At 49.3% G+C, this 70,185-nt stretch overlaps 1 protein-coding gene across 1 annotated transcript; it reads left to right on the top strand.

Moving 5' to 3' along the window:
- Positions 1–41,260: 41,260 nt before the first annotated feature.
- On the top strand, positions 41,261–68,793 carry ABCA5 (ATP binding cassette subfamily A member 5; the record flags this gene model as incomplete). Its single annotated transcript, XM_082008040.1, has 38 exons — positions 41,261–41,365; positions 42,096–42,300; positions 43,453–43,611; positions 43,829–43,926; positions 44,574–44,803; positions 46,267–46,408; positions 47,158–47,346; positions 47,725–47,872; positions 48,650–48,818; positions 50,386–50,444; positions 50,998–51,108; positions 51,563–51,738; positions 52,162–52,281; positions 53,083–53,221; positions 53,366–53,456; positions 53,674–53,813; positions 55,474–55,593; positions 56,614–56,815; positions 57,055–57,224; positions 58,056–58,189; positions 59,128–59,265; positions 59,928–60,041; positions 60,403–60,573; positions 61,535–61,648; positions 62,137–62,274; positions 62,781–62,855; positions 63,396–63,487; positions 64,052–64,178; positions 64,274–64,391; positions 64,497–64,588; positions 64,748–64,923; positions 65,441–65,516; positions 65,601–65,695; positions 66,092–66,211; positions 66,433–66,582; positions 67,569–67,648; positions 67,903–67,958; positions 68,686–68,793. 38 exons carry the CDS (start codon positions 41,261–41,263, stop codon positions 68,791–68,793), a joined length of 4,947 nt encoding a protein of 1,648 aa, XP_081864166.1.
- Between the last annotated feature and the right edge of the window lie 1,392 nt (positions 68,794–70,185).

The following is a 70,185-nucleotide window of genomic DNA, read 5'->3' as shown; positions in this document are numbered from 1 at the left end:
AATCTTTTTCTTTTTCTTTTTTTTTTTTTTTTTGTTAATCTTTTTTTTTCCTTGTCTGCTCCAAAAGACAGGCTCGCACTTGCTCCTTTTGGCAAAAAGTCATTCCAGGATGGGACAGGCTGCAACAACCCAGCTGACACCTCGTGGGAAAAGCATTTATTGGAAACCACTTTGCACACCTGCTGTCATTATTAGAAATCTACAGAGCTGCAAATTTACAAAAGGGGGAAGAAAAATAAAAGCCAATTCTCTGCTCCAAGGAGCTTCCAGTCTGGCACAGAAAAGGCAAAATAAAAGAAGCAAGGTCACTCAGAAGCATGAAGAATAGCTCTCAGTTTTCCCAAGAGGTAATAGCTGGTCTGTAAGGAAGTAAAAATCATTGTAAAAACAAGTAGAGGAACTTCTACTGTTAGCAGAGCTGTTCCTTGACCCTTTTCCTTCTAGTTTCCTTAGTTGTACTACAGAGGGCTCTAGAAGGCACGACTGAGAAGCAAGCCCTGCTGTGCAAGACGCTCAATAGAAATACCATTTCTTGCCCAAGCTGCACCAAGTGCACATCAGATCCAACCGGATGCTAAATGGGTAACGGTGTTCTTGATGTCACATTTTAGCTAAAAAAGGACTCTAAAAAGTACAGAGCTTGCAGTGCAGGCAAACAAAAACCCTGTTTCTCTGGCAGTTTTGAAGTCTGTCATCCCAGTGACCTCTCCGCCTCCAAAACCCTGCCTGCATCCTCTCGCAGTTCAAGCAAACAAGACAACAGTGTCTTCATCCTTATTTTGCACGTGGGAATCAAGACACAGAAATTTGCCCACTCGCCCACGGAGGCAGGAACTGCCTCTTTAGCTCTAGAGCTGAACTCTTCCTATTCACACTCACCAGCCGTCTCTTGGCATACTTCTCTAGACGTCGACCATCCATCCACACTGCTGCAATCACATTCGCACAACAACCAAAATCAAAAGAGAAACAAGCACAATTTTGCTCTATTCTTTCCTTTTTTCTTTTTTTCCCTTCATGGATGAGCTTGCACAATCCCATGTGCTGTACCTGAACCTCAGGGACCTGCTCTCAGGTTGCTCTGGGAGCGTGAAAACGAACCTACTAGAAATTAACCTAATTTGAACGTGAACCAGAGCAGGTTGTACAGCATTTAATCTTATCGTGGTTCACAACTGGTGTCAGCAGAAGAACTAGGTAGCAAAACGCCAAACCCAAATAAATATTAAAAGCCTTCCGCCTTTTGGTGAAATAAAATCTGCACTTTGGGGAGTTTATTTTCCTTGTCTCTTCTTCACAGAATACAATATTTTGAAACTTTGCCATTTTTTTGAAGCACAATCTGTTCGCGGATTCGAGTTGCCAAGACACAGACACAGTTTAACGTTCTTTGGGGTTTTCTTTTCAAGAAAGAAGAAAGCAACAACAGTAGCACGAATAAAACACGGATTTCACAATGGCACCAGGAGAAGGGATCGCAAACGGGAACCGCCACGGCCAGGACTCGCACCTGCAGCACCAACGGCTCCGGCGGGATCAGCTCACGGCGCGGAGGGGAAAGCGGTTACCTCCGCACCGCGGCTCACCACATGGTTATTTAACGAAACCTCGGACTGCGATCAGGCAATTTCATGCCTCTCAACTGGATCAGGCAAAGTTTCTGAGCTCCTTTTGTTACGACATGCAAAATGCTTGTCTCGCCAAGCCTTCTGGGGCCAGCGTCTGCAAGAGTCTCGCAGGAAGCATTAGCAACCCTGAACATGACACTGCCTTAAAACCAGAAGCACGGCGCTGCGGTCGGCACCGCTCTGCGGAGCTGCGGCTGCCGCCCCGGGGCGCAGGAACCGGGGTCCCCCCCGCCCCACGCCCCGGCGCCCCGCTGCACGCCGGGGAGCTCAGCTGAGGCTCTGCAGCTGCTCCGAAAAACAAGGGTCCAGGTCACACATGCTTGAAGGAATTTCTCCCCAAAGGCAAACACTGACACTTTGAGGGTTTTTTTTTAAGCAAAAAATACTTGGAAGTCCCAAGATCAGTTCTCTTCAATAGTAACTGCCAAGCAAGTATCTCGCTGTCAAAATAAAATCCCCCAGTTTACCATAGCAGCCATCGGCTTTGAAAAACGACGTATTAAACTGCCATTCGCAGAGAAAGTCATCTGTACAGGAGCTCAAAATGCGGAGGCAGCTTAATAACATACAAAATTGGCTGTTACCTGTTCCATCCACCAGAAAACCAGTACTTTCCATAGTGGTTTTATGAATCATTATTATTTTTAGCTTTGTTTCCCGAAGAAAATCACCGCATGTGTGTATTTGACGGTCTGTGTCCCTTGTGGCACGTTTAAACCCACTGGCCAATTTCAGCCCTATCTGACAGAAAAATTGAGCTTTTGGAGATTGCAAATCTGGTAAAAGCAGGTGACTAAACACAGAAATCCCCAACTCAGAGGCGGGCTGAAGCACACCAGCAACCCATGGCAGACACCAGACATCCACGTTCAAGCTGTGCAGAAGCCCCGGGTGTCTCGGGCACAAAAATAACAGCACGAGGCTCAGTCCTGAGGCACAGACCGGCCGGGGCCTGAGCGTCCGTGCGGGGGGTTCACTGCAGCCCCTGGGGATTTGCGTGAGGAGAGCCCCAGTTAGCCATCACACAAAGCATGAAGTCTAAACGTGGCTCCTGCCGCAGAAGGGTTCGCAGCCCTTGTTGATCAACAGATGGGATCGTACATCTGCTCCCCAGCATCCAAAAAGTCATGAGTTTTCTGTGTAAACAACCACCGGCGGCTTTCTGGTCTCTGAGCCTTCAAGTTAAAGCTCATTTGAGAGATCTCCCTGCAATTTTCCACACGTAGACTTCCACAAGCACTTAACTCAAAAGCCAAGTTTTAAGCATAATTGAGGCAAAAAACCAGACCGTTTTGGAGCGATGCTGAGAGACATCTCCAGAACCGAGTTTTGATTCAGCAAAACATCCAGGGTATCTATAACGTCAAGCACCAGCTTAAATCCACCTTCTTTTAGCAAAGCTATTACCCACGGTAAATATTGAACTGACTGGTGCTAGAGAAGTTGCCATCTTTAAAAAACCTCTCTGCTCTCTCGGCAAGCGCGGATCAGGGCAGCAGTAACGCAAGCAGTTAGCTGCAACTTCGCTTCTGCGCCCAGCTACCCGCCCTAGCCTATCCTGTCCTAACCTAACCCAACCTCACCCAACCTCACCCAACCTAACCTAACCTAGCCTAACCTAACCCAACCTAACCTAGCCTAACCTAACCCAACCTAACCTAACCTAACCCAACCTAACCTAACCTAGCCTAACCTAACCTTGCCTAACCTAACCCAACCTAACCTAACCCAACCCAACCTAACCTAACCCAACCTAACCTAACCCAACCTAACCTAACCTAGCCTAACCTAACCCAACCTAACCTAACTTAGCCTAACCTAACCTAGCCTAACCTAACCTAGCTCAACCTGTGTACCTTCTGCACAGGCGCTGGCCAGACCAGCCCAAGAAAGTCAACGTTGAGAATGAAGTGAGGTCTGAAAGCAAAACTGTAATAGGAAAAAGAAAACCTGACTTAATGAAAACACACTAAATACTTCCCTGTGAAGGTCTTAAACCCAATTCCTGCGGGAGGGGAGAAAAATACAACTTCCAATGGGCTTGTTAACCTCTTCCCACCAGCACTGACAGAGCGTACAGAGAGATTCATATCGCTCGCCCCTTTCAATTAGGGCAGCGTTAAACATCAATATTGAAAAAGGAAACTTCAAAGTTTCACAGCAAAAGGGTAGGAAGCATAACAGAGAATAATAAAGAAAGGGAAGACAGAGGAATTCACTACCCACATACGCTGTAACAGAAAATAAACTTTTACTTCTGAAGGAAAATCCCATTCCCCAGTCTCCAGACTTTTCATTGCCGTCAAAAACTTTTTATGATATAATCCAAACTAAATGGTTCCTTGCCACAAAACGCTCCTATTTCCTTCGAAGGATATTAACCAGTTCTGTCTTCACCATGATTTATTATTAAAGCTGTGTTCAATAGCCATGTAGCAACACTATCTTTCAAATAAAGCTCTTTAGCATATAATTTGCTGGTAAAATTTCACAGGCGGGAAATGCCTCTTTCGCCCACTTTTTTAAGAGATAAAAGTGGCTCATTTACTATTCCTGTCTTTCCTAAGGATCTTTTGTCTGATTTTTTGAAAAAATTTGAAAGCCAAATGATTTGCTTTTCCCCCATCAGCTGCACTCAACTGCATAAGCAAAATCCCCACCCTTAAAATGAGGGCAAAATGGAAATGCTCGGTGTGTTCGCATGGAACAGGAGTGAGGTGGCACCTCGTGGGCCCTGCAAGACTGAGCCCTGTACCACGCAGCTGCACAACCAACGTCTTGCCTGCCACCGAACTGCCTCTGCGCCCACTTTGCAGGGGGAAAGGACCCGTGGCCACGGCTTAGGAGCAAAACCCCAAACTGAGATGGTTCTTGCAAAACCAAGAAATTAAGATTAACTTTTTTTTTTTGTCCCAGATGCCCTAGAAATGCCCAGCAGGAGACAGCTCTTCACGCAAAGGCTTGGTCTTCAGCTGCAAAGGGCATCTCTTACCCATAGCCTGGTTCCAGCCCACATTTCAGCAAGCAATGGTAGATTTGATGCTGTCAAAGGGAAATTCAAGCCTTGCAGGCCAGGTGGAAACACCCAAACCTCTGAGAACTTCGCCCATTAACAGCCTGGACTCAGACATGTAAACGCTGAAGATACCTTAAAGCTGCTCATGGCACCCAGGGCAGAGCAGGGCCACCTGGAGCAGCTAACTGCTGCTGTAGATGTTTAATATCAGTCTCACACCGGATGACCAGAGAGAGGGGTAAATTATCGAGTATTAAAGATCATCTCAGAGGTTTATTATTTATGCTTGCAAATTATTACAGGTTAAGGCACATGCAGCGGTTAGAGCTGGTACAGACCCATCTTGACACCCATGAGAGCTCAAGGGCTGGTGATGGACTTGCCCATCTCCTTTGGTCCTCAGTCCTCTGCCCCAGCACCAGCTCGTCACCACTCATCAGTTCTCAAGGTGAAAAGCCTTTAATTCTGCCCAGGTCTCTCCACCAAGGCATCCCACAAGTGGGGACGCCCCAGCCAAGCGTAAGAGGAGCAGGAAGGCTGGGTGCATTCCTGGTGTCCCCGCAGTCAAACACTCACTCTAGACTAAACAACAGTCACAGAGCAAAGATGCCTGAGATTCCCTGCCAAATCGTTGCACTTAAAAATTAAAATACATGTAGATAACAAAGTATATTTTAAATGAGTGGGTCTGAGGGAGAAGCCATACTGCCAGGGCTGTACCTGGACTCGCTTTCACCACTTCTTAGCAACCCTTTGGTAAAGCTGCATAAAACCACGTTGTGAGGTGCTCGAAGCAGGGTGCCAGGGTCAGCGCAGGCGAGTGCCTGAGCTGTGCCCACCACCCAGTTTGTAAATGCAGAGCTTTAGCCAAGCCCCGGTTTCTGGAGAAAACCAAAAGCTAGATGTTCATGTAAGCACCAGTGATGTGGAAGTGGGCCTGAAAATCTGTTTTCCAATCCCTCATTAAGCCACAGAAAAAGCATTTAATGGGCAAGAGATTCTTAAAGCCTGTTGAAATTCCAACCAAAGGCCAAGGGAAGAGATGAAGTGGATATTGCGCTTTATTTGCCTCCTTGAAATATAATTCAGCTGCTCCCTCCTTAGCCCTGTCGCTAAGTAAGAGCGGCCAAGCACCACTGGCTGCTCCTCCATCGCTGCCATGAGCAGCTGGGTCAGCTGGAGGCAAATGGAGACGCTCCAAGGAGGAACACGCTATGTCCTCTGCGCAGGACGGGGACATTCCCTGCACGTCCTTTATCTGTGTCTTCCCTCGCGGTTGTTTGCGATAACTCCTTGGAAACGGCAAACTTGAAATCTGTTTCCTTAACAACTCATTTCAGGGCTGCTCGGGAGCAGGGAGCCGAGCCTGCCGCGGTCGCGGGGCTGAGACGTCTCCCAGCTCTGGGCTTTTTTCCTCTCGTTTTGGTGCCGCAGAGCTGCTGGGTCATTTGGTGGCCATTGGCACATCCAGGTCTGAGCACACCGTCACCGCTGCCAGCCGCGTCGCTGCGCTCCACGTCCCCGCCACAACTCACACCTTTATGTCTCAAGAATTGAAGCATTATTTATTTTTCTTTTTTTTTTCCCCCAGGAACCACATTTTGGGACAGGAAGTGGGGAAGGGCAAGAGTACTTTTATGACCGTGATGGATTTTGCCAACGCGTACCGGAATCAGGATACGCCTGAAACACTGCACCAGGCGCAGAGATACCATGAGACAGCCCTAATTGCCTCTGAAGTCCTAGTCCTCCACTCCTCCTCTTGGGTGCTTTTTCCCCAAGTTAAATAAATAAGTAAATCTCTTTTCATACCAAACCTGGAAATGCCAGCAGGCTAAACGGAGTGCTTGAGTCACTTCTCCTTGCTCTTTCCCTCTGCCTCTCCTTCCTGGCTCTGACTGACAGCTGAGACACATCGCCCTGAGCAGGAGGAACCTGCTCCTAAAGGCACCTCCCAGAGACTTAAATGCAGCCAACACGTTGCCCCAAGGGCAACCAAATTTGCTTTGGCAAAGAGAAGATGACCTGAGAGGCAGATACTTTCTTTTCTCAAAGTCAGTCTGAGCGATGAAAAAACAGACACACAAAAAACCCCGCGTCTCCATCTGGAAAACCAACACCTGGAAACTGGTACAGTAGGAAACCTTGAACCGCTGGCACAACGCATGAGCAGATGATGCTGCGTTCACCTTCCACCTTAACTCCCAAGGCTCCTGAAGATAAGAGCACGGCATACCACAGCCTGGGCACCGTTCACCCGGTGACCAGGTACCAGCTGATCCCAAACTACCTGCCGGCACCGTTAGAAACCACATTACAATACTGGAAATGTTGCTTGCCGTCCTGCCCCACTGGCAGCCATGCCCCAGCACCCCGCCGTGCCGGCGGCTGCCGCGGGGTTTCTTGGTCGCGGGGTTCAGCTCTGACTCAGTCCTGCAACCTGTAATAAACCCAGCGCAGGAAAGGCCCCAAACCAAAATAGCGGGGCTTTTGGAAGGCGCGATGGAGGTGTGCCAAACGACCTGCGTGGCAGAGGTTGTGCATTGTCCGCTCGGATCACGCCAGGGTTATTTGCCTTTCAGGGTCTGCCTCGGCTGCGCGAGCGAGCCGCGTTTTCAACTCGCGGCGGCTGACGTAGCTCAGCTCTGCTGAGGCACAAACACAACGGAGACAAAGATCTGCGGCTTTTACTGCAAGGTAAATTCACAAGGTCAGTCCTGCACGCCTGCCTCAAGATTGACCTCCAGCAGGAGACAGTTTGGTGGCAAAGCCCTGAATCGCAAAAGAACACAATGCTGGAGGAAGGCAAAGCAGAAAGCTTTGGAATAAGGACTCCAGCAGACTAATCTCTTGATCCCGCCGTGCAGAAACATAGAGAAATGTCACCAACCTGTGCAAATATTAGAACCTATTTGCCTGCCTTTCAACAAGCTCTGTGTTTCAGTAATTCAATTTTGAAGGTAATTTCCTGATTCAGGCTAATCTCTGTTACTCTGCCCATTTTCCTCTTAACACATCCTGCAAAAGGGCTGCAGGCTGCTGTGCTTATTCATGTCAATACAGAAACCAGAGGGATGCAATTTCTTCTTATCTATCTGCACATTTTGGTTATCAAGAGTCTGTTTGTCACTCTGATAAAAGTGCATCTCTAAATTTTAGAAGAGTTAAGACCTTCTGCGTGTGAAGCGGAAGAGACACTTTGATAGAGATTAGACGTGAGACCCTGCGCTAAGACATGCACTGAACACAAGGCTGCAGGGACTCTGCGAAGGGGGCAAGGAGCTGGTACAGCTTTTGGCCAATTCCGTACCCACCTGTAATCGCCCATGGAACAAAACTGAGCCCCCTGCAGCTCTAGTCCATAGGAGTTTGCATAGGGAGCACTGGGGTAATCACGTGCTGGAGCAACCTTCCAGCAGGTTTTGTGGGACACCAACACCTGTTTTGAGATGAAGACTGGCCATCTGATGGAGGGTTTGATACAACATGGCTGCAGGGGAGAAGGTATGAGGGTTTAGGATGATCTTTTGTGTCCCACAAAAGTTACTGCCACCTCGCTGAGCTGTTTCATGGGTTCCAACACTGGCTTGGACCTTCCATTGCCAGGACTTAGACTTCACTTCCCAACTGGACTCTGCCCTGATGTGTTCCCTACACCCTGTTCCAGTGTTTGCTTGCAGATACCAACATGAGAGAAGAAACAGGGCCTTCAGCCCCCATTTTCACACTCACAGACCAACAAAGAGCAGCCACATGCTCCCTTCTGATGCTAACAGTTCAGAGGAAACGAGGAGGTGACAACAAACAGCTTTTCCAGATAATGTCCCTTCCCAGCCTAGGCACAGCATCACTCCCAGTCTCAGTGAGGGAACTCCAGGCACAGCACTGGGCCACCCATCATGTTCCTGTTGAGTTGGTGCCAGGACCACGCTGATGTCTGCAGACATGACAACGCAAGACAAGAGTCCTCCACTGACATCCTGCACTGCCGAGGCAGCCTTTACATTAGCCAGCTTTTCTGTGGAAAACAGACGCAATGCAGAACAGCCCTAAATCCATCGTCCTTTAGGTGCTAATGTAAGTGGGAGATGGTAGATACGAGAGTTTTGCCTGCCGACAGCTTTCAGCATAGGGCACAGGAGACTTTAATATTAAAAACCTTATTACAACACTTTGGCTGAACTCATCTGGCGTGTGCATCCAGCTGCTCGAACTTCGACGGCCTGCGGAAAGGGCATGGCTGCTCCCAAGCAGCAGCACCTCTGTGCACACGGGGGCAACGTCACCTCGAAGGAAAGGCACTCGATGCACCAGCGCTGGGAGCATCCGCACTCAGGCGATCCCACCCAGGCTGGGGCCGGGCTGCCCCGAGCTGAGCCCAGCACCAGCCCTGCCCCTGCCCAGCTCCCCAGGGATCAGCACCTTCCTCCTCAGTGCTGGCATCGCCCAGGCGGGTGCAAAGTGGAAATGTTCGGTCCTCAGCTGATTCACCCCAACGGCGAGATGATCCGTCAGGGACAGGCGCTGCCTCGTGACCCATCGGATAAAGAGGGGAGGAGGCGGTGGGCGGAAGGGACCAGGCACCAGGATGCGCACGCTTTACTTTCAGCTCTACCGACCCCATCCACGGCTGCGGGCAAGTTGTACGAGCCTCGTCTGTGTGTGTCCCCGCTCCGTCTAGTGCAGGTGTGCTGCAATAATGTGTTAAGACAAAAACACCTCTGTTGCTTTGGGCTTTGACTCACACCCACCAAAGTAAAGGACTTCCACGGATGAGGACGCGGGCTGCTGCCCCAGTATGCTGCCCACATTGAACGTGGGGCACAAGCAGCACGGGCTCACACCACCGTCCCATGCCCCTTGGCACCTGAGAGTACTAGCCCCAACCCATGGACATGGTTCAAGCTAAGGATGGGAGAGCAGCACCGATCCCCACCGGGCTCGTGAGTGGCCTGCGACACCTTTTAGCTGCAAGAAGACACCTGCCTGTGCCGAGGCTGGGGCTGTGCATCTGTGATCCTCCAGAGATGGTCGTGGAGGCACATGCATAAAAACACAAAATGCAAAATTCAGCAGTTTGCCTACGCACGCCCCCATCCCCAACAGTCTGACGGAAACCCTTACAGGGACCAAAGCCGCCTTCTCACCTTGCTTTGCTTAACTATTTTTCCACCCATCCACTTAATTTCAGGAGTGCACCCAAGCCTTCCTCATCACTCACAGAGATAAACCGCTTCCACTCCTCCCATCACGCCGTCTCAAACACCCTCAGACGCTGCAAATCACTCACGGCTGCCCGACGCGAGGCTGCGGGAGCCAAAGGCAGCTAACGGCTCACGGACACTGGGGTCCAAGCGATGCCACAAAGGACTTTGTTTTCTGCTCCTCACAGTCACGGGAGCAGGTCGCGTCCCTTGCGGGGCTCCTGTGCCTCCAGCATTGGGACAGCCGCATCCCCCCGTTGCTCTGGGAAAGATGCGATGGTGGCGGAGATCCCACCGAGCCACAGAGGCCGTCGGGAGCCTCGTGGCCTCTCCCCTCGCTCCCGTTATCGCAAGGAACCACGGCAGTGGAGCTCGGGGGAGGCGAGCGGCAGGGCAGCGGCTCCCTCCAGTCACCAGCGCACCATAAATCAAGCCCGTATCTTCCCTCCACCAAGGTCTGCTGGCTTCGCTGCCTCCTCATCCCGGAGCCTGGTTTTTTTGCTGCTTATCTCAAATTAGGAAACCCACAGGAATTGCAGGCCGGGGAAGCTGTTTGTCAAGAGCCTCCAGCCCTCGTGAGGATTTTTGATGAGGGATTTTTGGTTTAGTTGCTGCTTTGTTTTCAAACCCTCAGCTGTCTGCTTGCAGTGGGAGTTTGCTGGAATCAAAACTGGAGAAAAGCTCTTGGAATTCACCCGGGGAACAAAAGGGCTTTTGTGCAGGAGGATTCGGAGGATGCGGCTGCTTTCACTGCCGCTACCTTCATCTCTATTTTCTCCCTGCCAAAGAGGACCTGCCAGCGGCACCGGAGGAGGTGGGCTGCTGCCCGTGCGCGGGGGGATGCGCAGGCAGGACGGATGCCTCCCGCGCCCGTGGGCAGCGGAAGCAGAGAGCCGCAGGCGGCAGGGTGAACCGCTTTCCAAACGTTCACGCACCGCGACGTGCAAGACTTACCCGAGCCTTCCAGCCAAGCGCCGTGCTCCCTGCCCTGGCGCTGCCCCTCGCACAGAAGGCAGGGTGGGCTCTGCTCCTCGGTGCAGCAGCAGCACCCTAAAAAGCCTCCCAAGGGACGGGCAGGCTCTGCCGTGCCGGCCGGTGCTCACACACGATGCAGCCCCGTGCATGAGGGATTAAACAGGGATGCTGCACGTTCGCCCGCGAGCTGGGGATCACTCCCGCTGCTCTGCTTGCTTTTTTCACTTCCCCTTTTCCACCGAGATTTCACTGCGAAACGGCAACAGTGAGTGACCACATGCAGCTACAGGGCTCGGACCGGCTTCCCATACGAGTATCTAGCAGGCAGCAGCATGTTTCCTATATTCAGCATAAAAGCAGGTGCCCCGTCTGCCTCAGCCACGGTGGGAGCAGGATTTGCCTCAAATCCACCAGCCCCAGCCCAGCTACAAACACTTCTACACTTCCCAAACCTGCTGCTCCCTGGAAAACTCGACACAGTAAAGGCTCTGCGGAGCCTCAAAAACCGACTTCCTTAGGTCTGGCTGCACAGAGGAGATAAGGATGCCCTCCCCATCAGACAAGACTTTTTGCTCAAGGTCTCCCTCCAGTTTCAACTTTGGTTTTCAGGTTTTTTAAAAGCACTTGGTGCAGCTGGGCTTTCCTCCCAGCGGGTCCTGCAAGGAGTGTTAAAGAAGCATCGCTGGCGGAGCAAGGGCCCTGCAGCAGAGCTTCCTTTCCCCTGAAAAAAACTGGGGAAAAAAAAATTGGCTTCTGCATCTGCCCCAGGTGCCGGAACGCCGAGGGGTGACGAGTCCGTGCACCCAGTGGAGCAGGCGAGGGGCAGCCGCCCCGGCAGCGCCGGCACCACGCTTTGCGAGCCAAGGTCTCTCGGAGCCGTCAGATGTGCTGCCAGCCCTGGGAAACGCAAATTGCTTTGGAAAACGAAGGTGACATTTCCCCTCGCTTGCTGATTTCCGCCGTGCTGCAGACGCGAAAGCCCGATTCAGGCCTGCGGCTCCAGCCATGAAGGCTCTTACGTCTTGATGGTGCTTCCGTTGAAGCACGCACTTACCAGGAGCCTACGTCCCCATTAAGGCTGTATTAAGTGCCAGGCTGAGCAGGAACGGGCACCTCGAGGCTCTGCCAGACCGTTGTCTTGACTTTGCAATAGCTGCAGCAAGTGTCTGTCCCCTGGGGACCCGGCTGCAGGCGTCAGCCCCTTTCTCAGCCGTTCCCACCAAAAGGGACAACCCGCACACGGGCGCCGGCAGAAGTCCCTCTCCAAGCGGTGGTGTCTCCTCGGCATCGCCCTCCCGTGCCCGAGATGCTTCCCCGTAGTATCTGCTGGCAAAGCTACGTGGGCAAGTGCTGAGGCTTGTTCAGCCAAAAATGAGTCAGGAGGCTTAAACACGGGAAAAGCAGGACATCGCTAAATCAGGAGGGTGCGAGGGGCCAGGAAGGACTCCCCTGGGGAGCTCAGCAAAGTGCCCCTTTGGGGTGTCACCGTCCCCAGCAAAGCACGCACAGTTATTTGCCCTTCAGCTCCGAACCGCTGCTCCCCTCGTGTTAATGCAGCCCCATTCCTCTGCAGAGATGCTTTTGCTCGCTGAGCAGGATCGCGCCTTGTCTGTGGGATACCTGCCTCGGTGTCATCGCCCTCACAGCAGGACGGAATAAACTCTAATCAATACCACAGGGCAATGTGAGCTATGCTTTTATTTCTCTTACTGGGAGCTCCAGGCAGCCACAGGAGTCTCATTTTACCAAGCAGATATTTAATTTGTTCAGCATATTGTAAATGTTGGACATTTAAACTACACGGCTATCAGCCATCTTCTGCTGCTGATGTGCTGCATATAAAACTTGGGTTTATAATTTTCCGCTCACGAGTAAAGCCACCTTAGGACAAAATGGGCAATTTATATTCCGTAGAGAAAAAAACTGCCCATTGATTTGGTCATTCTGCGAGTTATAGAGTATCAATAACTTATATGGCCAAATGAGAATATCCATGGAAATAGAGGAATGTGCCATTCTTTACACAAGCCATTTCTTTAGCGAGTATCCTCCCGCTCTGCAGAAGGTCCCTGACGAACAGGAGGGCTACGTTAGTCCACGTGGTCCAGCATCCACTGTGCTCCTCAGGGGAAAATAGCACCTCTGGGTTCAAAAGGTTTAAGCCATGCCAAAGTTGTACAAGACACCTCTAGGCTGAAATACGTCTCTTCAGCTCCCAAGTTGTGCTGTTCTGTTTGGCAGCTGGCAACTGTGTCTTTCAACTAAAAGTGTTGAACTGAAGATAATTTTAGGATCACTTTCCTCTTCTGTGGTGTAAATAATGCTCGGAAGAATTTCAAATCAACGCCTAATTTTCCTCCCAGTGATATGCTGCTCACGCTCCATCCTTCACTTGCAGCTCGGGCCAAACAGCTAAGTCGATTAGAAATCTGGTGGCAATCTCACCCGGAGGTTTTCCCGCGTTAGCACAACGCCGCAGCACCTGCAGCGCTGGCACGGAAGGAGGGGATCTGCTTCCTCGCTGAACGTTTTCTCATGGGGGATTTTCGTAAAGGCTCAGCCAAATACTGTGATGAAGTTTTCAACACGGTCAAGGCTTTGACCAACCTGCCTTTGTGCTACCTGTCTGACAGCTCTCTTTTGCTAGTCTTTTTTTTTTCTGTCTTAAGAGCTTACTCCCTTATTTTTGTACCATAATTATTAAAGATGGTATTTGACGGTTCTGGACAGCACAGACGGGAGGAACTAACTCATGCTCCCTCTGCTGGCAATGCCTCCCAGCTAATGTGTAGGTCCTACTTCAAAAACACACAGGAACCCTATTGACGGTGAGAAGCCAAGGCCACCGCAGGAAAGCCAAACCCACGTCCCATCTGAGCCCCGGCACCCACCCAGGTGCAACTTTGGGCACTACCCCAGCACCGGAGCGGGACAGGAGGCTCCAGGAGAATACCTGCGCCGCCAGCAATACCAGCAGCTGCTCCACGAAACCGCCGGCGGCGGAGACGGGCGAGAACCGGAGCTGCTCCACCACCACCACCACCACCACCACCACAGCAGCAGCAGCAAGTCTGTCCGACCGCAAACGTAGTCTCGGTCCCACAACCACTTCAGCAACGTATCTTTGCACATGCAAGGAGTCTCAGGAGGTCAAAGCCACGCACCTGAAGGTCTGCAGGATGCAGCGCAGCTCTCAGGGCTTCCAGGGAAGCTCTTTCAAGTTCAAACAGATTTTAGCCAGAGGTTACAGAGCATGAACTTCTAGCTCTCCTTCCAGACACCTGCTAAGAGCATACACTTGCTTGCACGTCATAAAGTAAAGCAAGCAGCATGTAAAGAACAAAAGCTTTTCCCCAGTTTTTATCATGCAACTTTATTTCAGTTTGGAAAACATGTTGAAGAAATGCATTATGGCATAGAACCCTGGCAGAAGACAGCAAGCCTGCTCCTTTTTTTTTTCCCCCCAATAAAGCGTCCCTAACACAACTGGGCAGATTTTTTTCTGTCCACGTATGTCCACATGGATCAAACCCCATCAGGTTACATCTCTCCACCCAGCCTTCTAAATCAGGAGCTGTAAATACAAAACTCCCTTTATGAGCCCTTCTATCAAAGCCTCCATAGAGCTCCCTGCACACGGTTCAAGAGCATAGTTTCAGTTACATATGTACACGCTCTCAAATACGATACTGCTTTCGCAGTCGCAAGAACAGATAAGCAAGAGAAAGCAGGGTAGCATAAATCATCTACCCAGATCCATAACGCCCATCCTACTTAGCAACCAGGACAAAATACATCCCCAACCTTGTAAATTCTTGTGTGTGCTCAACTCCGAGCACATTCAGTCCCACTGACTCCTGCAAAAGGATTCACAGGCTCCAAGTTTAGCATGTGCACAAGTAGTTTCAAGAAACAGAGCATGAAAAAAAAATCCTGTTTAGCTTCTCTTTTAAGGGGAAAGAGAAAAATTCTTCAGACCCCACGCATCCAAAGGAGGGCCCTGCTTGGCTACAGCTGCTCGGAGTCGGCTCTGCTTCCATCTCCCAGGTTGCTGCTGGCAGTTCAGCTTTTTAAAGCAAGCTTTGCCTTTTTAAAGCAAGCCCCGGGGCAGAGAGCCCCCCCGCGCAGGAGCTGCTGGCTGGGGAGATGCTCGCGCAGGACGCGCCCCAGATGAGCGCGCCACGAGGTGAAGTAAGAGCTCGTCGGTGCTGGAAGCGCTGGCATTGTTCTGAGGTCTGCGCAGGAAGCGCGCAGGAGGAACGCTCTCCTGCTGCAGGAAGCTGTTCCAGCCTCTTATCAGACATAAAGCTTCGGATTTCTTGCGGGGGAAGTACCAAATGTTTTTGAGGGGAAGAAAAAAGGAAAAAAAAAAAAAATCACATGCTTAGCTATAAAGGAAGCTGCCTAATGGCATGAATGAAACTGAAGTCATGCTACGTGGAAGCTTGCTGTGCTGCCTAGCTCGGGTGGCCACGAGCAAGGGCACGTTCCCATGCTGGCACCCCAGAAAGACCCAGGGAGGTGCAAGCCCAGAGGCCCTTCCCTCTGCCAAAACGGTGCCTGCTGTGAATTCAGTCTTTCTTGTCTCCAGAAAACAACTTACTACTAATGATCTTTGAATGCAGTGTCTGTGTCACCCTCCCCAGCTGCCAGGGACTATTTTGGGCTCTCCCTCCAGTTCCGATGCTGCTCTGTCGGGGGGCTGTTTTGCGACGTCCTCTCACGCAGCGCGCTACGCCGAGCTGGTCTTTTAGTTAATTTGTGAAGCTGATTCTTTGGCAGGAACTCAAGTTCTCCGTAGAGATGTTCCAAGTTTTATTAGCAATGAGCAAATTACTGGTGTCCTTGGGAAAGGTACGCAAGTCAGAGCCTATGTTAATTGCCTTTATTTTTTTTCTAGAGGGTGTCTCCCAAAGGACAACTCTATGCCCCATAGCATGGCTCTCGGGTTGCATAAGTACCTACATAACCATATATAATGGCTGTCGTGGCTTACTGCATACATTTCTCTGTGTACTTCAGTTTTAAGTATGTTTGCTATTTTATCAGACTTCGTGCTTTATTTGAGCCAAGCACGCCTTGTCTCCAGCCTGGTTTCTCCTGGTAGGTTATTAGGGGATTATGGTTTCCATCTCTGATAGTTAAAACACAGAAAACACTTTGGAACAGGTTGAAAAACAACAGTATCTAGAGCATTGCCTTTCTTCTCCTTTAATAGGCTACTCTGTCAACCCTGCGCTTGTTAAATGAGAGAAAAAATCTGTGGGCATGCAGTGAAGGTCAATCTTGTGGTTTTTGAAAACATTTAATTAGTACAGCTAAATACTGAGGTCTGCTTGGGAGTGAGCTTCCGCATTAACCATCAGCATCGTTCCGTTTGGAGAAGCAAACCTGCAAGAGGGGACTACAGGTTACGTCTACACCTCCATGTCCAAAACTTCACTGGTGGTCAGGATTAGGAGGAAAAATGTGGCAGCTTCCCCGTCCTGTCGCTAGCTCCAAAAACCTGTGTGGGGTTTAGGTATCAAGCTCAGATCTCTGTCTGCAGGTCACTAGCCGCACGGAGTCCCAGCTGCCCAGAGCCTGCCTGCCTCGTGCCGGAGCTGGGGTGACCCCCCGCACCCTCAGGGACCCACGGGGCTGCCGAAAGCCCTGTGCTGTGCCTCGTGCTCCCGCCGAGGCATTTTCGTGATGTGCCGGGGCTCAGTGCTTAAACAAATCTACTTAAGACGTAGCTTTGCCCAAAGGGGTTTTGGCGTTTTGATGACGGCACGTCAAGTCCCCGCCTGCACCGTCCCCTAACGGGAAGACGGGGACGGCTGCTCCCAGCTCCTACAGGTGCTTCACCCCTTGCATGAAACGACCGAAACGGCCACAGACCTCGTGCCTCAACCCCCGGGCAGCGGCGTGCACAAGTGCCCCGGCCGCCGGCTGACGCTTCCTTTTTAAAAGGCCACAGCATCAGCTGCTGGAAAGCAGAATTCAACGCCAGTCCTGTTGGTTTTACCTCTCCGTGCTTTTCCAGCACTGGAGACCCTAACTGTAGGCAGTCCAAGCACCCTAGGGAGAAAGGGCTGTGCGGAAGGCAAAGCTGGAAGGCCTGCCTCTACACGGGTGCCGGCCGCCCGCGCTGCAGGAGTCCCCCGGGAACGAGGGACTTGGGCGCTGCACGACCCGCCGGCAGAGCTGGTGCCAAAAGGACCTTCTCGTCGTGTGGGCCCCGTTCTTCAGGTGAACGTTTCACCTCCCACACGCAGGTCCCCGTGTGGGCACGCGAGTCTAGCGGGCTCTTACCGGGGCCGCTGTGTGTGAGAGATGGGACATGCCGAGAGACGATGAGAGCGGATATAATGGAGCACGTCCAGGGAAAGACAGTAATCGATGCTTTAAAATGTTCTCTCTCCCCTTCTTTTCGATGCTGAGAAGGTTTGGCTTTGCCAGATGGGGACTTCCATTACTTCAGTGCTGTCAGACAGCAAAAGACTTTCGAGTCATTTTCTGTATCTGACCTTGAACTACTGGAGAAGCAATAAACATTCCCAAGAGGAATGACAACGTCGAGTGAAGCTGTAATTTTTATAATATAACTTGTTGCTTGAGTGTCAAACCCTGCCGAAAACACACAAACGAGGAACTTCAGGATCAGACCCCACCGCAGGATGAAAATAAGTGCAAAAAAGCTGTTGCCTGGGACTTCCACAGAAGAACAGCCAGATGATGCTCTGAGGCCATTTGGCCCTGATAAGCATTGTTTCATGGAGTGCAATTACACATTTTTGTTTATAAAAAGATTCTCCTTCAAAAGCAGCTACCAAGTCTATGCTGATTCAGCCTTCATTAAAGGCCTCTTACTGCAGACCAGTGAAGTGTTGTCTCCTGTACTTATTTTCTATTGCTGCCTTATCTTTGGTATCTCATCTGCAACTTCTGCTGTTGATTTTCCACTGGTTTCATCTGAGCGCAGTAAAAGTGGATGCTGCTTGGGCTTCAGTTCTTCTAATGATTTTTGATCTGCTTGGGTGCAGGCTAGGAAAATCTAGCCTTGATTATAAAATTGCAAGCTACGTAGGCTAACAAAACAGCAACAGCAAGAAACTGGATCAGCTCTGCTCGGTGAAGTTTTCCTGCTCAAATAGAAGAAAAAAAAAATGCTTTCTCTCGCTGCAATCTTTCTTATAAATATGAAACTCTACCTTGGCTGCAGAGGCTGCTCCCCCGGCTGTTTGCACGACGCTCCTTGGGCTTCAGTGTGCTCAGCTTTTTGCAGCAGCCCAACAAGCCACAGCCATTGCTCCTGCAGCAGCTGCGGGGGCAGAGAAGCCTGACCCCAAAGCGCTCTCCTGGTGCGGTCGGACGCTGCTCTTACCATGCCTGGACCAATTCAGGCCCCGGTTTCACTACAGGATGCAAATCCAGAGCCACGTCCAGCCGCAGCTTTGCCAGCACCAGCAGATGAAGATGCACAAGTGGCTTCTTGGAGCTTCCATAAGGGATGTTCAGCATCTGTTTGCAACATCTCCAAAGCAAAGATGATTCAGAAGTGCCTTAGCACTCCAGAGACTTTCATGGTGGGATGAACCCTCTGAAACGTCAACTGGGTGTTTGGAATCTCTAGCTTAAAAGGAAGGATAGCTTTAATTTTGGCTGTGAGGCAAAAGAAAGCCATTTAAGCCAGAGTCTCAGGCTTCCCCTCTCCAAATTGCTTTTTACTGAGCCAGGGTTACTGTGCAGAAGACACTTTTCCAGTCACACTTGTCAACACGCAGAATACTGTGGATTTGGAAACAAAAGCAACAAAAAAAACCAACAACAAACTTTTTGCACAATGAGTAGATCTGGAAATTGCACTGCATGGCCTTCGCCACCATGGATCACAGTATCTAACGTGGCACAGCTCCAGGGTCCTAGATCTGCCTTCCTGCTAACGTTGCTCTAGCTGATAATGCTAATCTCTTAAACTATTCCTGGACAGGCCCTAAGGAAGGGAGCTAAGTAGCTCTACAGGTAATGAAACCTTCCTTTTTAATTATAGCTCTGTCCATGTCCATCTAAAATCAAAAGAACAGTCCTGCAATTTATCTGGCCACCACTTTAGGGAAGAAGTGGTTCAACTGGCTCAACACTGCTGGTGGCCACGCTGCCGCACTCGTCCAACGCACCGTCCCCCAAAATGCGAGGGACCCCTGCGTGCTCTGGGTCCTGCCCCTTTCCCTTACTCGGAACGACTCGTCCCGGCCGCGGCCATCGGGACGCCGTGACGCGCGCAGCGACGGCCGCAGAGCTTTGCCTGCCGGGCTGGCGCGGGAGGAGCCCCGCGGGCACGCCGAGCAGCAGAAATGCAAGTTCCTGGGGGGAAGGCAGGGAACCCCGGGGGAAAGGGCTGGGAATCGTGCCCAAGCCCAAGGAGCGGGGTGCCAGACGCCGTGGCGTCTGGTACACGCACAAGCGCGTTCACAGAGGAGGGCTGCAAGTGCGCTCCCACTCCTCTGCTGCCAAAGCTCCCGTGCTATTTTCCCTTTTCCTTCTTTTTCCAGCTTAAAAAAAAAAGGGATTGGAGCTTGTTTCAGATGTGTTGGTTTTTTTAATCCTGTTTTGAGAAGCTTCTACAGGTGGTGGTATGGCTCTCTTCAGCAAGAGAAAAATTTTTGGACAGGTGACATCAAATGCTTCTATTGTTTGGGGGGAAAAAAGCAACTTTTTAGTCATTTTGCATGTTTGCAACCACAGCACACAGCATTTGCAAATCTGCCATGTGACTTTGAAGGTAATTGCGTTCCATTAATGTCAATACTCTTGGAGGAATGAAGCGTCTCATCTCCCTAAATTACTCCTGTGGTTTTAGTTGAGTATCATTTGCTTCACCTTAGCAGCTTGTGTACGTGTCATGGGAGGGAATTCACCCCAAAGGAAGCTCCATTTTTTTTTTTGGTGACTAAAGTAGCAAACGAGCAAGACTTACTGCGGCAGTGAGAAGCCCGAACTTTTTTCAGCTGGGTGGAGAAAACAGCTCTTTGCTCCTTTTTCCCTGCAACTTATCGCTTTTATTGTTATAATTACTCTATAGTTGGACTCTTCAACGCTTGTGCCTGCCCGTCCCTGCCGAGCAGCGCAGCCCCGGGGCGCTGCTCCCGGCCGGCACGTTGCTGGCTCTCGCGCAGCGTGGGGACGCGGGGACGGGGCACCCTGCAAGCGCGCGCTGGGTTTTGCACCCCCAGCGCTGCCGCCCGGGGCGGGGGGGGCGAGAGCCCCTTCCCCGCACGGCTCCGCTGCCGCCGCGCGGCGCCGAGACGCGGTGAGCCGAGGGGTGTCTCGGTTCCCGCTCGCTCAGCTGTGCGGAGCAGTGATTTGGCTTATGCCAAGCATCATCTCTAGCCTAACGCTTTCTACCCCAACTAGTTGGTTTTCTTTTTTTCCTCCCATGCTGGTTAATTCCTCTAGCGTTGCATTGCATGAAACTCTTAAACCTCTTTATAAATGTTTGACCCCTCTTAACCCAGAGCAAGTAGACGGGGCACCTCCATCCCGAAAGCGGTCGAGCAGAGCAGGCAGCACATGCAACAGGGTGAAACAGCAATTCAACGTGGTCTCCAAAAAAAAAAAAAAACCACCCCAAAAAACCCCAACAACTTGAACTGAAATCGGCTGTTTGCTGCTAGACCAGGCTTTGCTAGGCTTGCACCTCGCTGACCGTGCCACTGCTTTGCTCACCGTGCTCTTGCCAAGCCTGCCCTTGCCAAGTGCCTATGTCATGGGAGCGTGTTCGTGGCGAGAAGCTGAGGTGGTGCTGACGAGGCAAACTGCACATTGCACAACCAACGGGAGCCTCATGCCGCTCACGGGTTAATTTTGTACGAGCAAAAACCTGCCACCTACCTAGGATTTAAAAAAAAAAACAACCAAAAAACTAGCATTTAGGGTTTACATCTGTTCCACTGAGAATTCTAGCTGGGAAAAAAAGAGCATTTTACATAAAATGTAGTATTTTGAATAGGTGCAGGGCCTTTGGTCAAAGTCCATAGGGCACACGTTCAGCCAGCATCATGTGGGACACGGTTCTCATACTCTCAGTATCCTTTTTCGGCTAGAGCACAAAAAATTGTACTTGAAACAACAAAGTCCAAGAATTAGGAATGAGATCAACGGACAGCAATATTTAGTTAAATGCAGCTCACTTCAATGTACTACTTATGAATTAGTGCTCTAAGGGGAACCGCTCCCCCTTCCCTTTTCTTATTTCAGTGCAGAAATTTGCATGTTTGCAGGTTGCTTCTCTGATGTGGGCTTCGTGAGTGAATAATTCCCCCATTAGGATGAATTTGGAAGATGCCTGAATGTATCTGCTGTGACAAGAGTTCAGATTTATAGCTTCAAACTGTGTTTGGCTTGTAATTAATATAGACTCCTGGATTTTTTTTCTCTTCCAGAATAATGTCCTATTAGTCGTGACAGCCAAATGGGCCACGTTTGGGCAACGATTCAACTTCTTCTGAACTACCGTCAAGTCCCACTTGCCTGGAGCGGACTCTTCTCCGAAGGTGAGAGATGGACCGCGGGGACCCCCCGCGCTTGGGGAAATCTTATTTTCTACGGATCGCTCCGGCCAACTAAAAACGCCCTTCTGCACCTTGAAAGAGAGGACGAAGGCAGACGCGAGCACGGGGCGAAACGCAGGAGTTGGCAGCCGGCGGCGTCTTTCTGACTCGACCTGCGTTTTCTGGATGGCAAAGCCCGAGGGAGGCCGGCGGGCAGGGCTGGGGCGGCCGAGAGCCGCAAGCCCCACGCTGGAGGCATCGGCTGGTTCCCGCTACGGAAGGGGCCAGGACGAAATTGCCGCTTCCAGACCCCAGGGAGAGTTTTCCCTCCCACCGCCCGTGCCAGCGGACCACCTCCGCTCCTCCGCGCGGCACAGGTAGCGTCCGAGGAGCGGTTCTGAGGCGAGATGCCGTGCAGGGAATAAGTCTTACCAGAGAAGAACCCTCCCGATGCCTGTCCCCCTGACAAGCAGCGTTAAAAAAATTAATCTCAGGCAAATTCTCAGGACAGCTTTGGCAATGATTCAAAGCAGGGAGAGGGCTCCGCAGCCCAGCAGCTGGCCGAAGCTCTGGGCAGTATTTTAGAAAGCTGACGAGGAACCTCCTGTGCAACACATGAAAGCTGATCCTGAAATGCAGATTATGCCTCCCGCAATTCATCCTGAGGAACGATACCTCTGCTGCAAACCCCGGAGCTGAAACCCCTTCCCGAGCAAAACCTCAGCCCGAACAGCTGAACTTGGAAAAGTTATCTGTGCGAGGAATTCGGACTGAAGACACTCGTGTTGCAGAGCGTGAGATGGACGGAAAACGGATTCGAGAACGATGCCATTCATTGAGGTCATGTTTTGTGGGTTGGCTGCTCGCATTTCCCCGTTTTCCTGGTACTCGGAAGGACAGACGAGGCCGGCGCTGGCGAGCGCGGGGGCTAAGGGCACCCGGGGCGGGTGGGCGGCAGGGCCCCCGCCGCAGCGCCCGGCCCGGCACCGGCTCCGCGCGGTCGGGCCGTCCCACCCCGCCGCTTTCTGGGGACCCCCGGGAAGCGGCTGCTCCCCGGCCCAGCCCCTGCCCCTCCGTGGGTCTCGCGGAGACCCTCCCGCGCGCGGCAGCGCGCTACGGGTATCGGCCGCTTCAATTTTGCATTATCAAACTTCCTTGGCTCTTTCTATTGGAAACTTTTACAATTCCCTGCTTGGCTGGAAAAGATGACTGCAGCAAACCCAAATTAGGAATAAATTATACAACAACTTTACATTTTTCTTACAAAGGCAAACTGTGTGGCAAGAGCTGTGAAAGCACCTCCTTCCTATGTCCTCCCAGCAGGGCTTACAGCAGAAGGCCACTGACTTCACAGATATATACGTATTTTTTTAAGAGACAACAAAACCCAACCACCACCACCAAGCCCCAGTTTGGGAGCTGCTCTCCCCCCCGGCCGTGCGCTCCCTCTCCCCCCCGCAATGTGTGAGGGCTGCAAAATGCCGGGAGATGCAGCTGCAACACCGGATCCAAACATTTAAAAGACGCTCCAAAAGCCGCATCTGTGCGGCCAGTCGCTGACATATGTGCATCTCTTTTCACAATGAATGGCCACAGCAACTCCTCCTTAAACATCGCAGCCTGGTCTTGCAGGGACTATTGCATTCCCACAGCATTTTTGCAATATTAAATCCTCCACCTCCTCCCACCACCACCCCCCCCCCTTGCAGGACACAAGGCAGAGCCACTCCGGAATAACCATCCAGTTAAAAAGCAAAGAGCAAGCCTGACCCACCACGCTGGCAAAAAAAAAAAAAAAAAAAAAAAAAAGGAAAAAAAAAGAAAAAGAAAGAAAAAAGAAAAAAAAGAAATCTCTGCTGTCCCCTCCCTAAATACAGCCCTCCCACTCCATCCCAAGCGCTGAGCCCCTGCTCCCAAACGCTAAATAAAGCAGCCCTTCTGCATGCTCTTAGCGCTCCGGCGTTACAAACCCCGCCGCTGCCTCTGACCAAAAGTTACCAAATATTATAAGGGAGGGGGTGAAATGGGTGGAAAATGATCTCAGACCTGGCACAAGAACAATACTTTCCCATGGAAACATAGGTATATATTTAATTCCTGGTAACTCCGCTCAAGTTTCACCTTTCATCTCCTCCACGGACTTTTTTAAAACTTCCATTTAATTTTGCACTTGCGATTAGCTGCAATTGGCATGCACCGTGCCCGTTTTGCACGCGTATATCCAGCGGCCAAGGCATCTGCTCTTCAACACCCTTTATCTGTCCTGACTGTGCAAAAGGCAAAAAGGGCTCAGTAATCCGCGCAGAAGAATTCAAATAACGTCAATGCACAGCTGAACGGCAAGCCCTGCCTTACAGGAACCGTGTGTGTGAGTGTGTGTGTGGCTGCAAAAAGGCACATACTAAACAGGAAATGCAACTGAGAGCCATTGAAAGCCTCAAACTTCAAAATGCAACTGCATCCCGAAAAATGCGTGCATGCACTCAAAAATGCATGCACGACTTTTTGCATATTTGCAACGAACAGAAGTAGGAGCCTTACCTCTCGACTGAGACATTTTCCCCTTTGCTTTGATGGGGGAGGGGAGCACAAAAGACTTTGCCTTGCCTCTCTTCTGGAGCTAGTTTTGCAACAAAGATGCAAACTGCAAGCGCTCAATCTTCATGCAACTGGAGTTTTCCTGACTCGCTGCAGCAGCTCTCCTTGCAGCGGGGGGGGCCGTGCAATTGCACACTTTGCAGGGCAGCTTGCAGAGCGGGGGGTTCCCTCCCCCCCTGCTTGCAATGGTAGGGAAGGCTCTGCTGCACCTACATGATGGGCCAGGGCTGGCAGCTCAAAGCTCCAAACTTGGAGCTGGGGGCGCAGTGCGCAGGCGCGCTGCCGACGGCCGCCGCGCTGCCTGCTGGGTGCTGTAGTCCCGCCGCCCGCCGCTTCCTGCAGGGGGCGGCGCGGTGCTGCGCGCCCGCGGAGGCTGCGCGGGGCGGGGCGGGGCCCGCGGAGGCGGTGCGCCCAAGGCGGGGTGGGGTGTGGAGGGGAGTGAGCACGTCGCGCGCAAGGGCGCGCAGATACCGCGCAAACGGCGAGAGCCGCCCCCCCCCCCCCCCCCGATGCGGTGTTTCCCGGCGGTGCGCGCCTGCGGTTTCGCGACGATGCGCGGAGCTACCCTGGGTCGGCGGCGGATCCGCACCGCCAGCGCGGCGGAAGCGAGGGAGCAGGTCCCTGACCGCGCCCTGACCGCGCGCAGCGCCGTTACCGCAGCCTCCGGCGCGGTGCGAGGGGCGGTGCGGGGGGCGCGGGGGCGGTGGCCCCCGCCCCAGGCAGAGGCGTCCCCGCGAGGTCCCGGGCCTCGGGCGGTGGCGGCGGTCGGGTGGCCGGGGCCGGGGGGGCGGCGCGCGTGGAAGCGTTGCCCACGGGGGTCTTCGTGCAGTCACCCGCGGCTCCCACCACGCGCTGGGGTCGGGCCGGTGCGGCCGGCCTGGGGGTGCCTCGACGCCCGGTTGCCCCACGAAGCCCACGGCGGGGTTCTGGGGAAGCCCACGGCGGGGTTCTGGTGCACCAGGGCGACAAAGAGAGAGAGGGTGGTGGAAAAACGTGGCGGAAAGAGGAAAAAGGATGCGCTGCGTCCGGTCGCCGTTGGGTTTAGGTTGTAAGGATCCGCTGGAGAGGAGCCTCTTGCCTCTGTGCGCGTACGGTGCCGGGAGCGTTGTACGTCCGGCGGGGCGCGGCGGTGCCCCGGCTTACCCATGGCTCTTAGTCGCCTTATATAACATGAGCGGTTGCTTAATCTTCTTTCCCTCTTCCCCTCGCAGACAGAGCAGGCGAAGGGAATTCATCCCAAGTCTGAAACGGGGTGTTTTCCGAGGTGCTGAGCTCGGCCCCGTGGGCTCACGGAGGTTTCCCACGGGAAGAGCCGCGCGGCAACATCCCCCTCCGACGGGGACGCTGCCTGGATCGGAAACGCAGCTGCACCCTGGGGTGCGGTAGAGGGGTACCCCCTTCCGTACGCAGGAACCCCGCTTGGGGAAAAGCCCCTAAGGAAAAGAAAGGATAGGCCGCCTTAAAGCCGTGCTGTACATTAAATGCATGTTTCATTATAGGAACACTGGAAGAATAAAAAAAAAACCCCACAACTAAGCGCTAAGAAACGTGCCCTTTAAAAACATTTACAGCTAAATTAGTGCCAAGGGTGTTTGTTTACACCCTAGTGAAATATTGATGACAAAGGTATAAAATCAGTGAAAAGGCTGCGTGGAGAGCGCGTCCGGGATTGTGAGCAGCGCTGCCGCTTCTGGCGTCCTTTTTCCTTGGGCTGGAAAAGCTGTATTGTAGCCGATTTTCATGCCGCGCCCTCACGCCGCGCCGTCTCCCAGCCGCACGCTTGGGATTTTGCCATTTTTAGCTGCAAGGGCCAAAGTCTGGAGGAGGCTGTAACCCTCGGTGAGGGATCTGTGTGTGTAACTTTCTAACGTTCGGCGTGAGCGTCCGGGGTGCGGGAAACATGCCGCTGTACGTGGCCCTTCCTGCCAAACGTGCAGCTAGAGCAACTCCTTATAGCCAAGCAATAAATCCCCAAAATGAAAGGTTTACGATGGAAATGCTGACAACCCCTTAACTAACACATTACAAATGGCAGTGTTACAATTCAGTAGCTATAAGCTAAATTAGCAGCGGCACGGGCAGCCTTCGAGGGTTGCGGTAGTGAGCCGGCCTTGTCTGGATGAAGAAGTCCAGCGAGGCAATGGCTTTTAATTTGCTTTTAATCCTTCTAATGAACTTTTGTTGGTCTAACTTGCATGCAAAATGAGGGGTGCTCCTTTGGCTTTTGATGAAGCTTTTGGATGACTCTTGGAAGAGCATCCGTTGGGGAAGAACAAGAGCCCGGTTGTTTTAAGGCTTTTTTTTCCTATAGAGGACGGAGTCCTTGTTCTCGCCATTTCCCGGAGCGCTGGCCACATCCCTTGCCGTGTCCCAGGTGCCATCGGGTGCTCTGGGACGTCCCCGTCACACGCACGAGCTGGGACAGCCCAGGAAAACTTGTGTCACGCTGCTGGCACCCAGCAAGCAGCGCGGTGTCGATTTTAATTATTTTTGGGTCTTTTCCCCATTCCCTCTCCCCAAAGGCACGCGGGGACCTGGGATCCCGCTGCAGCGCTGCCTTCCTCAGAATTAGGGCACCCGTGTACGGCGCCCTGCTAACGCCGAGGGAAATTTTCTCCCGGCTTTACTGGGCTTAGGCTGCGCCTGGGATCTGCAGAGGCTTGTCCGTCTGCCATGTGCCGCACAGCGGTTGGCGTGCGGAGGGTTGGAGGGGGGGTGAGGTTCCGCCGGCGGACGAGTCTCGGCGCGCCGCGGCGGGACCAGGCGCTGCGGCCGGGGAGGTGGGGGCGCGCGGCAGCGCTGCCCCCGGGCTGGGGGGCCGCCCCAGCGCCCGCGGGATGCCCCGTCCCGCCCGACGGGTGACCCGATGTGGGTACGAGCGGGCTCCCGCAGCCGGCGCGACACGGTGCCGTGAACGAGTTACCATCAGCTTTGCGTCAAGCGGTACCAAAAGACTTTTTTATCTTTATTGTTCACAACCGCTGCAGCGCAGTGCCCAGCCTTCAAGCTCGGCGATCAGTTTTCCCGTGGCAGATCCTTCCATTTTTAAAGTCTAAATTGCGCAGACGACGTGACCAGATCTCCTTTGCCCTAGGTGGGAGTCACCCTCCTCCTGTCCCGTCGCAGGCTCAGGTCCCCATCTCTGCTGTTCAAGCTGTCTCCTCCTGCGGTCAGCGGCGCTTCCAAGCTGCAGAAAAGGCCGTTTGTCCTCTGAGGACTTGTTCAGTGATTTTTTGAACACGACTTACGTTGCTGGTTTTGTTTACAGTAAAACACTTTGATTTGCCGTGCCGCAATTAATTCGTGAGAGCAGACGCTGAGGCAGAAGAGAAGAACCTCTCCTCGAGTGGTTGCGTACTAAAGGCTGCGGGGCGATGCGCGGGAACCGCGAGGCGCCCCGTGTGCGCCTCTGTCTCCCAATGCATATAAGTAAATTCTAGGAACTTCTTCAATCGTCCGTCGTAACTTCTTTAATCATCCTGTGTCAGTAAGTAGTGCCAAGCCGTGTGCATCCCTGTGCAATGGCTTTTTAGCAATGAAATTATCAACTTACGAGTGGCCGTGGAATGCAGCAGCTCAGAGGGAAGGGGCTGCTGCTATGGGGAATCCATAGGGCTGGACGAAGAGATCCGAGTCCTACATCTGGGTCTCTAGTAGTTACTCTCTGTATACAGTCGTTTGAATTTTATACATGTTACGCTTTCTTTGTTCCTCCTTCTAGCTTGCTCTTCATTGCTAAGAAACAAATTTGCTGCGGGGAAATTGGACGAATGTGCTGCGGTTTTTAGGACACGACTGAAAAATCTCTGCTCCATGTTTGTAACCAGGAGATTTGTGCCGAAATATGTATTTGTTTTAGACACGACTTCGTTTCCAGTGTTCGCTTTGACCAGGGCGCTTGGAAGGCGAGCCGTGTCATGTGGCGGTTCTGTCCAGTACAAATACAATTAGAGGCTTCGGTTTCAGTGTTTGCGCGAACGATCGCTTCTGGATAATCGACAGGCCAAGAATTAATCCTGGCGCTCTGTCCACGAGCAGCGGCAAGCTCGAGGGGTGCAGCTTCCCAAAGTCGTCCTGCTTCGCTCTTGCAAAATCATTGTCAGAGGTTTTTTTTATGTATTTCGATTTCCTACGTCTCGGTGGGGAGGGATATGTTTTCCCCTGGTTCATATTCCTTCACTAAGAATTGTTTGGAAAAATCAGATGCTGGTCACGTGTGGTTTATACCTGTTATAAGTGTAGATGGTGTGAAACAGAAGCAAAACTAGTGTCTAAAGCACCTCTGGCACCTCCTTGTACAACCTTGAACAGCAAGACCTGGGTTTTGGGCTCAAATCACGTTTTTCCCAGCGTGTCACGCCGTGCGAAGGTGCCGTAGCTATTGCTCTGAAGCTGTTGTGTATTTTGGATGACAACCCTGTTCTCAACCCTTGGACGGACAGAAGTCATGGTGCCTGGAAAGTGGGGTCTTCCAAACATGGTACATTTTGCGAATGAATAAATGGAGCAGAGCGGAGGAGCTTGGCCAGCCAACTTCCCACGGAGCAGGAGATGGGACGGGCTCCAGCAGGACCTCCGCAGAAGGACCCAGTGGCTGTTTCGGTTTCCTTCGGTTCCAGAGAGCGTTTTTGTTGGATTCTGCTGCTTCCAGCCATTGCCTCCCCTCATAGGAATGGAAGCTGTGGAGAAAGAAGAATATCATGGGGCAAGTGTAAACGGGGGTTCGGCTTGGTCTGTCGTGTGAGAGGGCGTAACGATGGCTTTGAGAGACCACAGGCAAGACGGGTATCTTCAAGTGTGATCCCCTCCCCTGGGCAACACTCTCTGAAATTTCCCATCCCTTTTTTCAGCTGGGGTGGTGGTCAGCCCCCCTGGAGAAGCAGAGGTGATTGCGTGTGGGCGGGCGAATGCCAGCCATTCCCCTAACGCTGCCGGCGTGCGGTGGTCTCCCGCGACCAAGCTGAAAATGAGAAACAGCAGGAATAAGCACGGCAAGGGCTCTGCCCTGGGGGCAAGCAGGCAAGGCAGGGCGCTCTGCTCCAGACAGTGAAGAAACTGTAGGAAGTTCTCCAAGACAAGAGGGACCAGCTGGAAAAAGGGATGTCCCCGTGGGCTCCTTCCTGGGGAAGGAGCTTGAAGAAAAGCCAGAGCAAACGGCGGGCGCAGATGCTGAGGAGGGGAATGGGGCCCGGCGAGAGATGAGGTGAGAAACAATGAGCCGTCCTGAGCGTGAGCCGCTCACGGGAGCAGAGACCATCTGCTCTTCACCGGCCTGCGCGGTGCCGAGCCGTGTCCTGCATTCCTTTGTTCCTGGGTTAAAGGGAATTGCAGGCTGCGAGCGTTTGAAGCCAAACACGGTCCCTGAGAGTTCAGCCACGTCGTACCTTTTGTCTGAATTTCCTCCGTCTCCATCTCCTCGAGCGTTTTCTCTTGCAGCCGTTAGTTCGTAGCACAGTTTCCCACCTCAGGGCTTGAGTAGGTGGATGAAAAGCCCGGGAGGACGTTGCAGTTGGCAGAAGTTAAACAAAAGGTGCTGCCCCGGTGCACACAGGGTGGGAGAGTTGGCAAAGTCTCTCTTGGTGGCTTTAGCCAGATAACTGGGGAATTCAAAGAGGATAAAATGACCCAAGAAGTATAAGCAGCTCATAAAAGTGGCAAAGGCCGATAAACAAAACCTTCTTACAGGTTAGTAACCCGAGTAATAATAAGGTCTTAGAGCCGTAAACCCGGCTAGATAATAATCATGGGCTGAACGCGCTCTTCCAGGAGGGGCGAGGGCGATTGTGGTGTCTGTTAACGTAAAGCGGGACGGAGGTGGAGGTGGACAGCCATGACATGTAAGAGCCAGATAGGAGTTTTGTTGTTTGTTTTTTTTCAATATGAGGTTAATGCACAGATGAACTGAAGCAGCCTCATACCACTGGAAATCATTTACTTGGGGGGAAAGGGTGGTTTTGTATGGCATACCTTCCCTTGCACGTCCCTCCTTCTGAGGCTTGCAGCCAGCAGAGGAAGGTGGGCATGCTCTCCGTGCTTTTGTCTTTTGTAAAAAAGCCGGAAATGTTACCAGATGCATTTTACGTGGTCACTTCTTTGCCGTGTTGCTGTGCAGAGACGTCCATGCTTGAGACATGCCCTGCACGCAGGAAGCCCCCAGCGGAGCTCCCGTCCCTCCGTCACACGCGTTCGGGCTGGCGTGGCGGGGCAGAGCGTAAGCGCTCGGCGGCTTTTTCCTTTGCCCGCTGCTGTGGGTTTTGATGCTGCAAATATCGCTCGGGGTTTTTTCTGGCCGGATTTCCTCCTATCTGTACTCCACGCGTAGCTGTACGAACATAATAGGTTCTCTGTTTACTGTGGTGAAGTAATGGACCAAAATGCATCCTTCAGGCGCGTTGTGAGCACTTAGTTCAGTCTTCAGCCCCAGACCTTTCGTGCTGCGCTGGGTTTGCAGTGCTGGCTCTGGGTGCTTCCCGCACCGCGTCCAGCCCCAGCGGGACGCCGTGCCGCAGGCTGCGTGTCCACGGCCCCGCCACTGCTCAGCTCTGCCGGGGGGAGTCGGATGCTTAAATGTCTTTTGGGGTCGTATCCATCACCTTTAGTCTCTGCAGGAGTAAGATGTGCAGGCCGCTCGCCAGGCATCGTTTGCCCGGCGGTGCGGGTTGGCTTCATCCCGAGGGCAGGAGCACTAAAGCAAATTCAGACTCTGCTAAAATTTGCCCAGCTGCCAATACGCGAGCCCTTTTATCAGGCATTGCGCGCGCCGCGCCGAGAGCCAAGGGAGCACTTTAAACGACCCCTTCAAGGTTCCTTTATAATCGAGGCGCCGGTAAGCTGCATTAAATAAAGGCCAGCCAGCTCGGCTCCCTCCGGGGAGCGATCCTCCCTCCTGCCCGGGCGGGCAGGGGCGCGGGCAGGACCCCGGCGAGCGGGAGCTGGAGCCACCGGCCCCGCGTCCCTTGCCCGCCGGCTTACGGACGGGGTTGGCGGTTTTTTTTCACCTTGGGGCACCGCGCTGTACTTTGGACTTTGTTTCCTCGCTGTTTTTCCCCGACTCCTCCGTTCCGCTGACCGTTTCCGCAGCAAAAGGAGTTGCAGGCTCACGCGCCAACGCACCGAAGGGTTCGGCCCTAAGCGCCGAGTCCCCCCGGGTGCAGACCCCCGCCCGCGCACGCTCCCGCGCGGGGGCTTTCTGCACTTTCGGCTGCAGCGGGGTCCCCGGTCGCGGGCGGGGGGCCGAGCATGGCCGGGGGGCCGAGGGCTTCCCGCGGGCAGGCTCCTCGCTGCCAGACGAGAGCTGCCTGCAAGCTCTCCGGCGTCGGGATGGCCTTTATCACTGGCTGCGTACAACCACCACCACGTGAGTGCTTTTGCCGAGGTGGTTTATTAAACCTTGATTATATTTATGTAGCTCCCAGGGTAATATGATCTGGAGTTAATTACGGGAGCCGGTTTTCTTTGTGAATACATCTGAAGAGCTTGGCAAAAGCCTGCGGTAGTCTTTTGCCCTCCTGTTTAAGATGATACAAATTTGGATGGCTCCGGGTGAACGTCGGCCCCAGGGGGGCTCGGACGGGCGCGGAGGCGAAGGAGAGCCCCGCGTGGCTTGGGGGGGGCTTCGCCCCCGCGCGGCGGCTCTGTCGGCGAAAGCCCTGCCGCCGATGTGGGCACCCCATCATTTTTTGGGTATGGATGCAATGCTACACGGTGCCCCAGCCGGCCTGGGGTTTGGTAGGAGACCGCCTGGAGACTCCCGGAACGGAGGGTGCAAGGCAAGGAGAAGCCCAAACATTCAGGGCTTGAAGCGGCCGCCTTACCGGCAGTGAGGGAGAGGAAGGAGGAGGAGGAATCCGCTGCAAAAATGTTCTCAAACATGGTTGAATGAGCTTGAGCAGCTCCAAAAGTGAGATTCTGAGAAAAGCAGCGCGAAAGAAGGACAGGTAGCGGCCTCTGCCTGAAGGGTTATTTTTACTGGGCCGGCAGCAGGAAGCATAATTTTCTTTAAATGACATGTATATCTAGAGTATGCTGTAATACAAAGTCAGCCAGTGCGGCGCTTTTTTAGAACGGGAAATTGTATTTCATACCCCGTACAGCAAAATCCACCGGGAAGGGGACGCAGCTGGTGGTGGGCGAGTGCCGGACGGCCGCTGGATGGGGGGACGCTGCCACGCGCCACGGCAGGGCCATGGAAAATACCTGTTTTCTGCCACGTCCCCGTCAGCGATGGGACACATTTGCCCCCTCTGAACCCTGCTGATTTAAAACGGGCATTTTGGTTCTTTTTTCTATGAACACAAGGTATCATTTATGACCAGAATGAATATATGTTTATACTGACGTGGCTGTAATTACAGTATTCTATACGCATTGCGTACAATGCGTATATTATCCTTGTACCCCTGGCACTGCTGTTTGTTCAGTGTTTGTTGATGCTTCAGTTAGAAAACTTTTTTTCTGGAGGTTTCTAACTTCCCATACAAGTCTATTCTGGGCTGGAACTCTCCGTGCCAAGTCTTAGGCCAAGATTGAAATTTCTTTTATGAAATTTTATTTTGAGCCAGTTTGAATGTTGTTATAGAAGGTGGATGTGGGCCAAGGTAAAATTTGTGTCTTGCATGCTATGAGCAAAGCGGACTCCTAAAGAACTTGCATTTTGTATAACCATTTAGAGGTGCAAAATACTGCCATTCTCAACAGGGTTTCAACCCCTTTTCTTTTTACACAGAAAAGTGCTATTGCTGTTGGTCTGCGCTTGATAGCCGTGCCCTGCTTCTGAATATCAGGGAAGTTGCTGGTGGCCAGAGCTGGTGGCTTTGGCAGTGGCAGAGCACCCTTCCCAGCTGGGTGCAGCTGCAGACTCTGAGCAGTTAATGCTGGAGGAAGTTGGGTTTTTACACAGTTTATTTTAGTCTCCTTATAGCTCAGAGAGAGAGGCTGGCCTCTAAGTTAGGTGCTCTGAATAACTGTCGAAGGGCTTCCCTGGCAGAGGACCTGGGCTCTAGTGTTAGAAGATGCAAATGCATCGTCCTTGTGCTTATATACAGGTTTATTGATGCAATCACTTAATTTCCAGAAAATACGGAGTGTATCTCCTCTTTAAAGCCTGTTCCCTCTTCTTATAAGCCATTGCCTCTGCTCCAGAGGGTGGAATAATTGCTTCCAGACAAAGCAACCTGAGTTCTGAGAATGAGCTTAACTGTTGGTGGCAACTTCTCTGATTGATTAAATATAAAAAAAAAACCCCAGACAACCTGCTTTTTAAACAGCTTTATTTTGTTTCAATCCATACGAAACCACGGCGGGTGAAGCGAGGTGGGAAGCAGCAGCATTCCTGCTTGGTCCGTGCCGCGCCAGGCACCCCCAATGCTCCTAATGACGGAGCTCGCAGCCGAACAAAACTCGCCGTCATGAGAAAAGGCACAAGCACATGACTGAGGTTTTGTTCTCCTCGCCCGTGCCCTGCTGCGGTGCTGGGCACTCGGGAAACGCGCTCTCCAAATAGAAGCAGGACGCAACGGGGAACTCGGTTCTTCGCCCGTAATTTGCTTGTGCCCGGCACAGTTAGTAACAGCGATCGCTCGAAGGAAGAAAGGAGCAGTTCACCAAGGCAGGCCCTCGGCAGCGAGAAGGCAGGCTGCCGGCACGAGGCAGAAACGCTGGTGCTGGTGCTGGGCTCCGGGAGAACCGCAACCCCGGAGCACTTACAGCCACCGGTTTGGGTGCAGGAGGAGCCCCGTGGCAGCTGGGAACATCTGTGCCCGCTGACTGCACGCCGAGAACGGCTACGACTTGCAGTATAAATGCTGTTTCTCTTTTTATTTCTGCTTTCGGGAAAGCAAAGGTCATCTTAGGTGCTGAAGGAAGAGCGTGCCAAGGGCTCCCGGCGTAAGTAGCCCTTAGGTGGTGGTTGCTCGGTCTGCCCTGCGACAGCGACGTCTCCGAGGTGAGGTCTGCAGCAGAGACGAGGCACAGCCCGTGCCCGAGCCAGCGGTTTGCCTGAGAAAAATGGAGCTAGACAGTAACAAGAAATGGGCCAGGAGTGGGACTCAAGTCAGTTAATAAGCAGATGGTAAATCCAAAGGAGAATGCTCAGATTCAAATACAGATAAAACCAAATTATTTTACAATTTATGTGGCGGGCCTCCCGTTCTCAAAGGACTCTGCAAAGCTCCTGTAAAAAAGAGAAAGAGTGAAGGAGCAGCTGCTTGCCTTACCTCAAGCTTCTGCATCACTGGACAAAATAATTTCAGCATTTCTGGGCTTTTTGCAGACTCTGCTGAACGGGAAGAGAAAGCTGAGCGGTGACATGAAAGCCATAGCGGACAGAAGGGCCACGTCCACCAAACTGAAATTCAAGAATAATGTTCCAGCCTTGGCCATTTATTTCTTATCCCGATACTGCACAAGAAAGGATGGGCAGAACCTCCCGCACTGGACTGCAAGAAGTAGAGCCTCCTCTGATGTAGGCATCTCCCTCTTGCTCTGTGCCATGTGTAGCGGGTTTGCCCGGTCCTTGCACCGGCAGGGAGAGCAGGGACGCTACCAAAGAATTTAGAAATGGTCCTTTGCGATTTTAATGCTGCTTTTTTTTTCTTTTTCCTTTTGAAAGGCTGAGTCGCCACCTCCTTAAAGAAAGGAAACTCGGGTAATCATGTTTCCATTCTGAAACCCAACGGATTAGTGCGTTACGACTGCAGTGCATTGAACTGTGTTTCTGCAATATCCTGTTCACGGCATTCCTTAGGTGAGTGCCTGTGCACAGCTTGCTTTTTCAAAGAAATACTTCTGTGAGGAGATCCTTTAAAAAGAAAGTGGAAGAAATGGCCGTCCACAGTCCAGCAGGGAAGAAGTGCCATTTGGCATGTGCCGCTGTGGCTTCAGAGCTCCCGGTGCGATGCAGAGAGTCCATCAGCCCAAAGCGATGAGGACCGGAGGAAATCCCCGCTGCTTCGGCATGAGCCGTCAGTCATCTGGGCACAGAAAACATACGGGAGACTTGCGAGCATAAGCACTGGCAACATAGAGGGTTCAAATGCTCAAGTTTTCTTTAGAGTTTTGAATTCTATGTTCCAGACTCAAGCTCTGCTTAGTTGCGTACGCAGGGCAGAAGCAGCGTGCGAAGGAGGAGCTGAGGAGCCAGGACAGCCCTGGCACGAGGGCGTCGGGTACCTGGAATCCGAAGACAGACTAACCGCGATGGTGGGGCTGCCCTGCGGCTGAAGGACAACTTCTGCCCTCTGGGGTGACGGTCCCCAAGCCCGTGTCGCCAGCAGCCGCTCGGGGTTTGTTGGACTGGGACCGTCACATGACGCCCTCATTAATTCCCTCTGCTTTTTAGAGAGTTCCAACTCAGACTCACTTTTCCTGAATGCTTTATTATTTTACCTTTTGTCGTCAAACTCACATAATTAGTTTATGCAACTTTCAACTACAGCGTGTTTACGCTGAACTCCTGAGCAGGGGAAGAATCATCCCAGACTTTCAGATAAACGTGTAAACGGTTGCAGCCTGTTCCCTGTGCCGAGTTTTGCCAGGTGCCGGTATGCGTGTTCCTGGCTGTGGTGCTGGAGGAGAGGCCCCCACTGTTAGAACTAGAAGCAAGTTTCCATAAAGCAAGTGGGACCATCTGTACCTACCAAACCTTTGTGGGACCATCCACGCAGCTTTGTTGCATTTGGTGCCACTACCTGGGTGTAGTTGCTTAGCTCTTTATTCCAGTTAAAGAGATGGAATTGCTTTCTTCTGTCTTCAAAGTTCTTTGCTCAGAAGTGTGAGTTGGAGAGGTTTCTGATGCCCGCTGCTTGCAATAAGCAGCACCCATCCCCACCCCAGATGCAGGCTCCTTTTGGCCTTGAACAAATTACATCACCCTCGGCTTTTTGTGTAAACGGAGGTTATGTTTAAGGCACCTGAGCAGACAGGGCTGTTGTAAAAATTCATTAGGTAATGGTTTTAATGTGCTTTGAAGATGAAAAGCATTGCAGTGCTGTAGGTGATAATTGCTCTCCGGAGGCTCTCTCCCCGTTGTGCGGGCTGGTTTTGACTCTCTGGTACTGATGCTGCCACACACGTGCTCGGCGGCTGCTGCAGCACCCTGGACCATGGGTGTCTCACCCAGCTGAAAAGAAAATGTATTTTAGGTGACGTTATCTTCCCGGGTGACATCGCCCACCGTTTTGGAGCACTCACAGGTGAAACCGCTGCCATGCCTCGTGCAGACCGTTTGCTTCTCCCTGGGTTGAGCTGTGCCAAGGTGGGTTATCGCTGTAGACCCCGAGCTCTTCCCTGGAAGGACAAGGCTTGAGGAGAGCAGAGGTGTGAACCTGACAAGGAGGGGTGGTTGTGCTGAAATACGCTAAACTTGCACGGAGCTGAAAACTTTGCAGGTAGAACAGGAATATGAGTAGTTAAAACTCTTTAAGTATAAACAGAGACCACAAGAAACATCAAAGTGACCAGAAGAACTTAGCCCCAGACAAGCTTTTATTCTATTTAATGCTTGATGGATGGAGATAAGAAGTTCGGGGTTTTTTTTAGTTGTGCCATTGTATATGCTCAGTTTTACTAGGCAAAACTAAAGGACATTATTTAATCAGAGCCCTTTTATCTAGTGCTCTTTGTTAAGGTGGAAACTAAGGAAAAAAAAAAAAGCTTCCAGTTAAAGCAAGCCTTTCTGATGGCTTTTTTTTTTTTTCCTAAAGGAAGTGCCAGCATAAAGATCGGGTGGGATTTGATCGTTTTCTGCCTGTGAGGTATCTGGAGAAGCCGGGACCCAACGCTGCTGGGCTGCACCGCTCTCGGGGGACACCTGCTGGAAGGAGCCTCCTCCCCAAAACCTCCTCCCTAAATACTCCTCCCCGAAACCTCGCCCCCACAGCCCCCTCCCCAGAGCCTCGCCGTGCCGGCCCGCGGGGTTCTGCGGCTCTGGGGCTGCAGCAAAGCGTGCCGGTGCCTAGCGGGGGCCGCGGGCTGCGGTCCGGGCTATTTCCAGCCACGGCTGGAGGCGAAGGTGCGAGTGCAAAGGCTTCTGCGTGGCCGTGACACCCACGCCTGTAAACCCGGCTTTCCAGTTCATCCTGTGCCCGGAGGCCCTTTTCTTCCTTCCGGATGAGGACGCAGGCTCCCGATCGCAGTGTTCCACGCACGACCGTGGGGCCCCCGCCGCCGTTACGGAGCCGCGCTTCGGCGCAGGCGCGCGTGCTGCTCGTGCGGCGTCTCGGCCGCACGACACCCGCTCGGGCGGGGGGTGCCGCAGGCCGCCGCGCCCCTCCGCGGGCAGCCGAGCCGCCGGGCCTCGGCGGGGGCCGCGCGGCTGCTCCCCGAGCGCCCAGGCCGCATCGCTGGGCTGGACTCCCGGCGCTCGGCGACGCCTCCGGGTTTCGTTTCCAGCTCGGCCTCTCCCTTGCGGGCGGCGATCGGGGAGAGGAGCACGTCCGCTCGCGGGACGGGAGCAGAATAACTAAGATCTCGGGGGTTTTGGCCACATCCTACTTATCGGCAAAAGGCCGCTCATGGACTAAGGCGAAGGGCCTGTCCGGAGGGTGAGGAGAGCGGGGAAACATCCCGCGCCCGCCAGCTGCTGAGGTAGGAGCCCACGCAGGGAAGCGACGGGAATCCCGCAGTTATATTCCAGGCGGCTTTTTCAACGCTTTAATTGTAATTTTGGGTGATGCAATAAAATCCTGGCGACCTTCTGGCTGCGGGCAGGAGCCGGCGGCACTGGGTGCACCGAGGCTGCTCCCCACCCCACCGGAAACCTCCGGGCCCCCGGCCCGTTTCCCCAACCCTTCTCCTCCGCTCCCCGGCCGTGCTGGGAGGCGGAGGCGGGGGTCGGTTCCCGCCCGGGTACCGCGGGGATGGGCGGCCGGGGCCGGTGGGCAGCCCCGCTCCGCCCCGGGGCGGGTACGGCCCGGCCCCTCGCCCTGCGCCGGGCGCGGATCGCCGCGTCCCCGCGGAGCGGAGCCGGTGAGTACCGGGGGGGGGGGGGTATCTCTCGGCTGCCCTCCGCTGCGGCTGGAGGCGGGGACCGGGGATGGGCGGCTGCTGTACCGGGGGGAAAACAGCCTCGCCCCCGCCCCGAGGTGTGTGCAACGGGAAGGGGAAGAACCGGAGAGGAAGAGGAGGAGTTCTGCTGTACCTGGCGGTGCTGCTCCGGGCTGAATGCTTCGGGGTGGTTGTGTAGGTATTTACTAAGGTTTCGTGGCTGGGCGAGAAATGGTGAGGAACGGGTATTTGGAGGGTTTTGGGGGGAAGCGGAACGCGGAGGGGTGTCCGCAGGCCCGAGCTGCCGGAGTCGCGGGAGCGGGGGCTCTGCGGGGCTGGAGCTGCTCTGTTATTTCCTCACCCCGCAGCTGAGGAACGATGAGTTCGGAGGGAAGAGTTCTGCAGTTGTTGGGCTTCACGGTGCTCGTCAGCCCGAGACGCGGCTGTTTCCCTTGGGATTCAGATTGGGAAAAAAATTCAGCCCATTTTTAAAAACCCATAAATAAAGCACTCAGCTTAAATAATTTAAAACGAGTAAAAAGCACATCAGAGTTTTCCTGAAGTAGCATTTAGGCGATTGTCTTCTTGCAGCAAGATCAATAATCTTATTTTCTTATCTTTCTGCAGGTGTTGGTCACTGAGAAGTTGGTATTTTTTTTTCCTCAAGCCACAGCTCATTTAGCTGAGGCTCACACCCCACCCCACCCCTTATTTATCTTTTAGCTTAAAAAATCAAGGGAAATGTGACATGCAGCATTACATCACATAAACTGACCCTTAAAGACCGTTGCCAGGCTAATGGCTGGGCAGGTGAGGGAAGTCTTCCTAAGTATCATCTGACCATTTTTCCCCCCCGATAAGGAGCACTAGTGTCTCTGATGTGGAATTAAATTCCAAAAACAGTAATTTCCTTGATGGAGGTGCCCACAAGTCGCTGTGTTTCAGCCAGTTCTGTCAGTACAAGATCATAAGGGAGTGGCTAAATTGTGGGGGGCTTCTGCAGGTCAAGAGTTATTTTCATTTTGTCCAGTATTATTCAAATAAATGTCTTGGCAGCTTCTTTTTCTGTTCAGCCTACGTGTTTGTTTTCCTCATGTGGAGCTTCTATGAGGGTTTGGGGTTTTTTGCCCAGATACAATTTTTCACCATTCATGTGATACTTCTGTGGTATTCTTAATTGCGTGTCATGTAGCTTCATCCGCTTATGTGGAGATGGCAGGTGTAATATCAAGAAATTAATTAACATGCTTAAAATGCCCTTTCCGCCAACCCAGGTGATGTAAATGAAAGCGTGGAAGTGTTCCAGTGAAGATGTGGAAGTGTTACTGAGAGTGTGGGGTTTTTTTAATAACTGGATAGAAAATAATTAAAGAAACAGTAACTGGCAGTAGCGATTGCATCTGATTGAATCAGCTTTGCCCATTTTCTGGTTTTCAGTAAAATAGAGGAGTGTGACGGATGGAAGGGGTTGCCGCTTTTAATGCGGTCGTGTAGCGTTCAGCAAGGACCTTGCTGGAGCCGCTTCTCTTGTAAGCGCTCTCAAAATCTGCTCCGGAAGGCAAACAGTAGAAGTCCAAGCACTCATCAGGGCGTGCTGTGAGCAGAGGGGAGAAGCATGTTTCTTTTTACCACCTGTAAGCAATAGCTGCTGCTCTTCATAATTTTTAAAATGCTCTGCCATCATGTTGAAGCATTTCTTGCTTGAAAACATCCGGAGTTGTTGTATGCGTTTTTACTGCAAGAATTTGTTATTAGCATAGGTTGATGTTTAAGCGTTTTGTGGCGTTTTTTGGGGTTTTTTTGGGGGTTTTTTTTTTTTTGAGCAAAGGAAAAAAACTTGTTTTATTTTCAGAGTAGATTCAATGGGCTTGTATGGGAAGTGCTCCAGGCTCTAGGCGGGATCTGTCCCCGAGGCTTCGCTCTCAGTGATGTGCAGCTGTGTCTCCCGCAGGTCCTCATGCTGCCTGTGCCTGCTGGGTGTCACTGCCCCACGGAGGACCCCGACACCCGGTGGACACCTTTCCCCTCTTCCCTCCTGCGCCGCGAGAAGCGCAGGCTCTGGTGGAGCTGGCTGTCTATGAGTGCTTGGTGTAGTTGAAGTTCTTCGAGCTCAGCTCGTAGCAGCGGTGCTGGCATCCAAGCAACCTCCTGTGTTTCTTTAGTTAGATGATGTCTGTATTCCAAAAATAGATTTCCATATTAAAATACAGCTGGGGAAGGAAGCTTGAGCCATGTGTTGTCTAACAGATAATGGATGAACCGGGTCCTGCCGCAGAGCTGCTCTGAATGTGCCAAAGACAGCAGTCCGCTTTTTGAATAAGTGTTGGTAGCTGTGAAACCTGGGATGTGGATAAATTCTTAAAATCTGCACTGTGTTTTGGCTGAAATGTTGAGGAATGACTCAGTCGTGGGCGTTGCTGCGGGTGGGACTCGTGGCCGGAGCAGCCGGGGTGCTGGAAGGGGTGGTGGTGTGAGGACCTGCGCTACTTCTCGTGCCGTCTCTGCTGGGCAGCTCACCATTATATTTCAACTTCACAGGTGAGGAAACGGAGAGAGATGTAGATTGACCAGTGACTCCTGAACAGCAAGGTGGTGGCTAAGCCGGGGATAAAAACCTGGTGGTTCCCCAGCCTGCTGTCTCCCACCAGGTACGTCGTGGTGGAACGGGGCGCTGTCTCCTGGAAGAGCATTTTTAGTTTTTTTAATGATTTTTATTTTTCCAAAAGATTATGTTCAGCACTACTGTGCTGTGCAGCTGACCTAATGAAAAGGTAAAAAACAATGAAAAGGAAAATAAGTGATGTTGGATCATGCTCCAGAATGGGAAGGGGTTACGGTAAATTGAACATTTTGCCTGGGGTGAGATGGCTCTCGCTTTCGCATGCGTGGGTCTGGCTGGCCGCCCTCAGCCCGTGCGACGGAGGCTGGAATTGTGCTCCAAGTGCTTCGGTTTGTGATCTACCCGAGGCGCAGTGAACAGAAGCCCAGGTTAACTCGCGTCTTGCGAGTTTGCAGAGAGCTGGTCCCGCCGTCGGGCGGGCAGCGTCCCGCGCGAGGCCTCTCCCAGCCCAGGTTTCTCACTGTGGGCGAGCGCTACCGATTCCTTCACGTCACGGGCATCGAGCGTAGAGGTGGGAAGGCCTTTAAAATACGGAAAATGGAAAGAACAATGCATCTGGAAATATAAAAATACGAGATACCTAATGCTGCAACTTTGCAAACGTTTGCAAAATGCCTGGCTGTTGCTTTTTGAATTATTTTGTCATGTAATACAGATTTGGGTTTTGTTGTGGTTTTTTGTTTTTCTTAAACTAGTCTTGAAAAATGGCACCGACGACTCCAAGAGAAGTCGGAGTATGGAGGCAAACCAGAGCTCTTCTCTTCAAGAACTGTCTTATTAAGTGTAGGACTAAAAAAAGCAGCGTTCAGGTGAGCGGAGTGCTTGTTTACTGCTGTCTTCGTTTCTGCATTTACTTTGCATTTAAGTGGCTCCTGAGTCGGAGGCAGTGCTCAGTTATTCATGTCTCTGAAGCTTCATGGTCTCCTCTGAATTTTGGTTTGAAATAAGCTTTTTCAGAAGGTATTGTTGTGATCCTTTCGTTGAAAATGTATCCTAATGTGTACGGCATTATCCAGAAAATATCCGTGAATAAACAGTGCAAACTTAGTGAATTTTTAAAAAATACTGCACCCATAACTGAGCAGTATAGCGGGATTAAGCCTCTCCAGAAGATTTTTATCTCCTCTAACAGTTTAGCCCTGCACATAGGTGATGGGTATCATACGTAAAGGTTCGTTCTGAGGTGAAGAAGAGACAGTGCAGTGCTTGGCTAGATTTGTTTAATGGTTCGTGGTTGTGTTTTGCTGCTTTCCAAATAACGTAAGTTTGCTGATACATAAAGCATGTAGAATTATCCCTTTGTACCTTAAAATGGCTTCTTAGCTTACCAAAGCATGCGATTAAAACCCTGCTTCAGTGCCAGAGAAGGACGTGGCATTAAAATGGCTCTTGCATTGAAAACGTGCAGAGAACTCTGCAGTTAAGTGATTGAACTCCCAGTCCCTTCCTTGAGCTTCGTGTAACTGGGATCAACTTTTGGAAAGTCTCGCTTCTACGAAAACTTGCGAAGTTTTCATATTTATTTCTTTCTCTGCACAGGAGATCCTTTTCCCACTCTTTTTCTTGTTTTGGCTAATTCTGATGAGCATGATGCATCCGCATAGGAAATACGGCGAGGTCGCCAACACCAACCTCGGCACTCTGGATACCTCCATGCTGGTGAATTTTGTCATCGGATACACACCGCCAACCCGAATGGCGCGAGAAATCATGAAGAAAGTGGCTTTTGATAACTTCGAAGATGGTATTCGGAACTGAAGCGTTTTGTTTTCCTCAGTATATCTTGCGCTGTGGCTTGCGTTTGAAGGGGGAGCTCACTGTTGCTGTTGCTGACAGAAAAACCCATTTCTTTTCCATCGCAGATGGAGAACAGACTGTGAAGGAGGGGTTTTTTCGTTGAGGTTTTTTTTTTTTTTTTGCTTGGTTGGCAAATGTACTGGCACCGCTGTCTCAAAGCGGTTTGTGTTCTGCTGTTGCAGCCAACCAGTGTTGTGTGGCTGCAGTAAAGGTTTTTGGAGGACCCAAATGCAAAGTACAAAAAGCCCCTGAACAGCTCTAGGGCTAATTAGTACTTGTCCTGTGACATCCTGGGGCAAATTCAGGAGATGATACTGTCCTGCAGATATATTAGGTCATGTTTTCTAGTCTCTTGTTACGATCAAAGCAACATTTTAAATGTTTATTTTTTTTTTAATGGCAATTCCTGTTAACACTGTGTCACCTTCTGAAAGAAATTTTTCTCCCCCCCCCCAGCTTGTTTTTTTTAAGTGCTTTGCCTGCACGGCTGACACATCCAGTGGGAATTTATCTCTCCAAAACGACTCTGATGTATTTTTAGTTTGGTGTCCTTGATTCTCTTCCTTGCGGTATGCATGCTTCAAAGGTGCTGCCGAGGAACAGCCCAGCCCCACATCTGCATTTCCCTTATGGTGCCCTCGGCTGCTTCGAGCAAACGGTCCCGCTTCCCACCTTCGCAGCCCATCTTCCTCCCATCCTCTGCTGAAGTCACTGGCAAAATACCATGTTTTCATATATTCAGCCCTCTGCACTGATTTCATCCGCCCTTCTTAAAAGCGCTGGTGCTGGAGAATAAACTGTCGGGTAGCTGGCAGAGGATTGGGGCACAGAAGCTCTTGGAGCAGCAAAAAATGGGAGGAAAAAGGGGAAGAGTTGGGGGTAAATTTGAATTGCCCGCCTTGCTACTGAGCCACACTGCAGCAGGTTCCTGTTCAGGAAAATACTTCCTTTACTAGGACAAAAATACAGCCCTATATGTGTCCAAACCCAAATAAATCATTCGTTATTGGCATGGCACTTCTTTAAAACAGTGTTGCACATTTTTTCTTCCTGCTGTGCCGATACCTAAATTGACATGATAATTTCTTCTATCTTGCAGGCATCATCACAGAGGAGTATTTAAGTGAAGAGGAGCTGCAAGAAGCCAGTGCCTTCAAACCGTCAAACTTTGTGGGTGTAGTGTTCAACGATGCCATGTCCTACCAGCTGAGGTTTCCCGATTCAGTCGCTATGTCTTCCATTTATATGGAATCGAGAGGTAAATGTACATGCTTTTGTATTTATCCGTAAGGAGATAAACTGAAAAATCATTCCCTCTTTTTCTTTTTTGGCCTGATGTTGCATATATTGGGGTTTTGGAATTTTTTTTCACCGTTTATGAGGGGTCACCTCAAGCTGCAGCATCTTTACGTTAGGGATAGGACGGCTGTACCTCCAGCTTTTCGCATTTTAAAATGCCTTGTTTTATTCTGCAGCCAGTTGCTCCAACCTGCGGAAAGGGTGTGAATCGGTAATGTACTGGAGCTCGGGATTTACAGCTCTGCAAGCCTGCATCGATGCCGCAATTATACAGGTAAATCTGAAAAAATAATGTAATAAAACCAAGGAGGTTCAAATCCCTGGACTGCCCTGGCTCTGACTGTTTTTGTGATGTCGTCCGTTAATTGTGTAAAATGCCACATCAAAAATCAGCTTGAATCCTATGAGCCGGCAGCGTATTTTGTGTGTGTTTTGCCATATGTTGTACAGCAGCGTTCTCGTCCAGTTGAATAACGCAGACGTTTGTCTTTTGCGTCCAAACGAGCCCGCACCGTACATCGCAGCAGCCGTCAAAACGCGAAGGCTTGACGGTGCTCACCCGAAAATCCTGTTTAAGATGCTGTGCCAAAAGGGGCTGCAGAATTTGCCTTGCGGTTCTGTTGTCAGCGGTGCTCTCCTCTGTCTTTCTCTCCCGTCATGCCGCTCGCCGTGAGAGCGAGTCTCGTCTTTTTATGTGATGGGAATTGCAGAATTGTTCATTTTATCTCCAGGTGTTCAGGTGTTCTCCAATTTCCGTGCTTTTGGACCGGGATTCAGGGTCAGAGAGGTTTGGGGGTCCCCGGATCTTTCCCTGTCAGCAGGGATGGAGACTGGGCTGAGCCGGGGCCGCTGCCGCTGGGGGGGACGGGGCTGTAACATCAGGAGTGATGCAGAAATAACTCTTCATTCTTTTCCTTTTAGCTGAAGACGAATCAGTCGGTTTGGGAACAACTGGAGCTGACGAGAGCAGTGGTCATGGGAGAGGCTGCAGTGGTGGAAATAGATAATTTTCCTCGTGCAATCATTTTAATTTACCTAGTGATCGCTTTCTCACCGTTTGGGTATTATCTGGCGATTCATATTGTGGCAGAAAAGGAGAGGAAGTTGAAGGAATTCTTAAAAATACTGGGACTTCACGACACTGCCTTTTGGTATGTGAGTGTTTGGTATAACCCCTTCTTTATAAAAGAAAGACAAAATATAGCAAGAAATATTTAAAAAAAATAACGCTTTCTAGGAAGAACTCCTCTATCCCATCCTCCAATTTTGTAATTCTTTTCAGTCTGATTAACTGAAAACAGCCTAAAAGTGAGATACACTGTAAAATCTGATGTAGCGATACTTGCAGTATCATGAAAATAGGAATATTTTAATACCATTTTACATTTATGCATGTAAAGTTATGCCAGACTTAGAGGGGTTAAATGTGATGATGTTTGAGATTTTTATGTAGTTTGATTTTTATTGGTTTTGAATATTTTTGGCTCAGTACCTCCTTTTCTGGAGGCTCAACAGGTAACCTGCAGCCTCCCTCCAGAGCTTAGCAGCAGTTTGTCCGACGCATAACTAAATGAATCTTGCTCTGTAATTCTAACCTGACAGAGCAGTCTCAGCAACAGGTTTTAATTCGTTTCCTTACCCTGGTGGAAATTGTCCGATGCAATATAATGTTGTTTGTGGTCTGGGTGTTTTTCCCAAACGAGAGGTTGTACTAATTTGAAGTCGTTGACAGTTGCAGAGAGAAAAACGGGTTTAGCTTTGCCGCAGTGGCCGACGGTATTTTAGCATCTTTCCCTGCTGCACCGTAACAGCCAGCTGGGGTTGTCTGGGTTATATTTTTCTGGTTGCTTTTGTTTTATTTCTGCACCCAAGCTCTTTTTTTGACAGTCAGTTCTGTCACCATTTGCCGTCCTTGGTGACAAATCTTGCCAAGTCCTTCGCCCGCAGCGTTGTCGGCTGTCCCCACTCGCCCCTCGCACGTCAGCACTGAGCATCTCTGCTCTGGAGAAAATAGTTTTACTTTTCCCATGTGAAATGGGAGCGATCTGCAAAGGCACACCGGTAGTGCAGCTTCGGTCGACCGCTGCAAATAACTCAGGAACTTGTTTGTGAGGAAAAGGTGTCATTTTTTTTACTAGCTGTACACAAACCGCCCTTGTTTCCCGAGGTTAGAGTTGCTCACAGACTTGCAGCTCTGCTTTTGAAAAGGAAAGGATTTTATTACCCTGCCCGGCTACTGGAATGACTAGTGTATTAAATTTTAAATAGAATTTCTTTAATTATTGAAACCTACTACTCAGTTTCCCTATTTTAGTTATACCAGGGGATTAATTATGTAAGTTAGGGGGAAAAAAAAATTATAATGAATCATCTAATTGTGTATCATTTTGATGCTGTGGGTATTGATGTTTGTGCTCTAATGCTTAGAACAATTACAGGGATGTTTACAAGAGCTCTTTTTATTTGGGGGCGCTTGTTTTGTTGCAAGCCTGTTCTCTGGTGCGGCTGTCTGGAATACTAAAGAGTGGTAGTTTTAGCTATTTTTGTGGGTGAATAATTCAGGCTTGGAATTCATTGACTGGTTTCTGTTCTTTTTTTCCCCTTTCGCTCCTAGGCTTTCCTGGGTGCTGCTCTACATGAGTCTGATTTTTGTCATGTCCATTCTTATGGCAGTGATTGCAACCGCCTCTTCCCTCTTTCCCCAGAGCAGTGCCTTTGTGATATTTCTCCTTTTTTTCCTGTATGGAATCTCTTCAGTAAGTATTCCTGGACTTGTTCAATTCAGCTATCCCATCCCTGTTTAGATGAGTTTTTTTCTTTCCCAGCTGACCTTGTTCTTTCTACTTAAAGCATCTGGAACAAACGTAGCTTCTGTAGGACCTAACGGTGGTGGGTATCTTACCTGTCCCCATCCCCTTCCCTGGGGCTGCGCTGGTTTGGGATCCTGTACGGCTCTCGGCCGTCACTGTGAGAAATAGCTTTCCTTACTGAAGTACCTGAGTTTATAATCATCTGTCTTTGAGCTGAAAACAGTCTGTGCAGCACCATTTTGAAGTCTAAAACCATGCCCTCATCTAAACATTTGCTGTTCCTATATAGCATAAGGTTAAAACCCTAATTAAGGGTCAGAGAATTAATTTATACAGCAAATTGCTTGTCTGAGTGCGTAAGCAACCAATGCAGAAATAGCTATTTGTTGACTGCTGTTTACAGAAGCTGTGCTAAGCAGGGTGTATACGCATACGCAGCCGTACGGCTCCTTATTTTTCTTTTGTAATTTTTTTCTCCTCTTTGTTGCCTGGCATCTTTGGGAAGCTCCCTCCGATGGACTGTTTGTCAGGGAAGGGTGGGACGTGGGTGAATGCTGGAGCGACTGTACCAGGACAGTGGTTGGATTTTCAGAGGAAAACGTGAAGCTGTGGTCTTTTTGCTTTAGTTTTTCAATACCTTGTATTATTATTTTTTTAATAGCTTCTTACCATTTTTTATTTTAATCTGTTCGCAGGTTTTCTTTGCGCTTATGCTGACACCTCTATTTAAAAAGTCAAAACATGTGGGTATAGTGGAGTTCTTGGCGACGCTGGCTTTTGGTTTTGTGGGCCTTAATATTGTCCTGCTGGAAGATTTCCCCAAGTCTTTCGTGTGGATTCTTAGCCCCTTGTGTCAGTGCAGCTTCTTGATTGGTGTCGCCCAGGTAAATAACTTTCTACTCCTCAGATTGCAGCCTCATTGCCCTCATTTGTCTTGCACTGTTTTCAGATAGGTTTTGTTGTAGGTATTCTTAAATTTTTTTTTTTTTAATAAACTTGGGGGGGGGGAAGTGCCTATTTTGATAGCTTCCCATAGCAATTTAATTGTAAATTGAAAAGTAAAAGGCAGTGCATCATCAAGCAGCTGCTATTCTTTGTGTTCGTTGCTGTGATCTCAGTCACTTTTTCTTCTTTCTCTCTTTTTTTTTTTTTTTGTTTTTTTTTTTTTCTTCCCCTCCATTGCTGTTTTGCACCGTGCTGTGGTGTCTTTCCGGGCTGGTACAGTGCCGGTAACATCTCCCTCTGTCCGTGTTTGTTGGCAGGTCATGCATCTAGAAGATTATGAAAATGGTGCAACGTTCTCAAATCTAAATCACGGTCCTTACCCACTCTTTATCTCTCTTATTTTATTGGTGCTGGATAGCATATTTTATCTGCTTGTGGCTGTCTACCTTGATCAGGTTATCCCAGGTATGTTAATGAGAAAAATTAGCCTGAACTGTGCTGGCATCACCAGTTCCCCAAGTCCGAGCCCGCCATGGCTCGTGCCATTTCTGGTTGCATTTCAGCTGTGGAGAAGGGAGATGCTGCTGTTTACAAATGCATTTTACGCCGTGACTCAGAATACTTTCGGCTGAAATAATTTATATCCCACTAAAACCATGAGATGGGAGGAGGGCTGTTAGCATGTTTAGAGTTAATGGCCTTTATGTATGCCAGCTAAACTCTGTTTCCCTTTTTCCTAGAGGAAAAGCTTCCTTACTGGGTTAACTAGTGCCTCAGCCTTTGCAGTTTGCTCTTACAGGGTTGAAAATTAAAGCCTGCTCTGCCTGTTCCAGGCCTTTCCCTGTGACAGCAGTAGTTTGACATGAAATGCAGAATGAAGTTGTTAATCTTGCGACTAATGCCTGGTTAAGCCCTTCAGCTCCGCTTGCCTCTGATCTCTCTGTCTTTATGTTGCCTGCGTTTAAGTGACCGTTCTTTCAGCACTGGGCGTTTCTCTTGCTTAGAAAGAGATTTGCACATATATTTAAATACTTGGCAAAACTGGAACCTGCTAGCAGTGTTGATGGGAACCGTGGCTTAAAAGCAGATAATGTAGAGTTGGCTGATGAAACCCCTCCAGAATGGAGGTGTGGGCTGGCTCCTGAACTTTTAGCAGGGTAGCTCATGGCTTTTAGAGCTAAAACCCCAAAGGCGAGGAATACCAGCAGTTACCATTAAGAAATTTTTCCCTTTACTATCCAGGGGAGTTTGGACTACGCCGCACGCCATTTTTCTTTATGAAGCCCTCATTTTGGTCAAAGCGCAGAAAAAATTACAAGGAGTTGTACGAGAGCAGCGTCAACGGCAGTTTAAGTTTCAGTGAGATAGTTGAACCTGTGCCTTCCGAATTTCAGGGGAAAGAAGCCATCAGGTACGATTCCTGCCCTGTCCCACAAGCAGTTTAGCCCACCTGGGTCCCTGATATTTAATGTGCAATTTGAAAATCACTCTTGTTTCTCCAATTGTTGGATTCAAATAGCATATGGTATGCATTGCAGAGAGTCCTCCACACACACACACAGAGCACGGCTCGTTTCCATTTGCGGTGAAGCCCCATCGTCGACGACATGGACTCTCTCCAAGGATAAATCACCGGGCTTGAAGAAGGGGTTTGTTTGTGGATTGTATTCCTTCAGTTGGAGTCCTCTCAAAACTGAACGGTTTTCCATTCCCTCAGTTTCTCTGAGGCCACGAGAGGCGTAAGCGGTTGCAGATGTTGAAACGCCTACTCTTCTGGGAGGGTTTAGTTTCTGGTAACACATTTGAGGAGAAAAAGCTGAATTCTAGGTTTGTGTGAAGGCTGTTGTGTCCTCCATAGACCAGAGGAGAACTTCCTGGTGGTTTTACCCAGCTGCTGTATCTCAGAGGGTAAAACTGAAAAATAGATGTCCATGCTCTCGTCTTCCACGTTGCATTTTGTGTCACCCATTGTCTTGCATCTGGACTGTCATGTATTTTTAGTGTGTCTCAGATATTATTTTCAGTATCTTCCTTTTAGCCCTTGTTTCCATCACTTTCCAACGGCATGCCCTGATGTGAGTTGAGGAGCCCTGTGTCTTCACTGCTCCAAGTCAATATTTGAGCATAGTGACCAGAAAAACTCTTGTGCTGTCCATGATATCCGCGTCAATTTTGGGCATCTGCCATAGGTTGAAGGGTCCAGTTTCGATCCTGATGCTCACATGAGAACTTTGTGGCCGTTTTCGCATTATTCATCCACCTTGGACGCTTTCCATAGCATCCCTCCACCGGCTCCCCATCACTTTCATACTATCTTGTCATCTTTCTTGTACAGGTTTTGTTTTCTTTCATACACAGTTCTCCTCCCCGCCATTCACACCTGTAATCCACTCCCCATCCCCATTTTCATGTGTAGGGTGGCCAGGCTTCTAAAACCCACCCTACACATGGTGCCTTCAGATAAACTGGTTGTTTTTTTCATTTTGAAAAACAGTGGGGCTGGAAGTAAGGTTCTTAACTTTTCTTGGAGACAAAGATACCTGCTTGCTTTTGCCTAATTTTGATCAAGAGCTGTCAGTAATCACATCTTTGGAGTCTGGTGTACTAATAGCTATTTTCCATATCCTATCTGTTGAGTCTTCTGTTGTATTGTGAATTTACTGGGGAGTAGCTGTGCCCTTTTCTAGCTTGGGAAACGTCTAGTGTGTTGTTCTACCATGAGAAAGAAACAGAGATTTGAAACAATTCAGTCTGTCATCATAGAAAATACCTTAGAAGGTAACGAGAAAAAACCTTCTGATACCAGGGTGGAGACGGACCAAGTTCTGCAACAAGATGACCTGTCTCTTGACTTGCCTCTACGGGTCTTTAACATGTCTAGTCCCACTTTAGCATGGTTGTCTTGTGACTGTTGCCGACATTCAAAATAACACATAAAGATCCTAAAATAGTTTATAAAATGACCTGTCTTCTTTCAGAATCAGCTGTGTTCAGAAAACATTCAGGAAAAAGGGGGAAACTGTGGAGGCTCTCAGAAGTAAGAACGTTTGAGCTTTTTAGCTGCTTAGCAGATGCAGAGGAGCGATAGCTGAATTGTTGAGTGGTCTTTTGTGTTTCAGTTCGGGCTTTTTGGTTTCTTTTAGTGGGGTGGGGCCTTGGAGCATGAATGCCAGATGTGCTTGTGTGTGTCTTCTCTCACCGCTTTGGCAGTAATCTTCTTTAAAGTGGTACCCCAAAAAGAGGAGCCCTTCCATCCCTAAATAAAGTCAGCTGGCATCGTCCCCGTTATTCCTCCTCCGCTCATGTCATTAGTGATATGATCTTCCCTGCCCCATCTCCCTGATCTTGCCATCTTGTTTCCCCATGTGGCTTTTAAACGTGGCCACCTCGCAGCCAGTGCCGGGACTGCCCCAGCCCCAGCCATCCCGGGCCACGCCGGGCTGTGGAGGTAAGGCGTCCCTTCAGCAGCACGTAAATGCATACCCCATATGTCGGTATTTGAATTTACCTCTGCGGTAGGAGCCGGCACCGGGTGCCACGAGCACATCGCTAACATCTCCGCTTTCTCTTGCACCTGCCTCGGGGACCAGATTTATCCTTTGACATCTATGAAGGTCAGATCACGGCTCTGCTCGGGCACAGCGGGACCGGGAAGACAACGCTGATGAACATCCTTTGCGGGCTGTGTCCACCGACGGACGGTGAGCTTCGCCGCCGTTAGGACATACCCCAGGGGAGGTTTAGATTGGATATTAGGAAAAATTTCTTTACTGAGAGAGAGTGGTCAAGCATTGGCACAGGCTGCCCAGGGAGGTGGTGGAGTCACCATCACTGGAGGCGTTCAAAAAACGTGTAGACGTGGCACTTCGGGGCATGGTTTACTGGCCATGGTGGTGTTGGGTTGACGGTTGGACTAGGTGATCTTAAAGGTCTTTTCCAACCTTAATGATTCTGTGATTCTGTGAGATTTAAGAACCCTTCTTTTGAAAACCAAAGCTGTTCACCTTTGTTGTTATTTCAGGGTGCAGCAAATTCTTCTCTGAATAACGTCTGGAAGAGTCCACTCTAGATTCACATCCATGTTAGCCCGCTCTCTGGCTGTAAAAAACCTCTCAGTTAATTGACTCTGGGTTTTTGTTGTTTGGGTATTTTTAGGGTTCGTCTCTGTCTACGGACACAAAGTCTCCGAAATCGATGAAATGCTTGAAGTGCGACAAATAGCGGGGGTGTGCCCCCAGTCCGACATACACTTTGATATACTAACTGTGGAGGAGAATCTCTCCATATTTGCTGCAATTAAAGGAATCCCTCAGAATGATTTGATACAAGAGGTAAGTCAGCTGGACACAGATATTGTCTTACATGTTCATTTTTAACCTGTAGGGAGAAATACACTTGGTCTGCACAGCTATTTCTTTAAGACAAGTTTGCAGGGAAATATTACTTTACAGTACAATAGACATAGAGGTACAGATATTTTTAGAAAGATGAACTGTTAATTTTTCCTAGGAAACACAAATGCTCATGAAACATTTTAAATCCCAGCATTTGTATTCAAGCATAGACACCTTTTAACTTCAGGTTTTCTGGAGCTTAAGACCCTGCTTTGGATGTGCAGATTTGTTAGCGGACTGCACAGTTCAGATACAGAATACGCTGTGAATTGAGAAGAGTTAATTTGAATGTTAATAATCTGGTTTAAAGACATGCATAGCCTTTTTTTAACAATAAAATGTGTTTCTTACATTTTAAAGGTGCAGAAGGTGTTGTTGGATTTGGATATGCAGCCCATCAGAGACAATCAAGCTAAAAAATTAAGCGGGGGACAGAAAAGGCGGCTGTCGGTGGGAGTTGCTGTTCTTGGGAACCCAAAGGTGAGCATGGTGGAGGCATTCCCGACTTGCTGTCACTAATACACCTGAGGGTTGACGTCTCTAGTCAACACCAACTAATGCATATAATGTGTAAGATGCAGAAATTGTTACTGGGAGCATCTGTCGCTCTTTTTTTCTTCATTTATGGTTTAAACAATTAAAATAGCTTCAATAGCTCAACCTTTATGCTCAAGGTTGGTAATGGCTTAGGTAATGGCAGTAGCTCTGGATTTGATCTCTTTGTGAAATAAATAGCGTGACAAGTTCTGTGTCGTTTCTGGCAGGTAACATTTAGCCCCCAGCAGCGAAAATGTCGGGAGACTTTCCTTGCAAAGCCAGCCAGGCACTTGGAGCAGGGACCGAGCCAGAGAGCTCTTCTGCGTTACAGACCTATTATTTCTGGCCTGTAAGAATGGGGGCTGCTTTTAGATCTGTATTTAATAATGATGTGCGTGACAGTTTGCTGGGATTTTAAAAACGTGTGTGTATATTTAACCATCCCTTAATAGAGGGAGGGAATCCATAGCTAAACCTAACTATGTTAGAAACAGAATAAAAGGGACTGTGGCATTAAGTTACTATATGATTTTTCCATATGTCACAACAGGAGATGAATTTATTCAAAGCGTGGTGCAGATAGCTGCCTTGCTTACTCTCAGATGTCTCCTACACATTTTAGAGGACTGACTAGCAGGCTTCAGACAAAAAGCCCGGTATCTGTTCCTTAGGTGGGATTTCCTGAGGTCAGCACCTTGCGCACGGATACGCTTTGCGTTTGCAAACGCTTGTTTTTACACACAGGTTTTACTCTTGGATGAGCCAACTGCGGGTATGGATCCGTGTTCGCGGCACATCGTCTGGAACCTCCTGAAAAACAGAAAAGCGAATCGCGTGACCGTTTTCAGTACCCACTTCATGGACGAGGCGGATATCCTCGCCGGTGAGTCCTGCCGCAACAGCCTGGCTACCTAAATTGGTGCTTCTCTAACCATGGTATATGCCTTTATTTGAAATACAGAGTTCGGTTTTGGAGTAAATTGATAGTCCTCTGATTTTGTTTGCTAGTTTGTTTGTTTGTTTCTAGATCGTAAAGCTGTGATTTCTCAAGGGATGCTAAAATGCCTTGGATCTTCTCTTTTTCTCAAAAGCAAATGGGGAATTGGCTACCGCTTGAGGTATGCTTTTTGTGTGATACCTGTTACGTGACATAATATATCTTTTGGTTTTTATTGTTTTCTGTTGAAACTTGTAAGATAGCACCCCTTGCGCCCAAAAAAGATCTTTTTATCATCTTCATACTGGATGTTAGGTGCTCTGGTGGCTGCTAGTTCTGATGCAGGTGTAAGGAAAAAAGCAAGCTTTAAAAACCCAATTTCTTTTGCATTTTCGTAGTATGCACATCGATGCCTATTGCAACACAGAAGCTACAACCTCGCTGATAAGACAGCACATACCTGCAGCCAGCCTGATCCAGGAGAACGACGAGCAGCTCGTGTACACCCTGCCGCTCAAGGACATGGACAAGTTTGCAGGTATTGATGTTTTTGTTGTGCTGCAGGGTTGAACGGCGGCAGGAGAGTAATCCATCGAGCGAGGCTGTAGCCATAAATTGTTGCTTCTGCATTTCCCTGTTTTTATATGTATTTGTTGTTTGGCTGGTATTCAGTCGGAGAGGTTTTTCTCGGGTGAGGGAGGACCTCGTTGCCTCCTCCAAGGGGGTTGTGGTGTGTTAGGAGGGATGTGGGTACCCGGCAGCATGTGCTGGGGAGATGCCTTTAGCAGAAGGGTGAAGAGACCCTTTTGCCCCAGAACGCCCTTGTCCTGCAGAAGGATCATCTTGCTGCAGAGCGTTGTAATAAACAGGGCTGGCCTCCGGTGGGAAGCCAGAAAGCCCCAAGTCCAAATTTCTTTACGGAGAGAGTGGTCAGGCATTGGAACAGGCTGCCCAGGGAGGTGGTGGAGTCACTGTCAGTGGAGGCGTTCAAAAAACGTGTAGATGTGGCACTTCGAGGCACGGTGGCGTTGGGTTGATGGTTGGACTTGATGATCTTAAAGGTCTTTTTCCAACCTTAGTGATTCTGTGATCCCCTTCATTGCGAGCCGCAAGAGCGTTGTGTCTCTGCCTTAGAATTCTCTGGGGAGCGGGGACAGATGTGTTGGTTTCACCAGATGGCAGCAATTTTCTGATCAGTCCTATGCAAGGCTCCTTGCTCATCTCCCAGGAGAAAATGGAAGAAACAGCATGTCCCTTGTGCTATGTGGAAAGCGAAGGGAGAATTCATACTGATGTGAATGTGGCTAATATTTCATAAATGCTTTTTCCCCTCCAGTTGCATTTAACCAGTTAATAATTTATTAGCTTCACCTTTGGCAGCCACTGCATGTAGTTTTGAAAAACAGGCGTCTTTATGCAAGATTGAACCAATTCCCCTGAAGTATTTTAAGGAGAAGCTGATGTTAGGAATATGCCTCAGCCCCTAGTGGGGCAGAAGAAATCACGGAGCTCTGATGAGAATTTTTGGGTGTCCAGTTGCTTTTCCCATTTTACACATTTGCGTTTTCCTTCGTTACGACCTTGGCTCTGAAGCTCCTCATTTTGTCACGTCCTTCACTTCAAAGGACTGTCAAGAGCTCAGTAGCATTTTTTTATCCCAAAGTGCTAATAAGTGCTCTCACTCTGAACGTCATCTTGGTCTTCAAGCTATGCAGACTGTCTAGGATCTTCTGCCCAGTTAAGCCGGCTTTACAGATCTGGGTGTTTATATGTAATTATAAAAAGTTACTCAGTAGTTTAATTTGTAAAATCTCTTTGTGCCTGGGCAGGGATCAAGGTAGGTTGAGCTGTCCCGCAGTCCTTGGGGGGTGATGAGCCCAGGAGAGGGGCTGTCGCAGCCAGCCGGGAGGCAGCTCAGAGCCCAGGAGCTTTAGGATGCTGAGGTGGTTTGAAGAGACACCACATTTTCCCATAGCTGGCCACAGGGCCTGAAGTTCTGGGCTAAAAGGAGCTTGTCCCAACCTTGGTTCTCAAGCCATGACCTGTGTTTTTAATTAAGCAACCATATTTACAGGTTACCTGCTTTCTAGAGTACCGTGCAGAAGGCTTTAGGGATGCCTCTGACGGGCTTGGAGATCTCTCGGGAGACGACGTAATCCCGTTTCGGAGCAACCAATATGTTTCGCTTCTGTCTCTAGGCTTGTTTTCTGACCTCGACACTCATTCCCATTTGGGCGTTATCACGTATGGCGTTTCCATGACAACGCTGGAGGATGTCTATCTGAAGCTGGAAGTTGAGGCAGAGATCGATCAAGCAGGTGGGATGGACCGCAGCTGTTTTCCTCTTTTCCTTCATATTTGATTTAGTCTTAAGTAGTGTAGAATTGCCCGTGGCACATCACTGCTAGAAGCCGTTTTGCTACAGAGGTGAGAATAAAAAATCATCTCGCAGAGCACTGTGCTGAGCAGCACGGGGTGCCTTCGTTCTCACGTTGTTCCAGGCTTTTCAAATATTTAACATGAAAAACACACAAAAGCAGCAAGTTGGGTGGGGAGAGATTCTGGGAGGATCCAGGGAAAAACCATTTAACTGGCTGTCTCTTCAGTAATTAATTTTTCATGCAATCTCCTTACATCTAAATTCTTTGCTTTACAGTTGCACTTCTTATGGCTAGCTTTTGAAAATCCACTTTATTTTTCTAATGGAGCTTACTTTCAAGAAATTTTAAATGCACAGCATAAAATTTATTTCCAACCTTCTGCATGAACAGTAATATTACTAGCCTGCACTAAGCTTTCAGCTGAAAATAGCTGAACTTGTCTTTTTTCCCGTCCTTTAAACTGACTTTCAATTCAAATGAAAAGTTAGGACTGCTTACTATTCCTCCACAATTAAATTCTGCTTTTGATGTCAACTTTAAACTGTTTAAGCTATCTTAATCTTTTTAGAGCTTTCTTTGTGATACAGACTAGTAAACTATCCTGCTCTGCAACGCTTTTGCATGCGTACGAGAGGGTTTAACAGCTGAATGTGCTGGTACTGAATCATACAGATGCATACACAGGCTAACGGCATGAAACCGGGGCAAGGTCCACCTTCGGAGAGGCAGAAAGTCGTACCGTCTGCCTTAAGCGTCTGCTGTGCGGGCGATTCGGGGCGTTGGGGCAGATCGGCGTCATTGAGCTTGGGGTTAAGTTGAGAGATGGGGATGAGATGGTTTCTGCAATAGTGAGGGGAAGGAATCGGTGGCCACCCAGCTTTCTCCAGCCCCGCCATTTCAAACCGCGAAGCTTTGACAGAGCATGAAATCTGTAGAGTTCTACTCCTCCTTTTTCAGATTATAGCGTGTTCAATTCCCAGCAAGTGCAGGATGACATGGATACAAAATCCCTTGACGACATGGAGCAGAGCCTCCTGATGCTCTCGGAGACGAAGGCGCCAGCCATGAGCCATACAGCCCTCTGGAAGAAGCAGGTTTCCACCATAGCAAAAGTTCACTTCCTCAGTCTCAAGCGGGAAAATAAATGCGTGAGAGTTATGTAAGTGTTGGGGCTTTCTCACTTACATACAAAATTCTCAAAATCTGTTTGAATGGTAGCAGAGAAACGGCAGGATGCGATTAATTTCTTTCCCATAGTTACGTTTCAACAATAACAAGCATTACTGTTGCATAGATGCTTTTTTGGGGGGCGAGGGAGATGTTGTTTTAATAACATGCACATGAACTGGGTTGTCTTTCGATGAATTTTAATAAAACCAAAACTTTTATTTCTTTCAGGTTGTTGCTTTTTCTGATTTTTCTTGTAGTTCAGATTTTGCTGTTTTTCATACACCACATCATCAAAAATTCTGTAGCTGCTATCAAACTTTCCCCAGATTTGTACTTGCTGAAACCCAGAGAGGACAATCACAAGTACAGGAGTCGTCTCCTACTGCAGAACTCCACAGGTAGGAGAGCAGAGATGCTCCGCGGGGGCAGCTCCTGTCTCCCCCTCACTCTTTAACATAGCATTTCACGTGGTGGGGAGGGATGGTGTGTGCTACTTTTGGGGTTAGGGACAAAGTTTTTCCTTGAAATTATCCCAAATGAAGAGTTTGCAAGTACGCAGCAATGGTAGAGAGTGAGTATCCTTCGTGCCGTAGGGTTTGGTTCAGAGATCTTCCTCCTCCTCCCATGTCAGGTAGCCTTGTGCTCGCTATGTCTTGAGACAGAAAGATGACCTGTGTGAAGGAGCTGGGTAGGGAGACGCTTAGCTACATGAACATTAAAATCCTGCTACACCACATTTTGGAAAATTCCTTTTTATTTTGACTTAGGGTGTTTTAAAAGCATGTAGCAGCACTCCGGGCAATAGAAACGAGTGTCTGTTGGAGCTGTTGGGAATCTGTGCTTAATACAGCGTCGTTTCTCCAGACTCTGTATCACAGTGCCGCCGGTTTCCTGCTCTCTTAGCTAATTCTCTGTTCAGCTGGAAATTTTGAGTATCCTGATGGTGCTCGCTGGCAGCTCTGCTTCCCCACTGCTGCATTTGACTTGCACAAATTGGAGAATACAAACAAAAAAATTTCTTGAATTCTTTGGAAGCTGTTGAGTGAGAAGCCAAAATAAAAACATTATGTTGTTCAAAATAGCAAAGGACTCTTTTTGGTGGGCGTGTGTAAAGAAACAGTGATCTTTCGTCAGAGGATTATATCACTGAGAAAATGCAGCAATAATTTTGTGTCAAATACTCCAAGGTGGTGATGAGTAGTCACGTTGTTTCCTCTGTCTTACACCAGAATCGGATATCGATGACATTGTCCACTCTCTTGGGAGCATGAACATACTCTTGGAGATGTTCAATGACAGTGATTACGTCTCAGCTGCCCCTCACAGTGCAGCTTTAAACGTGTTTGACCTTGAATCCAGGCAGGTAAGACGGACAGACCAGCTCAGTCGTATCCCAAAGAGCAGTCAGAGCAGCTGGTTAGTTTGTTGTACTCTTGCCTGAAAGGCACATATTGAGTCATATAATCAAATAATATAGTATAATATTGCTTATGCAGGAGGCCGGGAAGGAGGACTTGTATTAACAGAATGGAAATGTTATCAAAATAAATGTACTTCCGTAATGATAATTATGGTAGGCTAATAAAACTTCCATCCCCCTTTCTTCCCCACAGGGGTACAAAAAGCCAAAAGAAATATTTTACTTCACAAGAGACCTGGCATAGAAATTTTGTTTTTTTTTTTACTTGCACTGGCTGAATTATACAACGTGACAGAAGTATAATTCCATGGTGCTGTCATGTGTAAAGAAAAATGAGTTTCTTGGATTGTAAGATTCATTTCAATATGGTCACTGAAGGATTGTCAGAAAGATTTGAACATCAGGGTCGTATTTAATCTCCAACAAAGGAACTGCTTTGCAATATGCCAGCTCTGTCTCTTGTTCCCATTTTTATTCATTGCAAACTGTTAATATTAACGTGACAGTGCGGCCCTTAGCGAATGTAAATTTTTGCCTGTCTGGTTTTTAAAGGCATTAGCGCGAACAGACGAGTGCGGGTCGTTGTGTGTTTTGTTTTTCAGGCTGTAATTGTCTGGAGCATCATTTGTCATAGCATCACAGTTGCATAAAACAGTCTGGGAATTTATTCCAAATAACTTGTTCTCTAGGAGCATGGCTGTTTTCCTGAATTAGGTGATGTGTTGTAACCACCCTGAGCAGCCCAGAGCTTCCCGCAACGCACACTCCAGTATGCAAAGATTTTTCCCAATGTTTAGGTTGAATTAAGCTCCTAGGAGAGCCCTCCCAGGGTATTACCCTTCGTGCAGAAGAGTTAACGTAGCAAACGCTTTCCTTCCCAGAACTACGTTTTCACGGTCGTATTCAACAGTACCATGGTGCATTCCCTGCCGGTTTTGATGAACATTGTCAGCAATCTACTTCTGCGCCATCTGAACGTGACGGAGAGCATTCAGATCTGGAGCAACCCCTTCGTGCAGGTGAGCAGCGCCCTTGGCCGCAGCGGGGGCAAAAGTCACCCTTGAGCACGGGGCGGGTGCCGAAGCGTCCCTGGGGCGAGGGGGGAGCGCAACGGCACGACGTGAGCGGCGGCAGGAGCCGGTCGGGACTGTCTGCGGCACCGAGGGCCACGCTCTGTAGGGTGCTGTGGGGAAGGATGGGGCCCCAGCAGCCAAAAGCCGGTGGAGCGAGTCCGTGGTGGTACGGACCTTGGCGGAATCGAAGAGGACTCAAACGGTGCCGGGGTTTCGTTCCGCAGCGCGCGCAAGCGGTGGAGAAGGGAGCTGGGAAAGAGGATGTCCCGTTGGGAATTTGGAAGGGGTTTCTTACAGGTTGCCTGCCCCTCTGGGGGCGGGATGCGGGGATGCTGGAGGTCTGCTGCCTCCTCTGCAGAGCTGGGGTGGCCTTGAGCAGAGGAGAGGACCTGCTGCAGGAGAGAAATGCTTTAGGAGTTTATTAGGCACCCTTGTAAATACCCCGAAAACTTCCATAGCTATTTTTCTTCATGCTGCAGCTCAGACGATCTTGAGCTACACAGAATATATGTTTTGGCATTTACTGTCATGTGCTGATTCTAACTGCATTTTTTTTTTTTGGTCACGCATCTTTTTTTGCTATTGAGGAAATCTGATTTATATTTCAGAATCTACCAGACACAATTTTCAGACTGGAGATCTATTTTGAAGCTGTGTTACTGGGAATCATTATTACTGGAATGCCACCCTATTTTGCCATGGACAATGCAGAAAACCATAAGGTAAACTCCCAGATGCGGATTCGTAAACTGCAGGAGAACTTAAAAACCTTGGGATTTTGAGGGAAATCTTAAGAAGTGTTTTAAATAGCATCTTTTGCCATGAGAGGCAGTATGGATGTGGCTGCTGTTTGCTGCCTGGGACAGAGCAGATTTGGGAAAAGCCCTCTTTCTTTCTGTGGAAATACTTTTTGCTTCTTTGGCAGCTAAGATCAGCAGTAACTGGGTAACACGCTGATGCACGTCAGCGTAAAAGCAGCGTATCAGGGGAAAACAAGATCCTGCTCGCACACCAAGGCACACAAACGTCGTGTTAATTTTAACTGACATTTAATTAACGCTGCGCTTGCTTTCCTTCTTGCAGATCAAAGCGTACACGCAGCTGAAAATAGCGGGGCTTTATCCCTCCGCTTACTGGACTGGGCAAGCTGTCGTTGACCTCCCGCTGTTTTTCTCCATCCTCGTGCTGATGATAGGCAGCCTCTTCGCCTTTCACTACGGCGTTTATTTCTACGTGGGCAAGTTCCTTGCTGTGGTGAGCGCGGTGGGGACCGGAGCGCACGTGGGGATGTGAGATGGTTGTGTTATTTTCCACAAGTGTTTATTTTTAGTAGGTGGTTCAGCAGACTTTTTCCAACCCATATACAGGGAAAATGCCTAATTAAGGCTGCTGGCGCAGAGGCACCAGTCAGGCACCAAAGGGAGCTACTTTTTGTGGGGGAAAAACACTCATATTTTGGAGTTTCATTCAGAACAGGAATAAAACGGAGCTTTCAAATACAGCATTTTTCTGTCCTCCTTTGCCCTGCCTGCTCTGCGCTCTTTGCTGCCGCCTGATAATTGCTCCATTTGCATCTGCGGGCTGCTAGTGACAAGGTTCCAGCAACTTTGAACGTAGACCAGCTCCCCAATGAGTTGCAGCGTGCGATTAAATTGAAGAGACTACAAATCTTCGTGTCTCTCATATTCAGAGCGGGCTTCCCTGAGATGTTGGCTATAATGGAGAGGAATCAGATTTTTGTAGCTGCTTTCCTAGAAGCTCTGAGTTAATCGAGTTTGGGATGTGACTGTTGCTCTGCAGGGCTATTTTTCTACCAGTGCACCTACCCTTGTTTTAATTTCTGCAGAAATGCTAAGGCTGAAGGTGGACTTCCTAATACTTGCCCAGATCTTCAGGTCAACATTTATGGGAGCCTGTGTTATTAAAATAAAAAAAAAGGGAGGAAATAGTTTAAAGGAATCTGAGTGAGGTTCCTGCCTATCCACGTACTCTTTTAGTTGTGTCTTTAATAGTATACGCTATATGTAGCAAGGCAGAAAAACATATCAAATTAAGTGGCGAAATTGGATCCAGAGTTACCCAGCACCCTAAAGTAATTCCATAAGTTGTAATAATAAGTAATTTCATAATTATATAGGTTGATACTTACATAAAAAAAATTCACCCTTGGGTTCTCGCTGTACATTTCCTGAGAAAACTTTTCTTCTCTTTGCAGATTTTTTGCCTGATTGGCTATGTCCCATCCGTCGTGCTCTTCACATACGTGGTCTCCTTCACGTTTAAAAAAGTCCAGAATACGAAAGAATTTTGGTCATTTATATTTTCAGTGGTGAGTAACTTTACCTTGATTTTGATTAGCTGGGAAGATTGGTAAATATTTCAAATTTCTTCTGCATTAAGGACACACTTCTAAATAAAATAATGGGGAAGCCTGTTGTGGTTCTGGAGATAACCAATGTCTCTTTATCACTGCTATATGCTAAATGATAAAAGCTTTAAAAAAATGTGCCTCAGATTAGATAACTTATGCTTAGAGAGTCTGAACTCTCTAATGAAAATTTAGTTTATTTAGACTAGATATTAGGAAAAATTTCTTTACGGGGAGAGTGGTCAAGCATTGGCACAGGCTGCCCAGGGCGGTGGTGGAGTCACCATCACTGGAGGTGTTCAAAAAACATGTAGACGTGGCACTTTGGGACATGGTTTAGTGGGCGTGGTGGTGTTGGGTTGATGGTTGGACTAGGTGATCTTATAGGTCTTTTTCCAACCTTAATGTTTCTGTGAAAATGGCCTTTTTTCACCTTTTCTTTTGTACAGACAGCCTTGCTCTGCACAGTTGTCACTGAAGTGGCCTTTTTTCTGGACTATTACCTGGTAACCACCATCCTGCATTATGTCTTCTCCATCTTCATCCCTATTTATCCCCTTATTGGCTGTCTGATTTGTTTCATAAAGGTAAGGGGTTACAGGAGATCCTCTCCGGAGCATTTGCAGATGGCTGGGATTGGGTGGGCGTCTTTAATGGTAACGGGTCAGCAGATACCTGCCTAATGGTGTCACGTCATCCGTAGCCATTTAACACGTGAAGAATAGCAACCGCTGGTGAAAAGTCACCTTTTCCTGTAAGCAGGGTCTTGCGGTTTTAAAATGAGGGAAGACAGACAAGTCTTCCGTTAAGTATCTAAAGGCAAACCATGCGTTCCTCTGTCTGTGGACGGGGCGAACCCGGTGATGGGAGATGGGTTAGTTGGGAGTTGATGGCTTTCAACCAGGAGCAGCTGCCGGTGGAAGGTTGGTGGACATTTATTGGCATCAGAGTGGTGCAAGGAGGGTCTCTGCAGAGCTCAGAAAGTGCTTGAGCAGCGTAACTTAAATGGCTGATCTGAGATTAAAGTGCGATGTAGAATACGCAGTCTCTGGTAGGCGATTATTTACCTGAACGTGGTTTTTTACGTTGTCAGGTCTCGTGGAAAGGGAAGCGAAAGAATGGAGGATACTATGACCCGTGGGACCGGCTCCTGGTAGCAGTTATAGCTGTAAGCATGATTATTGGATTATTTGCCATTTTGCTGTAGAGAATTGCTAACTCCTGCTGGGAGGCCCCTTCTGTTGAGGCATCTTTATTAATAAAGATTTGATCTAATGCTGAGCATCACTGGAGCCTGCAGCTTTGCAACCTGTTGCAGCATGAACAGCATCAGTAAAAGCTGCTGTGCCTACCAGCTCAACATCTGCTGCTTCAGTAGTCTTCTTAGCGGTGCTGATATTAATCCTGATTATTATGGGAGCCTGTGCTGATGGAGCAAGAACTCCAGAGCAGGGGACAGTCCCTTCTCCCTCCAAAAACCATATAACTGCTATTAAATCTAAGCAGACTCTGGTTGCGCATCCTCAGTGTCGACCCACTGAGCAGCATCTAATGGTACGTTTCATTTTCTCGGAAACACCAGCACTTCTGTGGTGGGGGAAGAGCTGGAGCTTCTTGTCACTCTGCACTGGTGGGATCACCTATAGGGTGATCGCCAGCCTCGCAGGGCGGGCAGCGCTCCAACTAACCAGAACTCTGTGGGTTTTAGCCCTATTTGCAGTGTGTCGTGTGGCTCTTCCTACTGCGATGTTTCGAGCTGAAGAATGGAGGGAGGACAGTTAGAGAGGATCCGTTTTTCAGGTGTGTCTCTGTTGAAAATAGACTTTTAAAAAGAAATAGTCCAAAGGAGCCATTTCTAAAAACGATGCTGGTGATTAAACTGGAATATGCAGTGTATAACTATTGGGAATATTGCAGAAAATAAAATACCTGTGGCTATATTGTCTGTGTATATATATATATATACACACACACATCCCAAGTGTCTGTAAAGAATTTGTTCTATTGACTTTAGTTGTCTGAAATTCAGTCAATAAAGTACATAAATAGGGCTTCTCCTTCCTTTTAAGCTCTATCAGTACAAAATCAGGAATTTTGTAAGGAGGTCGCCTATATTAAAAAAACAGGAGACCTTCCTTTCCCTTTGCACGCCTATAGATGCCATCCCCCAACAAAGAGCTCAGCGTAAGGATGACATAGCTGCAGTTGTTGACAGCTCTTTCTGCTCTTTTGGGGCTTCTCAGATGTGCTGCCCAAAGGTGTTGCTCTGGGGTTCGGCAGCACAGGTCGCTTTCTGCATCAAAGCAGCGAGCGCGTCGCAGCCGAACGCCGAGCAGAGGCGTCATGTTGTTTTCTTTCCCTTAGAAAATGTTTTACAAAAGCCAAAACCTGGAAGTTCCCGGATGTCCCACGTGACGAAAACGAAGATGAAGATGTGAGGGCGGAGAGGCTGCGAGTCCAAGAAATACTGAGCAGCCCCAAAAATGAGGAGGTAATGCCGTGCGCCCCTGGGTGCTACCCAAAACCCAACTTTGGAGGTTTCCCAGAGCCGCTGGGATCTGCAGCCGCTTCTCTCTCCTCTACTAGATGCCAGCAATCCTGGTCAGCAGCTTGCACAAAGAGTTTAATGAAAGGAAGGAATTTCTTCTGGGGAGAAAAATAAAGAAAGTGGCAACAAAACATCTCTCTCTCTGCGTAAAAAAAGGTTGGAGTTAAATCACTTGCTGTTGAGCTGTTGTATTTACAAAAATTACTCTTGCACCCATTTATCTGACCTCACGGGCAACGTTTTGTGTTGTCCTTTCTTTAGGAGAAATACTGGGGTTATTAGGACCCAATGGAGCTGGGAAAAGCACGTTAATTAATATGCTCGTTGGAGAGATTGAGCCAACCAGTGGACAGGTATGCTACATGCTGGAAAACAAATAGTAAATGAATCTGTATTTATTTTTTTTATTCTTCTTATTACAAGCATTCCCAAGTGTTTTTTGCTAAAACTTTACAAAAACAGTTCTGAATCTTACAATATTCCTGAATGAACTCTATAAACTTTCCTTCCAGGTTCTGATGGGAGATTATTCTTTTGGACTGAACAGCGAAGACGACTCAGTGAAATTTGTGGGGTACTGTCCTCAAACCAACCCTCTTTGGCCAGATATTACATTGCAGGAACACTTTGAAATTTATGGTGCTATCAAAGGAATGAGTCAGACTGATGTTAAGGAAGTCATAAAACGGTAAGTATATTATTATAGAATTGGTTTAGGTTTTGTCTATATTTTCCTTAGGGCTTTGCTTTTTTTCTCCACAATTCCTAAGGCGATGTTTTTTTTCATTGAAGTTTATAATTGGATCCTTTCAGCAAATTCAGCAAGTGTGAATTTGTAGGTTAGGAGATAGGGTCAGCCATGCAAAATTCAACTGGTATTTGCTTTTAGTTCTTTTATTTAATTTTTTTTTGAAGCTACAAAGTGCTCGTGATGACCTTTGCAGAGGCTGAAGGCTGGGGAGTCCAGGGCTTGGAGCCATTTCTGGGTTGTCACCTCCTCTAGGACACGGGGCAGATGGCTTAACATGGAAGCGCCCAGCTCCGATTCTGCTTAGTGCCTTGCTTTTTTTATACTTTATATACAAATATGTACAAATATTTGTAACTGAGTTCCTCAAATGAGACTGTTTGCATACTATGCTGTGAGGGGGAAGCCCACCCATCACCCTCTCAGCTTTTCACATGCGGTCCTCCCCCTTCCGCAGCATCGCAAGTGCCCTGGATTTAAAAGACCACCTGCAGAAGACGACGAAGAAGCTGGGCGTAGGGCTGAAACGCAAGGTACAGGGGAGCTCTTCGAGCTGCCGCGTCGGCCGCCTCCTGCAGCCGTCGTGACCTTACCCTTGCCCTTTGCCTTCCTCCCAGCTGTGCTTTGCCCTGAGTATGCTGGGCAACCCGCGGGTCACGCTCTTGGATGAACCGTCGACCGGGATGGATCCGAAAGCCAAGCAGCACATGTGGTGAGTGCCGCTGGGGCTGTGGGTGCCGCAGGCTCATTTCTCTTTGGGGACTTCTTGGATTTTATGTGTGCGTTACCCCTCTTAACACTAGGGAGAGCCACAGACGGGGAATCAACGCTGCCTTAGTGCCCGGTGCGCTTCGGCTGTGTCTCTCCCTGAAGAACTTGGGGATTAAAAGCTTGAAAGTCGCAAGAAATCTTTAAAATATAAGGAGTATAAGGCTTAAGTCATCTTGGTGGAAAAAAATCAGGTGTTAACTGTTGCTACAGGAGTAGTATTGGTCCATAAAATAAAAGAGTTGTGTTTGACCATCCCAGTCCTCTTTTCCTACTAACCCAGGATTTACTCTTACGTGCCAAACGTTTTATCTGGGGACGTTTTGCTTATGTTTTGTAGGCGGGCAATTCGAGCAGCATTTAAGAATAAGGAGAGAGCAGCCATCCTGACCACCCACTACATGGAAGAGGCGGATGCTGTCTGTGACCGTGTGGCCATCCTGGTGTCCGGGCAGCTCAGGTACCGCCGGAGCCCTCCCCTGCGGGCGGGTGTTGTGGCAGGGAGGATAGTACAGCTGTCGACTACAATATATGTCTTTGAAAATATAGGTAGGCAATTTTTTTGCACCTTAAACTTGGAGCAAAATTAAACTCAAACTGCAAAAAGGGTGTGTTAGAAGTTAGGCGGCTTTTTGAGCGCGGTGCAACATGTACAACTCATTTTCTCTCTGCGATTGGTAGATGTATAGGTACTGTCCAACACCTGAAGAGTAAGTTTGGCAGAGGATACTTCTTGGAAATGAAATTAAAAGAAACAGCAGATGTACAGCAGGTGGAGTATCTGCAGAGCCAGATTTTGCACATATTCCCAAACGCAAATCGTCAGGAAAGGTAAACTCTAACAAATACACAGAAAACATTGATACTAATACAAGCCCCTGATTTCTCAGCAGCTCCTTGGCACTGAGTGAGGAATGCCATGACACTAAAATTCACAAAAAATATTTACATAGCTTAAAAAAAAAAAATAAAAAGGAAGTGTTTTGCAGGCCAGCAAAAGCTGCCAGGGCAGCGGCTGTGAGCCCTGCGTGCAGATGTTCGGCACGGAGGAACCAAAACTCGATGTCTGCGTAGCTGTTGGTTGGAGACTTCCTCCTTGGTTGGGCCCTCCCGGGAAACGAGGGTGAAATCGGAGTCGCTGAGTCAGTGGCCCTTACCTAGAAATGCTTGAAGGTTTTCTGGGTGTCCCTCAAAGTTTGAGGGTGGGTTGGTTGGTTTTCCCCCAACAGCTTTGAATTTCTGCCGTATGAACCTGAGGGTCTGGCTTGGTGACCGCTGCTGATTCTCTGCAAAACAGGCGCTGCAGGCGTCGTGCAAGAGCGTTCCTCGGTGCAGGAGATTTGGAGGAGAGTTTATTTTTCAGAAGCAATTGTGTGGGGCAGAGCAGTTCTCTGTTCTGGAGCCTGGGTTGCGGCAACTGCTGCGTGATGCAAAGTCCCCAGAGATCCTGTCACCTCTGTCTGAGTTCATCTGAAAGACAAAAACCTCATAACTGTGGGAGTTCCAGGCAGAGATTTTTCTTTCATGATTTTACAGGCAGAATGTAATGGCTGAATCTCAGCTGAAGAGCGTATAAATCATAGAGCGCTCTCAGTGGGATCTCAGATGATGCACCTGGACCTGGATCTCCGAGACAGATTATAAACCAGCCGGTCTCCTGGAACTGCATTGTTCCTGTTGTCTTGTATGGTGATGACTAGTCAAAATGCCTGGAGTAACCTTCAGAAAATAAATTTGAATCCATTCACCTGGATATTAATATTTTTGCTTTGAGTAATTTTACCCGAAGCTAAATTTGCTTTATTTCTTTGTTCCAGCTTTGCTTCTATTTTGGCGTACAAAATTCCTAAAGAAGACGTACAGTCGCTTTCACATTCTTTTTCCAAGCTGGAAGAAGGTAATTAAGCACTTGCCACGCATCACGTGCAGAAACCATTTTGTCTCGCATAACTGACGCATTTACCATGCGGGGTGGCACTTTTGCATTTCTGTTCCAAATTAATTTTTTTTTTTTCTATTATTATTGCTGACCCCAAATCTGTTTCTTGTGAAATCAAGAGTAAGCACTTGTACCAGCTTAAAATGCTTTAAATCTAGTTGTGTCAGATAATGAAGTGTTGCTAAATAGTCTTTCATAAATTCTTTCAACAGTAAAACACGCCTTTAACATCGAGGAGTACAGCTTTTCTCAGGCAACACTGGAACAGGTATGTTAAAGCAAATGATATTTTGTGGAAGTAAAGCCTTCCAGGTGAACGTGTTGCAGGTTTTTAGACAGGGTTTTCGGGAGCGTCCAGAGTGGATTTGCTTTGTCCCTGCCATATAGTTGTCGTGCGTCCAGGCTGAGCGAGTCGTTGTGGATGGAGGGGCTGATGAGCCCTGCGCGGGCAGCATGTCCCCCGTGCCCGGCTTTCCGGCAGCGGGGGCTGCTCTGCTATTGCCTGTTTGGGCATTTTTGGGGAAGTGAAGTCCACTTTTCCCAAGTGAATTGGAACTGCCAGTTCCCTTGCTCTCTTTATTCCCATTTTCTCCTTTCTTTTTAAAATAAGACACACCAACTGCAGCGACTGGAGCAAGATAAATTTGTGACATTAGTGGAAGTGCTGCTCTGATTTAATCAAAAGATGGGCATTGCATGGCTCATTTCTGAAAGGAGGGTAAAGCTGAGGCTTCTTATTGCTTATTCTGGATTAGTTATTGCTGACGGTAAATGTCCCTCAGTGTGTATTTGGTTCAACTTCCTTTTCATTGCGCTCTTGAAACGAGGCGGGAGGGTAGGAGCAAGGAGAAAAAACCCAAAATACTGAAAACTTCCTACTCGGAGATGAAGCAAGATGTTCCATATCTGTGAGATTTTTACCATGAATTCTATCTGTGACCCAGAAAGTTCCTACAAGGAGAATGGCATGCTCACATCCTTTCTGCCTCTTCCAGGTTTTTGTGGAGCTTGCTAGAGAGCAGGAGGAGGAGGACAGCAGCTTCGGCACCCTGAACAGCACGCTGTGGTGGGAGAGGACGCAGGAAGACCGAGTCGTTTTCTGAGCTCCTTATGGTCCAGATCTGCTGGGCAGCTCGTGTTCCGTGCAAGTGATGATCCCCTGCGCACGTGTTAGCGCACGTGCATGGAAAACACCGGAGCCGGGGTGGACAAGGAAAATTGTATTTGGAAGCACTGAGCACGTTCCACCATCCTGGCCTTAGGAATAACGCGGTGGGAGCAGTGAGCATCCCCACCGTTAATCTGGCTGTTCTGAAATTCCTCCCTTGGCTGTTTCCTGGTTTGCGTTGAGCGAGAAGACAGCGCCGCGACGGTCGGTCATCTCCTGGTGTTGGCTGCTCGTGCAGGAGCACGCGCCTGCCTTCCTCCCTCGGCCGTGCTGCGCCGGCATCGGCGCTGGCTGCTTGAGGTTGGGCTGTCCTGACTGGAAATCGTGCGTTTGAGAAAGACCAGTTGCTGCTGGAGCGTCCCGCCCCGCGGGACCCGCTCGCTGGTTTGCAGGGTCTTGCTGTGCCCGCTGCCCTCGGCTGGGCATTGCCGCCTGCCTGACGAGGTGCCGTGCAGACACGTGTCCCTGCAAGGTCCTGCCCCGCCGCCGGTGGATCCATCCCCGCTTATGCTTAGAAAAAGCACCTGCTTAGAAGAGAGGGGAAAAACCACTCCAAAATAATTGTATTCACTGCAAGGAGGGTCCTGAATTACACTGCGAGCTTAGCTTGGTATCCAACCAATGTGAAAACGTTCATTTCCAGATACAATATGGCACTTGTTGGCACTCACACTCCTTTCTACTGCAAGTTGGCAGCCGTGGCTAACTCCTGCTGCCGGTCTGGCGGCACTGGTGTTCGTAGTGCATGCGCCGTAGGGTCAAAGGGGCTGTGCAGAAGTGGATGCTTTTTTTCCCCCCGCTTGGCAAAAGTACAAAGACATAACTGTGTAGTTACGGGATTTGCAGAGATGTGAGTATTTCTCGTCTTCGTTAAAAATGGTCTAATTCTTTTGCTGGATGTAACGACATGTATCCTGCCTGCTGTTTTTAGAGACAGTCCTTTTTAGATGTTTTCATTTTTCTTGACGGTGAATTCTTAAGTACATGCAACAGCGTTTCCTAATCCGTCTGAGTTGTGATAGCAGTAAGTGACGCAGTAGCATGCTCAGCACAGGAACGTTTGCTTTGTCCTGGCCTGGCAATTTTTCGTTCACCTTCAGAAACCCAAAATAAAAAGATGCAAATTCACAACCTCATCAGTAGGAATGGTGCCTTTGGTTCGCATGGAAGCACTAAAAGGAGCAGAATACATGATCCTTTATCCTAAGATATGACAGATGTATGTTGAAAATGCATTACTTTTTTGTTTTTTTCTACACAAAGCTATCATCACTTTCTTAGTTTTGCAAGGTGAAATAAGAGATTGCTAACAGTTCATTGTGTTCTG

Source organism: Phaethon aethereus (genome assembly GCF_964289735.1).
Source record: "Phaethon aethereus genome assembly, chromosome: 18".
Taxonomy (NCBI): Eukaryota; Metazoa; Chordata; class Aves; order Phaethontiformes; family Phaethontidae; genus Phaethon; species Phaethon aethereus.
The sequence above is the reverse complement of the archived record's forward strand: the minus strand, read 5'-3'. Positions and strand labels throughout refer to the sequence as shown.